This window comes from Symsagittifera roscoffensis, chromosome 2 (assembly GCF_963678635.1).
Source record: "Symsagittifera roscoffensis chromosome 2, txSymRosc1.1, whole genome shotgun sequence".
In the NCBI taxonomy this organism is placed as follows: Eukaryota; Metazoa; Xenacoelomorpha; order Acoela; family Convolutidae; genus Symsagittifera; species Symsagittifera roscoffensis.
This window is the reverse complement of record NC_087063.1, coordinates 81,773,748-81,845,836: the sequence shown is the minus strand read 5'-3', so window position 1 is coordinate 81,845,836 and position 72,089 is coordinate 81,773,748. Positions and strand designations below refer to the sequence as shown.

Here is a 72,089-nt window from a genome sequence, read left to right as displayed (position 1 = left end):
CTTCCCCCCACCTGAATCACCTCATGATAACACTTCATGCGGCATGGAATCAGATACTTATTCAAACACCACTGTATTTTATACCGTTTCCCATTTTAATAACTCAGATATCGAGACCCCTGACAAATTTGACAACTCCGAACCCAGCTCATCTACATTCTCCCAACCTCCTTCTCAACCTCTCCACTCCCAATTAAAATTTGAACCTCCTTCCCTTCTCTCTTCTAATTCAAATGTAACACCCACATGTTCCCCCTTGATCAGTGATCCCTCCGACAACAACAGCTCTGTTAAAAAAACACAAATATCTCATGAACTTGACAATTTTTGTCACACTTCAGCAACAAACACAGCACCCTCATACACTAACCATTCACCAACTCTCACAATCTATAATATCATCGATTCCATCAACGCGAACCTCCTTCAAATAACACCCCTTCGCCACACCCAACTTCCTCATCAAATCCATCCTCATTTAGTGCAAACCGAGCCTATCGAACCTTCAAAAAGAAATTCCCCAATACTCCATTTCTCTCCCACCCAGGAACAGCCCAAACATTTGTTAATCACCCACTCCACAATAACACTAAAAAATTCCTTCCAGTATATTCACCCTTTTCCCCCAATACACCTGCTTTCATTCAGACCCTAATGACGAACACCCTAATTAAGTTAATGAGCACGTATTATACCCAACACTTTCATGGACATCATTTTATCACTTCACTAATCCACTGTCACTACCATTATATAACACCCCATACGATAACGAACAATGCATCAATCAACTCTACCTTTTAACAACAGCACTCACTCCGAAACAATTTACACAAATAGGATATAAACAATCCCCTATTAGATTCACCGCACCTAAAGTTAATGACTATTTCATCGATCACTACAGCCATCACATCATTCGACCAAACGAAGACACCTTTCTGAACGACAATAAATTTACTAACCCACAAGTAACAGAAAAATTCTCCATTAAACCTAAATTTTTACCCTCAATACTTTAGATAAAAAAAATACGATCACGTCATATCAGCAGCACTCCGTGATATTCAAGCTTGTTTTAACAAATTTAACCACTTTTCACTAACCTTTCATTTCCTCACACCCAAAGAACGTGATTTGCACTGTTCACATGACATCATGTTACGAAGTAAACAGACACACACTTATACTTACTATAAATTTATTCAACACCATTACACTCATAATACACCAGCACGACAATTTCACCACAGATATCAAAAAATTAACTCCAAATATACCTCACCATTCTTTCTTAACTTCACTGATTGTATTAAAGAAACTAACCCATAAGGCATCCTCCGAAATTATGACCCCATCACCCAGATGTATATATTCTATCCCATAACGAAAACCTTCAACGTAGACGAATCCCGCCCACTAAATGTCCCACACGAATTCCTACAGCCCATTGAAATCCCGATACTACAATTCATCCATAACACCAGATATAATCACAAACTTTATAACCTCATCCAAAATACACCATATGATTTCTCACCTAGCACTGAAGAGCACAAAATCATAAAAGCACTCGAATTTCTTTGGTCACTTCTCCCAACTAAAAACATCATTCGCTTGTTAGCAAAATTGCTAACATCATCAGAAATCATCCACGACGTTTTTCCCCATGGATTCTTCCAGGCGAATAAGGTAATATGACTAAAATAATTTATACTAACAAGTTAGAACAAAAACCAACCATTCCTTATAAATTTTTTCTCTTTTTCTCTAGTCTTCACAGGCATGGTCATCAATCATCTACAAAAAAAAGCGCAATAAAAAAACAGAAAACTTATATCTAGAATCATCAAATTATTTTAACCAAATGCAAAAAAAAAGAAGCAGTAATTTTTTTACCCCCAAACAGCATTAAATTGATATAAAAATTCTTTTCCTATATGCAGTAAATATCCTTGAAATGAAAATAAATTGATAATTTCAACCGCTACAAAGTCGTAAAATTAATATTTTTAAAGTAGTAAAATGATAGAAGTTGCCTACAAAACTAAAAGCAGTGCTAACTTTTTCAAAGACGCTTCTTTATAATTTTAAATATTCACTCGCCCACAATCCTATCCACAATCGCACAGCTCGCCAACGAAGATTTTTTTTTAAAATAATGAATTTAAGTTTTAACTTTCACTGATAACAACTCTATTCAGTTTTAACACATTTCAAACTTTCCTTTAACCTGGTTGGCAAGGAATTATATAATAATCCAAACTAACCAACGCAGCTCACTAAACACCACAAAACACATCCTTACAGCATTACTAAGAAAAGAAACCCCAGGGTACCCAAATCGGATCAAAATCAGCTTAGAACTGGATAATTTATTCTGCTGAAGACTATTTCTTAGTCTGGACACAAATGAAAAAAACACAAAAAGTCGAAAGACAAAACCAAACCAAACTAATTGATTTTTGAGAAAAAGAAGCAACCAAAACAAAAAAAAGGAAAAAACCAATAAAAAAAGGCACAAAAGGTTAAATACAAAAAGGACCCTCCAAAAAAGAGAGCATGAATTTATAATCCACTCGTGGCCTAACCCTTCAAAGAGAACGTCCTGAGCATGCTCTATATCCGGCCTAACCCACCGTGCTACACCCACGCTTTGTGACCACACATTTCTTTTGACGAGAGTTACTCAAGGGTGCGTAGCTTTTAAAAAAATCGAAGTAAACAAAAATGCTTTTGCGATAAAAATTTATACAAGATCATAACTAAAAACAAAATTAATAAAGATTTGTAAATGCAAATAATACAATGCAGTATATAGATTACACACAGCCCAAAGACGAGCAGCAAGGAACTTGACAACCCAATCACACTCCAACTACGGAATTGCAAAACACACCCGATATGCTGCCTACAGTCACTACACTCAAAGGATTTAAAGTACGACTTGGCATCGCAGCAAAGGAACTCCATTGAACCAGACCAACGGCCATATCGATGTTCAAGTATACGTACAGATCCGATTTACAAGGCACCCCCTCCAAGCTCAAACTACACGTCATTGCCAAACGAGATCCAAACACAGTTCTCTACCAAACAAGAACAAACGAATTGACTTCCAGAATCAACAGCAGCAGTGGGCGGTCACAGTCATTGTCGAACGACAGACTAATATCGACGATTCCAGCTTCCTGGAGCAACGGATAAACAATCCTTCTTCCTAATCGGAAAATGAATAGAGAAGTCCTTCACTACAGTAAAACACTGAAGACCTAAAACTCTGTAAACCCCGGATGGGTGGAACCAGCTCTAAACTAGATTGTATTATTGGATATTATTCTGATAATTTATCTCTATAAAATATTGAATACTAACCAATCATAATTCATCAAACTAACAACCCACTGATTTGTAAGTGCTGAAACTTGTAGTTTTAGCAACAGAGAGATTTGAATTTAACTTAGAATGTAGTTGCATTCTCAAAAGAGACCGACTCGTAAAAACAGTATACTCTAGATCTGCTGAGACTAGGAGATGTAAGAGTAAGTTTAAGATTGGTATTAGACTAAGAAATTGCACGAATCTATCCGGCCGAAAATAAGATAGCGTGACGAGCAGACGTTATACCTTATCAGAAATTACTCTATGAGTATTACCAAATAAGTCCTAACTCAGTTCTGTCTAAACATGAAACTTGACTGAATTATCTGAAACAAAAAGTTTGACAAAAATGATATAAATTTGTAAAAATATTTCACAGAAGAAGGCTACAGATTGTAATAGTGCATAAAGCATTATTCGTGAATTCAAATTTTCGGGACCAATAAACTTTCTGTTATATTTACAAAGTTTTAATTTTTATGATTATTTACATTAGTTCAACTATTAAATCAAATATAAACGATATGTTTTAAGAAACCAGCTATAGAAATTAATAGTGCGTAATGCATTATTTGTCAATTAAAAAACTAAGCTATTAAGCTTTTTGTTATAATTGCACACTTTTAATTTTGAAATAAAATAGACAAAATAGAATTATCGAAAGATAAAGAGGTTTAAAAATTACAATATTTCATTGTTTAAATCAAACAGATATTATAAGATTTCAGCCTCCTTTTTGAAACGAGCTACTTGAAATACTAGCCTCCCTTCTCAAATTCCCTATTTTCTTATCGATTTCAGGTATTTCAGTCACCTTAGAAGGAAAACTTCCCAGTTTGATGATTTTCATGGGCGGTGGAAGAGAAATTTCGACAAGATTTTGTTCCAGTTTTCTGTTTACAATCTCGACTACAGAATTTGAGAGAATGGTCGGATTCCTGCAATAGGATACCAGTATGTTTTGGGCGAACTCAACCACACGCTTTGCCTGCTCGTACTCTTTTTTTCTTTTATTTGTAATCCAGTTACTCGCTCTGAGTTGCATTCGTCTGTTTGGATGGAACTGAAGAGCTTTCCTTCGGAAACATTTCGCAATATCGTCTTCGCGTATCTCTTGAAATCGTGAGTTTGGCAGTTGAACTTCCAGAAGTTGCAAAGCGTCTACAATCACGTCAGCTTTTTGCTCGTCCTCAGTAGATAAGCCTATCTTTCGCTTCAGCCAATTTATTCTACCGGAACTACTGAACAATTCTTTAATGGGTGAATCATCTGAACTCTCCCAATCCACTGTTTCTGATGTATGTCTATGTTCGGTGTTGTGTATGTCTTCACAATTTTCCTTGTGACAAACATGCTCCAGCGCTTTGGGCTCATTCTTACATTTATGGCAAAATGTGACTGGCTTACCATCCACGTAGACAGGTTGAGCTTCTCCACAACTAACACAAGTGAATCTACAAACGCTATCGAATCTGTAGCCTAGTCCATCTTCGCCCATAAAATCGTCGCCGAATTGTTTCTTTTCGATCAAGATTTTGCGATTCGAACTCCTAAAAGTGTTGAAACCGCCATACGCGCTTTTAATTAGATCCAAATAACTATCAAGTGAGTGAGTGACCTTCTGCAATTTCCGATGGATTGTCACATCCGAAATTGATTGACGTTTGAAGAACACATTCAACAATTTTTGCGTCAGTGTGTAGGTGCTTAATGCTTACCTTTTTTTCAGTTTCTTGAATGTGTATATACTTTCCGATTGGAACGTAGTTAAGTTTCTGAAACTCATTTTGCAGGGTAGATTTCTGCGCTCTGAGAGCTTTCTTCGCAGATTCAAGCATCGTAGGCTCGACGGAGATGTTCAAGCCTTTCAAACAGAGATAGTAGCATGCTTGCGGAAACTTTAATGCAAATCTAAGAAGGTATTTCCAATTCCCCCTATACTTTGCTTTCACGCACGGTATGCTATACCCAATGGAAAGCAGAGGTGGGACAAAATCCTTCCCCGATACAAAATTAAACACGTTTTTCGTGTAATTATCTCCCGACAAATATTTTGCAAAGTGGGTATTCCCTAACATTGTAGCTCCAAAAGTAATGTTGATTAGGTTATTCGAGGACAGTGAATTAAGCTCGTTTTGTTGATTACGTCTTTTAAGCTCGTCTTGTAGCTTAATGTGAACTAACGAAGACACCGCACCCCCCAGAGAATGTCCACACGTAACGACAAAATCAACTTTATTTATAAAAGCTAAATCGAGGATTTTACCGACAGGAACGTTCTTTGCGCGGTCGAAAAACCCGCCATGGACTTTTCCCACAACACTATCGTCGGTCTTCATTCCAATCTGCAAGTCCGATTCGATGTCTTTTTTTATAGAAGTTCCTCTGAATGCCACAATCAACATTTTTGCCGCTTTAGAAGGGAAGTCAGTAGAAGCAATGAACAAGGAAGCAATTTGTTTGCCAAACTTCACATTGGCAGCAATCAGTAATATTACTCCATGATACTTTCTTTTGTCGTTTAAGTACTCTAATGGGTTTTTGTGGTATGCTGCGTTTGAGCAAAACAAAGCATTCTGAACTAGTGTTTTGTCTTGCCAGTGATCCTTGTCTTCAACCCACAAGTATTGCCTCCCTTCAGAAAGCTGGTTTTTTTCTGGGAAAACTCTGATGTTCCTGCTCTCCAGGTTGTCTGTTACATCATACAAAAACTGAGGCGGGCGATTTCTATTGAAACACTCTGCAATTTTGTCCGGAAGTTTTTCACTGTTAAAATTGAATGGGAGAAACGCGGGTGCTTCATCGTTATCTTTGCTGAGTCCAATCAACACTTTCCCTTTCATGAATGAGAACCGTGTATACTACAACAAAAATATGTGGCTTTCTAAATTATTATTCATACCCTGAGAGAAATAGGGATAGGGCTTCAATTTGAGACCTTCAAAAACCTTTACGGCTTATCGCTTTCCTCGCTCTCAATTGAGCTGAAACTCAAAATTTTTGGAACACATTTTCTCGACACTGGGATCTTCTTTTGAAAATTAAATTATCTATGGTCGTTCGACTGCAGAAAGGGCCTTAGCTTGATATCTCACACGATCCATTCGGATATTTATTTGTGGTACCTGAATTTGCTTGAAACAAAAAAGAAGAAAAAATCTTCCACATTTTGTATAGCCGGAACAAAAATCTAGCTTTTCTAATCATCAGGTGAATTTATTAATGATAGAACGTCGGGTCATTGTATGTATATTTTTTTTGCGGTGCGTCATTGAGAGTCGTAAAAAAGTTTCTCAATTGAATAGCTATAGCTTTAAAACTCGAAATGTAGTACTTACGATATCGAATTTGGGTTCCAATCACACTTGACAAAATTATTTTTATTTCCTAACAGCAGTTTATCGTGCGGCAATTTCTAATTTGTTTTGAAATGTATGAGGCAAGTGAAGCGAAACATATAACGTGCCAAAGAGATAAAAGCGAAGTTTAAAACAGTCTCAACAGTTTAGAACAAACTCAGAAAAGTAGCTCATAAAGTTTTGGATTCTTCAAATCTTCCATACGATGTTTTTCCGGTTTTAAATATAAAGTGAGTATCTTTTGAAATTTTAAGCTGATTGAGTTTTAAAATTGTTTATTAAGCTCGTTATTTAACTAAATAACTTCAGCAATTGTATGAGCCTCGAAAATCGTTGCTTAACTCCAAGGGGGTCAATTTTTCTCTTTCGTCAGTTTTTCATGACGCTAGCAAAACCGTACGACCTCATTGTTTTGTTAGTTTTAAGACCAGCGTGGAAGAATGTTAACAAAACTCATTACGACGTCACTTTTTGGTCAGTTTTAAGACAGTCGAAGTGCGTTATCAAAACTCATTACGACGTCAGTTTTTCGTCAGTCTTAAGACTGTCGAAGAGCATTAACGAAACTCATTACGACGTCACTTTTGATCAGTTTAAGACAGTCGAAGTGCGTTATCAAAACTCATTACGACGTCAGTTTTTCGTCAGTCTTAAGATTGTCGAAGAGCATTAACGAAACTCATAACGACGTCACTTTTGATCAGTTTAAGACAGTCGAAGTGCGTTATCAAAACTCATTACGACGACAGTTATTCGTCAGTTTTAAGACTGTCGAAGAGCATTAACGAAACTCATTACGACGTCACTTTTGATCAGTTTAAGACAGTTGAAGTGCGTTATCAAAACTCATTACGACGACAGTTATTCGTCAGTTTTAGGACTGTCCAAGAGCATTAACAAAACTCATTACGACGTCAATTTTTGGTCAGTTTTAAGAGAGTCGAAGTGCGTTATCAAAACTCATTACAACAATTTTTTGTCAGTTGTAAAACAGTTTAAGAGCATCAACAAAATTCATTATGACGTCAATTATTCGTCAGTTTTAAGACTGTCGAAGAGCATTAACAAAACTCAGGACGTCAATTATTTTTCTATTTCAATAACGTAATTATCATCAATTTTATAACCACTCCTTCCAAACAAATCAAAACTACCATAATAATGTGACAGAAAACCAATAAAGTATTACGCTATAGATATTGTTGTTCCGACTTTCGGTACGAAAGTAACGGAATATTTGTGCTCGGGGTGGGTTTTTTTTTCTTCAGACAAATTTCGACTTTTTAACTAGCCATTTTTGACGGAATTTTTTTTATATCATTCGAAAGGTATTGTTGTCTTGAGCTTAAATTTGAAAAGATATTTCACCTGTGATCATTTTTCGTAAAATTATGGGGGTTTAAAGATTGCCATTTTGGCCGATTTGGGACAATTAACGCGCGATATATTTCGCGCTTTTAACGCGTAAGCGGAGAGTTAATCCGTCTTAAAAATCGTTCCAAATTGGTTGAAAGAAGCTTATTTGCCATAATTGATTTGTTACAAGGAGCGAAATCTATCCTTTTGTACTTAATATGGCGTGTGGGGGGATGATTTTCATAAAAAAATTCAAATTTTAGAAAAAAAAATTTTCATTTTGTTTTATTTCATTTAATTTCTTAAATGTTATTTCTGCTCCATAAACATTAAAAGGCGGTCGGAACATTCAGGGCTTCGCCCTGGTACGAGCAGTCTTGTTAACTACTTTAGTTACATCTCAGTCTGAGAAAAAGAGAACATGCTTTCAAACAGTGACAATTTTAAACTCAACCTTCAAACGTTACTTTTTGCGGAGACAAGGAACAAAGAGTTATAAAGATTTACTGGCATAAATTTTTGTCGCCACCTTCGCTCTATTACTCCAGAAAGCGGACTTTAAAAACATAGCAATGTTCACTATAGTAAAAAAAATGTTCCTGTAATGTTCTACGCAATTGAATCATTTTGATTTTGTCTGAACCTGTGATAAAAAATTACTTGAGCTATCAATATAATGTTGCTGTTAATTTCCTTGAATTCTCCTTAATTCAGTGTTGCAAATACGGCTATCATGGTATAGTGTTGATATAGGCATGATTATCCATGTTAGGTCAACCCGGGTAAACGCAAAGATGCGATGAATTTATTAAATACCCTGGTTTGATGCAAAGAATATATAACAAAAATTTTGAGCAATAAATGGCTTTGACCGAGTCAAAACTTTTAGTTGAATGATCGACAAATGCATGCAATTATATTATTCGAAACTTTTTGACTGATAATTGAAATAAGGCGCGTTTTTAGTGACCAAACAACATCAACCGAGGGTCACTTCAAACTGTGACTCATGATATCATTCCTTTAACCCAGAGTGGAAAAAGAATTCATTTGTCTTAAGAAAACTGTACATTTAGAACTGTTCAATGATAAACTGGCTTTAAAAAGTTGGCAACAATTCATGGGGAAATGATTTTACTTTGTTTTAGAATCGAATTTTAAAGTCAACCTTCTCAAGTTACTTTTTGCGGGGGCAAGGAACAAAGAGTTATTAAAATTTATTGACATAAATTTTTGTCGCCACTTTCGCTCTTTTACTCCAGAAAGCTGAATTTAAAAACATAGCAAAGTTCACTGGAGTAAGAAATTTATGTTCCTGTAATGTTCTATGCAATTGAATCAATTTGATTTTTGTCTGAACCTGTGATAAAAAATTACTTGCACTATCAATAAAATGTTGCTGTTAATTGCCTTGAAATCTCCTTAATTCAATGTTGCAAATACGGCTATCATGGTATACTGTTGATGCAGGCATGATTATCCGTGTGAGGTCAACCCGGGTAAAGGCAAAGATGAAATGAATTTATTACATATCCTGGTTTGATGCAAAGAATATATAACAAAAATTTTGAGAGATAAATGGCTTTGATCGTGTCGAATGCAACTATATTATTCAGAACTTTTTGACTGATCATTGAAGTTAGTCGCGTTTTTAGTGACCGAACAACATCAACCGAGGATCAGCGCGCCTAAAAAAATCACAAGTCTACTCTATCATTTTTTGTCACCATACAAAAATTTACGCAAAACTTCAATTATTATGATATAGCATTGATCAAGTCTCAATTTGAATAATTGGCCGTGTTTTGACCATTTAAAGTAGATCTCATTAGCTACCTAAAATTTGTGGCGAGGAATAAACACAATACATTATCTGCAGCCCTTTAAGCAGATAACAATCACGAGAGCAAAAAGATCAAGTATACAAGGAAGATACTGCCGACATACGGTAAAGACGACAGAGCCAGACGCAAAAAAAAATGTGTTAGAATACCAACCAATTTATAGAACTGATTGAATGTTTTCTGAAAAAAAAAAACGTTCGATTGTTCGATAAAAATTGAAACATCTTCTTATCCCAAGAAAAACGAAAATTTTCGCTACTAAGACCTTCGAACTTTATTCTCATTTCTGGTAATTTTTGCATGAATTTGAAGTTTCAAGCATATGAACATTCTGTGATAATTTTTTTACTTTGAAATAAAACGAGTTGATACTTTTGCGTTCAATACTTTGCGCCTTGCAAACGATGGATCTCTTTTCAACTAGTCTTTTATTCAATCAACCTGTTTGTCACCAAAAAAGATTGCAAAACTAACTTTACAGTGTCAAATACAAAAAAAAAACAGGCCTCTTTTTGTCTTCATTTTGAAAGAAAAAAACAATTTGGTTCCAGGAATAACAAGAAAAATAAGTTTGGTTGTGCAGATAGTAAAAATGAAACCCGGTGTCAACAAAAGGCGGCTCGTATTAAAATTTGTTTCAAGCATCAAAAATAAACAATGAAACAATTGTTTGGAACCAAACTGTTTCTACAATTATCAGACTCCTACCAGAACTGTTATAAGTTTCCAGACTAGTTCCAATACTCCAATCGACAATCATCATAGGATCAATTTGGCAGCTCCTTCTTTTACCCAGCTTTTAGTGCAGATTAAATTTGCTGTCCAGCATCGAGAGCTCATGAATTTCAATAGAATACGGTGGATTTCCATTGATGTGAAATTGTAAAATTCAATATTCGAAAAACACTTCAAAATAATTCATTATAATAGATTATAATCCATTATTTTTGGCACGGAAGTCGTTATTTGTATCAAGATAATCTATTATCATTGATTGATTTTAGAAATTAGAAAATTATAATTGATAATAACCGATTATAATCTATTTTATTTTAGTTCTAAAATTGGGTATTTATGCAAATATTTTGAAAAAAGTTTGCAAGAAATTCTATTTTATTTCTATTCTTTAACTGTTTGTGATAGAAAAAAAACAAAAACGCTCCGTTCCATCTTTCTTGCTCGAGGATATAAACTTTGTCTAGTGAATGATTTGCTAATTTTAACCGCATGGAAGTATGAGCCTTTACTATAGTGATGCAATGACAAAAACAAGATGATTTTGAAATTTAGGGACCTGCAAATTTGTGCCCGCATCGACAAAAATGAATAAAAACCCATAGAAAAATCTACAGATTAATGTAAGTATAAAATTGATTTATCTAAAACCATTTTCCACCAATAATCAATTCTGTACAGATGGAATTCATTTTTTTCCATAAAAAAATGGATTTGTGTGCCAAAATAATCAATTTTTTTTATTGTGTAACACCTGTTTATAATCTGTAGATAATCTGCATACAGTCAGTATATAATCTTTATACAATAAAACCTGATCTGTAGATAATCTGTAGATATATGTAAATAATCTACAGATAATCTGTATAAATTCTGTATAAAATTTGTATCAAATAAAATATATTACCTAAAAATAATCAGGTTCGTAACAATTTCAATTTTGACTATTAAAAATTTAAATGAATGGTTATGTTTTGACAAATTCAACAAAAAAATGTAATCAGGAAAAATTTTTCTTGAGTTTTTTTTGTGAGCTGAATTCACATGAGAAAAATGGGCTATCGCAAACTACAAGCAAACAATTTTTTGCAAAACTCCTTCGAATGCCGTTTAAAAGATCAAGCTTTTTGTGAAAAGTCAGCGAAATTTTATGAGAAAAACCTGAACAAATACTTAGAAAAATTTACACAGAGCAATTCGCCTTTTGCTGCAACTTATTTATAACAAACGAAAAATTCATTTCGACCAAACAAGAGCACAAAAATTTCAATAAAAAGCCTACCTTAGAATTTTATTTCAATATTCTCATTCTATCTGATTGGCGAGATTCTGTATATAATCTGTATATAGTATGTAAATAATCTGTAAATAATCAGTATACAACCCGTAGAAAAACTGTAGATAACCTGTAGATAATGTGAATATAACCTGTCTACAGAATGCATAAATTTTGATACAGAAAAAAAACAGTTTCAGAGTGTTTTGGCAATGATTATATATTGAAGGTATACAGCATAAATCTTTTGCAAAATAAAATGCACTATAATCGACTATTAAAGCTACATAATCGAAGTTTTACTATTAAAATTTCAACCGATCTGAAGTCCATTTTTATCCATTTTTGTCACTGCGGGTGGATCAGGAGCTATTTAACCTTTTTTCTAACTCCGAAAGAAAATCCATCGAATTATTGTTCTCGTCACTTTAAAATCTTTATCCCGTACCCGACGAAGGCTGTTTTTCTCCCCTCCATGCTATTCTCTCCATGCTATTCAAATGACCAATTTTTGATAAGTCAGTTTAAATCTATGAGCAAATTGATTCGCGAAACTTTTTTTTCCAGTAAGATATTAAAACACGAAACTGAAACATTTCGTGAAACTAATTTCACAAAACTGAGTCATTTCATTGCAAAACCAGTTCAAGAAACAAAAAATTAGGTTATTCTAAGCAAGTTATTCGAGCAACTGAATTTCAATTTTATAATATTTCAAGTTATTTTATAGACAGAGTTGACTAGTTCGCAAAAAATTCAAATTTTCTTAGCTGTTTGGATTGCAAGAAGTTTAATCAAGCTATTCAAGCGATGAAATTTTGAAAGAAAAAATGTCATTCTATGGACTGAATAGGTTCGCGATAACCTGAATATTTTCTAATCAAGCTACTCTGGCTACAAAACTTACAAACATTTTCATATATCGAATCATTCAGAGTATGTTTTTCAAAGCATGGAGGTTGCTGGCTTTATTCGATTTGTTTCAGAATGAAATGAATCTGTAAATCGAAAATTTTTGGACAAAAAATTCGACAGGTATTGTCTAGCTTTGAAGTTGAATCGAGTTAATCATGTTAGAGCCGTTGTATTTTTTCGAAAACAGCTCTAGTATTTTTCAGGAGTGTTTAAAAAATTTAAAGCGTCGCTTTGGTTTGGACTGAAGAATTCTTAAACCTTTAGTTTTTAGACCAGCATTTAGATCAATGATCGCTCATAACCATTTTGCCTTATGACAACTAAATCATGGAAACTTTTTTTCTGTCATTCATTTAATATTTAAGATATGTATATGAACCTGAATCTTGAAGTTACAAATTTGATATCAGCTGCAAGAGTAGTACAAGGTGATATATCGAGCAAGTGGTTCTTTTTGGCTCCGGATAGAAAATTGTTCATCAGTGTGATATCCTATAGGGTATCTCGTTGGAAAACTAGTGATAATTCAAGAATGTATCCTCTGTAGCTTGAATTAATTGTTTTCTCTGTCTATTTTTATAGTCACTGAGAGTGATACAGCAGAATCAAACTCTGAGCTCTCAGCTGTGTACCAATGTCTCTGAACGCGTGACCTTAGGTACATCACAATAATAATAATTGATACTAAGGTTATTATTACATGATGCAGTTACTGCTATTGCAGTAGCAGTATGAAACACCCCCTCGAGTGGAAAGTAACATTTTCTTTATATGAAAAAATTTATACTATAAAGAGTTTTATACACTCAATTCAAAAAGAGTTCCCAAACTTTGAAAATTTTTAATCGCAGAATTTCAATTTCCTTAGTTTCTTCCAGGTAGATTCTCCAGCAAGGGTTCCAATCTACTCCTTTGTCCAGCGTTGCGTAGCCAAATTTCATCTTGAATAAGTGTCTTTCTAGGAGGCGTAATTTTGACTCTATAGGCCTCTCGTTTCGTTCTTGGAAGTTTGTTAATCGTCGTCGGAACTCCTGGAGTGCGGCCTTGAGAAGTGCTCCCCCTGTCAACTCCTCCGACACTTCCTTGATGGAATGTTTGACCGGGTCCACAAACCGTTCTGGCTCCGTACTCTTATTCTGTCTTAAACTTCGTCGGACCCCCGATTCTTCGGCGCTAGAATCGTCTGAAACCCCTTGAGGAGGTTCGATTTTCGTATTCCGTTCGGATGCTGGCTGGACATGTCCTCTGAGGTCGTCCGCGCCTTTTGAACCCCCTCTTGAGAAGTTGGTCGAAAACTTTTCCACTCGCTGGTGCCAGGTTTTGGTTTTGAAAAGTGTCGAGGATGTCCTCAGGTCGTGTTTCTGAGTCCATCTTCTTTAGCTTGTCCTTTTATTTGTTTTTTGGAGTGGAGCTCGATTGAACGTCTTCATTCGAGGTATCCAAAGTGGAGTTTGATTCTTCGTTGCTCTGGTCAACTGCGGTAGCAGTTTGTTTGGGCGATGTTTCCGGTTGGTCGCCTGGTTTCTTACCTTTCGTCTATCTCTTCCTGCGTTTCAGGTCCAGGTGTCGAACTAGGGTCCGCTGTATTTGGTTTCGCTCGTTTGATGGCAAGGTTTAGGTCCCCACCAGCTTTCGTGTCCTTTGAGCTTACCCCATCTATGAGTTCATCTACGTTGGGCATTTGGTACTTGTTTTTGAAGAATTGCCTGTTGATTGGTTTTGTGTCCAGCGCCAATTTTATCGAGTCGTCTTCTTTTATTATTATTACAATTGGGGCTATGAAGCAATCACTTGTACATTTGTCCAGCTTTGTGATATGACCTTCTGTCAACAGTTTTTCAATTTCTTTTTCCACCTTGTCCTTTATATGAATTGGGATTCTTCTCCCTTTTTCTTGAATCGGACATAGAGGGTACTTGAATTTTCAACTTACAATGTGATTTTTTGAGATTCCTTGCCTATCAAACAAATCGCTAAATTTATCAAAGAACTTGTTTTTCCAACCTTCCGACTGCTCGCACATGTGCACGTCAAACCTGTACAGTTCTCTTGGAGCTGGTTTTTGGGTGGTGGCGATCCCCACTTGTCCTTGTAAGTCCAATCCCATTATGCATCTGGTTTTACGTTCCATCACCAGAAAAGTAGCCTCTTTCACCTCCCAGCCGGCCGAACGAAAATTTGTATGCAGCACCCCCAATACGCCGACTGGTTGCTTATTGTAGTCGACGAACTGGGTGGTCAAGTTCAGTTTATCGGACGGAATGAATCTTGCTTTGTTTGATTTTTCGATTATTTTTTTGTCGTCGCACACTTTAAGAAAGAGACTGGTTCTCCGGTATCTACCGTCAGTTGGATGATTTGATTATCTATTCTCAACATGGCCTTTAGTGATTTTAACCTGTTCGACATTGGGTCTCGGAGTAAGTCAATTTTTTAACTCTTATCTTTTCCCCATTTAACTTTCTATTGCTTTCATTAATTCTATTTCGAGATTCTATTTCGAGAAAACCCACGTATTTCGAGATTATTTCGTTCTCCGGCCGGTGTGCTTGTATCGACTTTATTTCAAAATCCCTACATGAGCCGAAACTTTCTCTTATGAGGTCACATTCCTCCTCCGATCTTTCGGATTCTTCCATGACTTCGCTCATTTGCTGAGATCTGCACATTTTTCCAAAGTGGTTGGGTTTTCCGATATTCTTACAAGTTTTGCCCAGTGCCGAAAAGCTTTTTAGATGTCCCTGGTCAAATGCTTTTTCGCATCTATTACGCGGTTTTGTTTTTCCATTAGAATTTATGTTATTGTTTTGTCGTTTTTTTGCTTCCCTCTAATATTGTTGATTTTTTTGTGCTTCCTGTTGAGTTCCTGACAGCCATCACTGGGTCTTGTTTATTTCTTACCCCAGAGTTGTAGTTATTGCCCGCTCTTACTGTTGCTGCTGCACTTGTCTTCTGAAATGCCATTGTAGTCAATTCACTATGTTCGAATTTTACAGCTCTCTTCAATACTGCCTCTGCATCTAGCGTTTCAAATGTCAGTGTTTCCTGCAACGTCATCGTTTTCATTTTCGAAATGAAAAGGTCACGAACTATCTCACTTTTCAGTGTCCCAAGTTCTGATCTGGCTGCTTGCGCAGTTAACGCTGCGTGCAGTGCCTCCTGCGATTATCGGATTCTTGCTTTAGTGTGAACATTTTCTATCTTTCATAAGTCGTGCATTTAACCTTTTGAAACGAGACCGATGCTAGTTCTAAAATTCCTTTGGTTGAAACTTTGGAAATTTCAGCGTGTGGACTTTTCTGCAAAAATCGTTTTTTTCTTTCAGTCCCTAGAGAGAGCAATAATCTGGATACAAGCTTCTTCTGTACCTCATTATAATATACACTGTGACCAACCCTTGAGCCCCGTGTTCTTCTCTCCTCTTTTCCAGCATGACTCGATCTGTTGCTAGTTTATCTCTGAGATTTCTGGCTGTCGTCGCAGCTTCATTCTCTCCCTCTCGTGGCGTTTCTGGTCGTGGTGGTGGTTCTTCTAACATGTCTTTTGGATTTTCCAATATAACTTTCGGGTTAACATTTTCTTTCACAGTTACCGCCATTAGAATTAGCTCGAAACGGATTTTAAATTGCCACTGTGGATCTAAATTTGCTGAAGCCCAAAACACGGGTATTCCCATATCAGTCCGATTGTCCTGAGCTGCGAATCTTGCTGGCTGCGTTATGTGATATCCTATACGGTATCTCGTTGGAGAACTAAGGATAATTCAAGAATGTATTCTTTGTAGCTTGAATTAGTTGTTTTCTCTGTCTATTTTTATAGTCACTGAGAGTGATACAGCAGATTCAAACTCTGAGCTCTCATTTGTGTACCAACGTCTCTGAACGCGTGACCTTGGACACATCATAATAATAGTAATTGATACCACTGAAGGTTGTTATTACATCATGCAATTACTGCTATTGCAGTAGCAGTATGACAATCAGGAAGTTCTCCATTGTAAGGACACCCACTCATTTTGAGTAGTATGGAGGGTTTTATTGCAGTTCGCAACCTTTTTTTAATTTAAAGGTTGGCACAAAAAAACAGTTTGGATTAGAACTAATAGTTTGCACGGCTGGGATTGCTAAGATATTGCACAAGAACATCAATTTTTTTTCTTGTTTTCAATACCCCGCAAATTACTTGCAAAAAACTACCCTCCTCTGTAGAATTTCTGAAGACAGCCAACAAGTATCCCACTACTATAATCACCTTTTCTTCTTCATAAGAAGGCAAACCACAAGATATTTTTCGCCCGACATCCAACACCTGTTTAGCGACAGTCTCCAATCTTCACCGATATCCAACACGAAGTTTTCTTCTCTCCAGCCAATAACACCTCACTCGATCTCTCACTCGAGACTCATTCATCTAATCAGTCAATAACATCTACTGAAATTCATTCAGACTAAGCTCCAGATTAGATAGTCTGTTGTATTCTTGATCAAAATCACCAGTATTCCAGGTCTTCTTAAGACTTTACGGGGACACACAGACCAATTAAGCAAATTTAGGCAGAGAAGCAACTATCTATGATCGAAGACTGATTATTCATTTCAACTGCTATCATTTCAAGAGTTTGATTGCCATGAAGAGGACTTGGCTTTAATTGGTACTCGGCTCGTATCAAAGGAGGCACACTGCGCCTATGTAGCTCTATACAATTTTCACCCTTCTCAGTCTCATTTTTTCTCACCCTTCTCAGAGAGACTTAGTGAACAGGGACTGCGCCAGCTTCAAGAACTGCGGATTGCAAATCTGAAGTCTCAAGAACTTTCTTTTTCTCTCAGGCGTCTCCAATTAACCTCGCTTCTCCGCTTTGACTTTCAATCTCAGCTTTACTGGGTCGAGCAACATATCCTGGCGATTGCCTACCAAATCGATCAGGAGAGTTTGAGAAGCGTATGCATTTAGCCGCGATGTGCTCAGAATTTGCAACAACTCTACCGCACTTTCAGTTTTATTACCATCTCATTGGCTACAAAATCTGTGCGGTAACGGTACCTTATCATTTAAATTTCAACAGAACTGATCAGACTTACTTTGTAAGCATTGTATTAATGCGACGGAAAACGGAAAAAAAATGTACCATGAATTGCAAACTAGCTGCTGCAAGACAGTTATTTCCTCGTGTTTGAACCGAACCGTAAAATTATTTGTATAAGCAAATGTCAAATGGAAAAGCCAGCGAATGTCCTGAATGAAACTGAGATTCAATTACAAATAAATGTGACCTTGGAGTTTAATCTATTACGTGGTTTTGTTTTTCCATTAGAGTTTCCTTTATTGTTTTGTTATTTATTTGCTTCCCTCTAATAGTGTTGATTTTTTGTGCTTCCTGTTGAGTGCCTGACAGCCATCACTGGGTCTTGTTTAATTCTTACCCCAGAGTTGTAGTTATTGCCCGCTCCTACTGTTGCTGTTGCACTTGTCTTCTGAAATGCCACCGTAGTCAATTTACTATGTTCGAATTTTATAGCTCTCTTCAATACTGCCTCTGGATCTAGCATTTCAAATGTCAGTGTTTCCTGCAACGTCATCTTTTTCATTTTCGAAATGAAAAGGTCACGAACTATCTCACTTTTCAGTATCCCAAGTTCTGATCTGGCTGCTTGCGTAGTTAGCGCTGCGTGGAATGCCTTCAGCGATTCTCGGATTCTTGCATTCGTTTGAACATATTATAAATTTCATAAGTCACGCATTTAACCTTTTGAAACGAGACCGATGCTAGTTCTGTAATTCCTTTGGTTGAAATTTTGGAATTTTCAGCGTGTGGATTTTTCTGCAATTTTTTTTTCTATCTTTCAGTCCCCAGAGAGAGGAATAATCTGGATACAAGCTTCTACTGTACCTCATTATAATTTACACTGTGGCCAACCCTTGAGCCCCGTGTTCTTCTCTCCTCATTTTCCAGCATGACTCGATCTGTTGCTAGTTTATCTCTAAGGTTTCTGGCTGTCGTCGCAGCTTCATTTTTACCCTCTCGTGGCATTTCTGGTCGTGGTAATGGTTCTTCTAATATGTCTTTTGGATACTCCAACATAACTTTCGATTTAACATTTTCTTTCACGGTTACCGCCATTAGAAATAGCTCGAACCGGATTTTAAATTGCCACGGTGGATCTAAATTTGCTGACACCCAAAACACGGGTATTCCCATATCAGTCCGATTGTCCTGAGCTGCGAAACCTGCTGGCTGCTTTATGTGATATCCTATACGGTATCTCGTTGGAAAACTAGTGATAATTCAAGAATGTATTCTTTGTAGCTTGAATTAATTGTTTTCTCTGTCTATTTTTATAGTCACTGAGAGTGATACAGCAGATTCAAACTCTGAGCTCTCAGTTGTGTACCAACGTCTCTGAACGCGTGACCTGGGACACATCATAATAATAGTAATTGATACCACTGAATGTTGTTTTTAAATCATGCAATTACTGCTATTGCAGTAGCAGTATGACAATCAGGAACTTCTCCTTTGTAAGGACACCCACTCACTTTGTGTAGTTTGGAGGGTTTTATTGCAGTTCGCAACCTTTTTTAATTTAAAGTTTGGCACAAAAAAAGGTTGGATTAGAACAATTAGTTTGCACGGCTGGGATTGCTAAGATATTGCACAAAAACATCTATTTTTTTTTCTTGTTTTTAATACCCCGCAAATTACTTGCAAAAAACTACCCTCCTCTGTAGAATTTCTGAAGACAGCCAACAAGTATCCCACTACTATAATCACTTTTTCTTCTTCATAAGAATGCAAACCACAAGATATTTTTCGCCCGACATCCAACACCTGTTTAGCGACAGTCTCCAATCTTCACCGATATCCAACACGAAGTTTTCTTCTCTAGAGCCAATAACACCTCACTCGATCTCTCACTCGAGACTCATTCATCTAATCAGTCAATAACATCTACTGAAAGTCATTCAGACTAAGCTTCAGATTAGACAGTCTGTTGTATTCTTGATCAAAATCACCAGTATTCCAGGTCTTCTTAAGACTTCTCGGGGATTGCCTCCGACACTTTTCGGCCTAACGTGGACAAATGGTCTAACACACAGACCAATTAAGCACATTTAGGCAGAAAAGCAACTATCTATGATCGAAGACTGATTATTCATTTCAACTTATTAAACAGTTTCATATAACGTAATGCCTGAGACGAGGAATAGATTGGCATCCAAACAGAGTGATTGCTGTACTGTTTGTACCAAACCAAATGGAGAAAACTGGATTCTGTGTGAGAGCTGCCAAAGATGGACTCACGGTGGGTGTGCTGGATACTCGAACGAAGAGTACAAATTCTTGGCGAGGGCCAAAAATGTGATGTTTTTCTGTGACACGTGCCTTCCATCAGCACAATGCAACTTACTGAAAAACAACATCTCCGCAGAGGTCACCAAGGAAATCGCAGACTTGAAGGCCACAGTGGAGAGTGTTAAGTCTGCTGTGACGGCACTGACACCAACTGCCATAGAACCCGAAGCTAAGTATTCTTCAATTGTGAAAAATAATGCTGAATATTCACTAGAGTTAAGGTTCAGCGGTTTGCCTGAAATAAGCGATGCCCCTAAAAAACCAAACCGAAAAGAAGTTTTTGAACACGATGAAAAACAGTTATTTGATGTTGTACATTATCTGGGTGTGGGAAAAAAAAGATATAACCGGTTTCCGTAGGCTTGGCAAATTCAATTCACAAAATCCTCGAGCAAGGCAAATTCTTATTAAGTTCTCAAATACTTATACGGTTGATAAAATATTAGCACGTGCACCAATGCTTAAAGTTTTCGAACCAACATACAACGATGAGGCCTATCGAGTTTTTGTTTCAAAATCTTTAAACAAAGAAGAGCAAATGAAAGAGCGAACACTTCTGAAAAAAAGAAGAGAGTTATTAGATACAAGCCAACATGATCCAAAGAAAATTCATATCAAAAATTTAATTTTGTATTTAAATAACCAAGCAGTAGTAATTGATGAGTGACTAGAAAATTCAACTGGTGAACTAAGCATGTTGTGTTATAACATTAGAAGTTTATATAAATCGGATCGAAGGAGAATTTTTTCGAATTTTCTGCTAGTAAATGCTGTTGATATTGTATGTATATCAGAAACATGGCTCACAGACGATATTGCAGAACGCGAACTTTTTATACCTCAATATCAATGTTTTTATCGAATAGAAAAGCAAAATCCGGAACAACAGCACACGGTGGGACTATGATTTGCGTGAAAATTGAAATCAACTCTGAGCAAGTTAAATTGAATCTTGAAGACAATGGTTCAGTAACTGCATGCCTGATTTGTTTATGTAAAAAGAAAATACTTATTGTTTGCTGTTATTTACCACCCTCAAACAGTACTTACGCTTACACGAACGCTGATATTGAAAACTTATTTAAATGTTTGCAAAAAATCAAAAATATTTTTGATGAAGTAAAAATATACGGGGATTTCAATTTCCCAACAATAAACTGGACGAGTCTTTCATCTGCTGTTGAGCAAGAAAATATTGTTTTTGATATAATTGATCGATATTGTTTGCAACAAAAAATGTTGTTCCAAACTGCTGCAACTGGTATTCTAGATTTGATTTTAGTGGGAAAAAACATACAGATAGTGAATATTGAAGACATTCAAAGGGATAACTATTTTAGCAAACTCTCGAAACATTTTCTGATCAAAGTTAAGTTTAACGTTGAAATATCGTCCTTGTTGCAGCGAAATTGCTGCAAAGATTTGATTTATAGCTACTGTAAAGGCGATTTTGGAAAACTACGAGAAACGTTGAATAAAACGAAATTCGAACCTTTCTGTTGGTCGAATCCTAATAAATCGGATCTTAATGGTCGAATCCTGATCTGGAATTATGCTATAGCTGGCTCAATACCGCAATATCTCAGAATGTACCAAGAAGAACAGCGCAGAGAATGTCGCTACCACCGTGGATTACGCAAAAAACATCGCATTACATAAAGTGCCTTAAAACTGCGCGGAAGAATTTTCCAGAATTTCATGACAAGGTCATAGCATTAGCTGATTTAGTCAATACCAGTGCAGAAACTGACAAAGTTGAATACGAACAAGAGCTGGCTGCAGAACGAGCATCGTCACAATTGTTCGAGTATTTCAAAGCATTTAGGAAGTCAAATCTACCGCGGAAAAAGTTTTACGAGTCTGTCTCGGAGGAGACAGACAAGGGTAAATCAGAACTATTTTCTATATTCTCTTCCGTGTATACAAAATCGACAAAATTTATTGAAGGGTGTAATGGAAAAGAATGCGTAAAATTGATTACCACTGTAAATTTTTTCGAAAAGGAAGTAATTGAAATTTGCATGAACTTGGACATAAACAAGAGTAAAAGACCCAATGAAATTCCACCAATATTGTATAAAAAATTGTGCATTACTCTTTCTCATTCTCTTTCACAGTTATTCAGAAAAAAATTTCCAAAGAGCCATTTTTCCAAACGATTGGAAACAAGCAATTATAAGTCCATTATTTAAAAAAGGCGATAAATGCCATGTTACAAATTACAGACCGGTATCTCTGTTATCAATAGCTTCGAAAATTCTAGAAAGGATTATTTTTAGACGACTATACGATCATTACCATTCTTTTTTTCACGCAGCTCAGTTCGGCTTCAGGAAAAGACGATCAACGATTCTCCAATTGATAATCTTTTTACAAAAACTGTACCAGGGCATTGAAAGTCAACATGATGTTGATATAATCTTTACTGACTACAGTAAAGCTTTTGACAGAGTTGATCATGGTATGCTTTTGAAAAAACTTTTTGAAACGGGCATCAGAAACAGGCTACTGAAACTAATCGAATCATACTTGACAAATCGAGTACAAGTTGTGCGTATAAATGGAGTAAACTCGTCACCAATACAAGTTACTAGCGGTGTCCCGCAAGGGAGTATTTTGGGCCCCATACTCTTTCTGGTTTTTGTTAACGACCTCCCAAAAATGCGCGATCAAATGTTTCCCCTACTTTTTGCCGATGACGCCAAATTTCTCAGCGTGGGTTTAAGCACAATAGATATTCAAAGTGATTTAAATGCGTTGTATGACTGGACCGTTAGAAACAACATGCCCTTCAATATGGATAAATGCTGCCTAATTCAAATGTCCAAAAACAAAAAACGATTGCTTTTTGGAAACGAATCGATTAAAACAGAGGAAACTCAATCTGATTTGGGGCTCATGCTTTCCTGTGACTTAAAATGGAATTTGCATATAAATAAGGTTTGCTGCAAAGCAATTCGTGTTTTTCACATGATAAAAAGAAGCGTATCGAATCTTGGACAAAAAGCTAAACTGTATTTGTATAAATCTATGATCGTACCAATACTCACGTACGCAAGTCCATGGATTGAGTAAATACATTATTACGGAGCTTGAAACTGTGCAAAGGCGTATAGTTAAATGGATAATTCCGCATATGGATTCGTACAAAGATCGGTTAATCGAAATTTCACTATTGCCACTGCCAATGTATATACAGATCAACAACCTTCTGTTGCTGTCAAAAATTTTATTAAAAAATTACGATATTGACATGTTGAATGTTCCATCGTATTCCTGTTCCTCGCGCGGTTGTATGTTTCAGGTCGAGAGGCCGAAAAAGAAGTTTTTGGAGGACGAATTCTTTTACCAAACATGTCGGCTAGCGAATGTGATCAAAATTGACGTGAGAGAAACAAGCAGACTGAAGAAGCGAATATTGTGGTTATTTTGGAGAAAATTTGAGAAGGACTACGAACAAATGAACAAGTGCACCTGGAGAATTGCTTGCGATTGCAAAATTAATGACTGTAGAAGTAAAACTTCACTATAGAACGAAAAACTGACAGGGGGAAACCCCTTGTGCTACGAGCACAAAAGCCCTACTACCACTACTACTACTACTACTACTACTACTACTACTACTACTACTATTGCTATCATTTCAAGAGTTTGATTGCCATGAAGAGGACTTGGCTTTAATTGGTACTCGGCTCGTATCAAAGGAGGCACACTGCGCCTATGTAGCTCTATACATTTTTCACCCTTCTCAGTCTCATTTTTTCTCACCCTTCTCAGAGAGACTTAGTGAACAGGGACTGCGCCAGCTTCAAGAACTGCGGATTGCAAATCTGAAGTCTCAAGAACTTTCTTTTTCTCTCAGGCGTCTCCAATTAACCTCGCTTCTCCGCTTTGACTTTCAATCTCAGCTTTACTGGGTCAAGCAACATATCCTGGCGATTGCCTACCAAATCGATCAGGAGAGTTTGAGAAGCGTATGCATTTAGCCGCGATGTGCTCAGAATTTGCAACAACTCTACCGCACTTTCAGTTTTATTACCATCTCATTGGCTACAAAATCTGTGCGGTAACGGTAGCTTATCATTTAAGTTTCGACAGAACTGATCAGACTTACTTTGTAAGCATTGTAACAATGCGACGGAAAACGGAAAAAAATGTACCATGAATTGCAAACTGGCTGCTGCAAGACAGTTATTTCCACGTGTTTGGACCGAACCGTAAAATTAATTGTATAAGCAAATGTCAAATGGAAAAGCCAGCGAATGTGCTGAATGAAACTGAGATTCAATTACAAATAATTGTGTCCTTGAAGTTTAATGTAGTGGTGCAGATCGACTTGCTTGACTGTGACAGGCTATAACTATAGTCGTCTGGAAAGTCGCACCGTATCCACCTCAGTCGCGAGGAATATAATCTTGGTCGCGCCGTCTCCACCTCGGTCTGGAAAGTCGCGCCGTCTCCACATTTGTCTGAAAAGTCGCGCCGTTTCCGCCTTGGTCTGGAAAGTCGCGCCGCCTCCGCCTTGGTAGCGAGGAATGATTTCTTGGTCGCGCCGTCTCAGCGATGGTCTGGAAAGTAGCGCCCTCTCCGCCTTGGTCTGAAAAGTCGCGCCATCTCCACCTTGGTCTGGAAGGTCGCACCGTGTCCACCTCAGTCGCGAGGATTATAACCTTGGTCGAACCGTCTCCACCTCGGTCTGGAAAGTCGCGCCGTCTCCGCATTGGTCTGGAAAGTCGCGCCATCTCCGCTTCGGTCTGCAAAGACGTGCCTTCTCCACTTCGCTGGCGAAAGTCTTGAAAATGCACATTTTGGTGCACACTGAAACTGACTTGAAGAGTCTGGTGGTGCACCGCTGGACCTACTGAGCTCGGGTGAGATTGTTCCTTGTTTTTGATTTTGATAATTCGTTTTTAAAATTAAATTAATTTAATTGTTTTTATTTTTTTTTATTTGCTGATTTATAAAACTCCCACTAACCGCTTATCATGGGTTAGTTCAGTCCCCTAAATTCCAGTCAAAATCCTTTTTTTACCTTTATGTTGCGTCAGGATGAGGAAAAACAACAAAAGTGTACAAGCAAAGATTGCTTAAAATCTTCAGGACTGATAAATTGGATTAGATCTGATTGTTGTTATCATATCAGTTGTGTAAATATTTCTCTTAGTGACTCTAAGAAAACCCAATGGTTTCAGTGTCCTTTATGCGTTGATGTAAAATCTGTTAATAAAGCAACAATAGGTAATGATTTAGTGCTAGACAATTTTGTTAATACAGCCATCTCAAATGTCCGAGTACTCAAGAGAGTGGCAAAAGACTCGCGTGTTCCATTGGCGGAAAGTCTGCCGGACAAAATAAATGACATCGCTTACAATGTAGAAGATGTTACAAAATGGCTAACTTTTTTAACGTCGTTCTTGTTTTTTTTGGAGCAACCGAAAAGAAGTGGACGCAAACAGACCACAAGCATGAGCTCTTTGATAAATAAAAAAATTCGAGCAAATGACGTGTCACTTCCAAAACCCCATCTTCAAGTTTCAAGCCCGCCTCAGGGTGACCTCGAGCAGAGAATAAAGCTAATAAGTAGTAAGCTCGATGAAGGAAATGTAAAGGGAGGAATAAGGCTTGCTGCTTCGGATGACAAAATTGCTCCTTTTTCAACTGGTAATTATCAAAAATTGTTGTCTAAGCACCCTCAGCGAGCCAAATTTGCAGCTCCAAATTCAGAAAATTTGGAGATTGTTCCTTCTTTTTGATTTTGATAATTCGTTTTTAAAATTAAATTAATTTAATTGTTTTTATTTTTTTTTATTTGCTGATTTATAAAACTCCCACTAACCGCTTATCATGGGTTAGTTCAGTCCCCTAAATTCCAGTCAAAATCCTTTTTTTACCTTTATGTTGCGTCAGGATGAGGAAAAACAACAAAAGTGTACAAGCAAAGATTGCTTAAAATCTTCAGGACTGATAAATTGGATTAGATCTGATTGTTGTTATCATATCAGTTGTGTAAATATTTCTCTTAGTGACTCTAAGAAAACCCAATGGTTTCAGTTTCCTTTATGCGTTGATGTAAAATCTGTTAATAAAGCAACAATAGGTAATGATTTAGTGCTAGACAATTTTGTTAATACAGCCATCTCAAATGTCCGAGTACTCAAGAGAGTGGCAAAAGACTCGCGTGTTCCATTGGCGGAAAGTCTGCCGGACAAAATAAATGACATCGCTTACAATGTAGAAGATGTTACAAAATGGCTAACTTTTTTAACGTCGTTCTTGTTTTTTTTGGAGCAACCGAAAAGAAGTGGACGCAAACAGACCACAAGCATGAGCTCTTTGATAAATAAAAAAATTCGAGCAAATGACGTGTCACTTCCAAAACCCCATCTTCAAGTTTCAAGCCCGCCTCAGGGTGACCTCGAGCAGAGAATAAAGCTAATAAGTAGTAAGCTCGATGAAGGAAATGTAAAGGGAGGAATAAGGCTTGCTGCTTCGGATGACAAAATTGCTCCTTTTTCAACTGGTAATTATCAAAAATTGTTGTCTAAGCACCCTCAGCGAGCCAAATTTGCAGCTCCAAATTCAGAAAATTTGGAGATTGTTCCTTGTTTTTGATTTTGATAATTCGTTTTTAAAATTAAATTAATTTAATTGTTTTTATTTTTTTTTATTTGCTGATTTATAAAACTCCCACTAACCGCTTATCATGGGTTAGTTCAGTCCCCTAAATTCCAGTCAAAATCCTTTTTTTACCTTTATGTTGCGTCAGGATGAGGAAAAACAACAAAAGTGTACAAGCAAAGATTGCTTAAAATCTTCAAGACTGATAAATTGGATTAGATCTGATTGTTGTTATCATATCAGTTGTGTAAATATTTCTCTTAGTGACTCTAAGAAAACCCAATGGTTTCAGTGTCCTTTATGCGTTGATGTAAAATCTGTTAATAAAGCAACAATAGGTAATGATTTAGTGCTAGACAATTTTGTTAATACAGCCATCTCAAATGTCCGAGTACTCAAGAGAGTGGCAAAAGACTCGCGTGTTCCATTGGCGGAAAGTCTGCCGGACAAAATAAATGACATCGCTTACAATGTAGAAGATGTTACAAAATGGCTAACTTTTTTAACGTCGTTCTTGTTTTTTTTGGAGCAACCGAAAAGAAGTGGACGCAAACAGACCACAAGCATGAGCTCTTTGATAAATAAAAAAATTCGAGCAAATGACGTGTCTTTTCCAAAACCCCATCTTCAAGTTTCAAGCCCGCCTCAGGGTGACCTCGAGCAGAGAATAAAGCTAATAAGTAGTAAGCTCGATGAAGGAAATGTAAAGGGAGGAATAAGGCTTGCTGCTTCGGATGACAAAATTGCTCCTTTTTCAACTGGTAATTATCAAAAATTGTTGTCTAAGCACCCTCAGCGAGCCAAATTTGCAGCTCCAAATTCAGAAAATTTGGAGATTGTTCCTTGTTTTTGATTTTGATAATTCGTTTTTAAAATTAAATTAATTTAATTGTTTTTATTTTTTTTTATTTGCTGATTTATAAAACTCCCACTAACCGCTTATCATGGGTTAGTTCAGTCCCCTAAATTCCAGTCAAAATCCTTTTTTTACCTTTATGTTGCGTCAGGATGAGGAAAAACAACAAAAGTGTACAAGCAAAGATTGCTTAAAATCTTCAGGACTGATAAATTGGATTAGATCTGATTGTTGTTATCATATCAGTTGTGTAAATATTTCTCTTAGTGACTCTAAGAAAACCCAATGGTTTCAGTGTCCTTTATGCGTTGATGTAAAATCTGTTAATAAAGCAACAATAGGTAATGATTTAGTGCTAGACAATTTTGTTAATACAGCCATCTCAAATGTCCGAGTACTCAAGAGAGTGGCAAAAGACTCGCGTGTTCCATTGGCGGAAAGTCTGCCGGACAAAATAAATGACATCGCTTACAATGTAGAAGATGTTACAAAATGGCTAACTTTTTTAACGTCGTTCTTGTTTTTTTTGGAGCAACCGAAAAGAAGTGGACGCAAACAGACCACAAGCATGAGCTCTTTGATAAATAAAAAAAATTCGAGCAAATGACGTGTCACTTCCAAAACCCCATCTTCAAGTTTCAAGCCCGCCTCAGGGTGACCTCGAGCAGAGAATAAAGCTAATAAATAGTAAGCTCGATGAAGGAAATGTAAAGGGAGGAATAAGGCTTGCTGCTTCGGATGACAAAATTGCTCCTTTTTCAACTGGTAATTATCAAAAATTGTTGTCTAAGCACTCTCAGCGAGCCAAATTTGCAGCTCCAAATTCAGAAATTTTGGATTGTTTTTTCGCAACCAATTTCGATCTATACAAAGCGATAATGTCCTTTCCGAATGGATCAGCAGCAGGTCCTGATAAAATAGTTCCTCAAACTTTTAAAGATCTTGTTAGTAAGTCAAATGGCAGTGCAGGACTTAATTTTTTGAAATCGCTTTCTAAGCTGATAATTCTCATTGGAGATGGCAAAATACCCGAACCCCTAAGACCTTTCTTTTTTGGCGCAAAGCTTATCGCCCTAATAAAGATAGACGGAGGCTTGAGACCGATTGCCATAGGCAACACGCTGAGGCGTATCGCGTCTAAATGTGCTGGAAGCAAGGTCCTCTACAAGCGACAAAATTTTTTCGGAAACGTACAGGTAGGATGCGGTACCAAACGAGGAGCAGAAATAGCTGCACACTCGTTTCGAAACCTAAATGAACGCGACCACAATCCGAAATGCACTGTTCTTTTAAAACAAGATTTGAAGAATGCCTTTAACTCTCTAAATAGAGAAACAATGCTGAATCATATTTATTCAAATCGTCCCGAATTGTATAATTCCACCCATTGCGCGTATGTTAAACCTAGTTACCGTTTTTACGGAAGCTCTGTCATAATGTCAGGAGACGGAACTCAGCAAGGTGATCCTGAAGCCCCACCCCTTTTTGCGGAAACAATTCATGCACTAGTCAAATAGTTGGAGTCGAAAATTAACATTTGGTATTCAGATGACGGCAATCAAGCCGACGACTATAAAGTAGTACTCTGGGACCTTAAAAACATTCTGAAATCGGAACAAATTTACGGCCTGAGCTTGAACACTGAGAAGTGCGAACTTTGTTTTTTGGGACCGACTATTAGTACACAGTATCATTCAATTTTAACATAATTTCGAAAAATTTGCCCCAAAATAAAAATTAAAACAAAAGAAGAACTCCTCGTTTTAGGATCTCCAATCGGCGAACTTTGCCGAAAAGAACTGCTCGACGAAAAAATTAAGAAGATTGAAAAATATTGGATGTCATTGACAAACTAGACGCCCCTTATAAATTTTACCTCCTGAAAAATTGCTTTAGCATGCCAAAACTCCTATATTTTTTGCGTACGAGCCCTTGATTTTTGCAAAATGATTTTTTGGAATGCTACGATAGGTTTCTAAGAAATTTGTTATGCAAGGTCACTAACGTGAAAATAGATGATAACCAGTTTTTACAAGCAGTTCTCCTGGCAGCCAAAGGTGGCTTGGGCGTTTCTTCCGCTCGTCTACTCGCTCTACACGCTTTCTTAGCCTCAGCAGTAGGAACGAAAGATGCCTTGAGCGAAATCTTTGGTTTGAAGCATGTGGATGGAACCTATGATGATGCGCTTAAACGGTGGTTTGAACTTGGAAAAATTGAAATGGCTCCGGAAAATGAAATCCAAAAAAATTGGACGGAGCCATTTTTTGACAGCCAAATTGCAGACTTGATTTTACGACTCGAACCAACGGATATAAAAAGAATCAACGCGTTCCACGATAAATTTGGCTCCCAATGATTGAACGTCATCCAAAGCAAGAATTTAAGATTAAAACTGTCAAACCAACCACTCAGAATTGCGATAGGACTTCGATTAGGCTCAAAAATTTGCGAACGGCATAAATTCATGTGCGGAAAAGACGTTACCGAGGATGGTTGGCATGGTCTTTCATGCCTCAAAAGTGCAGGGAGATTCTCTAGGCATTCAAACCTGAATGCTCTTATAAAGCAGACTTTATCTTCTACTCACATTTCGTCTGTTTTAGAACCACGACACCTCTACAGGACCGATTAGAAGCGACCAGACGGTTTGACGCTCGTTCCATGTGCTGTTGCTAAGCAGCTCTTGTGGGATGTAACGGTAGTAGATTCCTTAGCTCCTTGTAGGATTAACGCCGGGTCTGTTTGTAACCCTGGTACGGCTGCCGCTGGAGCGGAAGAGCAAAAAAAAAAGACAAGTATAAAGATCTTGTAGATGATGGATAGCTTTTTCAAGCGCTAGCTTTTGAAATTCAGGGCGCGGCCGGCCCCAGCACAGAAATTTTTTTGAGCAAGCTTTGTAAGAACCTAAGCATATGCACTGAGGAACCCAGAGCAGGCAGCTTTTTAAAACAGAGAATCTCCCTGGCAATACAAATTGCGAACGCCGCTTGCGTACTCGGAACAATGAATGACAAAACAATTTTCGACGAATTTTTTTATTTGTAACACTTGTTTATTATATTTTCTCGTGTCGAGTTGCGTGTTCTTATTGAAGAAACGTAACCCGTATCGACTTTATTTGAAAAGGACTTAGACACTTGTCATCTTCTTTTATCATTATCACTTCCATATCTAGAAAATTCCAAGGATTTTGACTGGAATACGTGATGAATGGACTCCTGACTGTAACTTCGGTTACTATGATACTTTTGACTTTCTGATTACCCTCAAAAAATAAAAAATTACATGGAAATTATAGCAAGAATATAGCAATGATTATAACTCCATCTGGTCAAAAGCCGTTTACTCAGCACAATGTTTTCCATAAATCCCCAACAAAAATGTTGCAATTGCAATGAAACCAAACTCAGCTTTTGCGGGATTTTTCCTTGAGAATTCTTTCAATTATCAACAATTTCATTTGAGAGAGCTAAGAACTATTCGCGACGGAAAGGCAATTTTTTCATTAGATACAATTTCTCCTGGTCAATCTTATGTACAAAAATTAGGGCACAGCAGTTTAACTAAGATTTTCCACCTCTATCTATGGAACAAATTTTTAAATCACTATGTTCCAGTTTTTGAATTGAATTCTCTACAAGATGCAGTTGAATAGTTGCAACATTTAACATATTGGAGAAAGTTTGCGACTTGAGATATTCTTCAAGTTTGATTTTCGAGTAGGTAAGATAAGTGATTGTCCTAGGAGAAAGAGTATCAAATAATCAAATTGACATATTCAGAACATTCGCTAAATTTTTTTTAGAGTTTTTTGTTTCCTACAAACATTTTTTTTTGGGTTTTTTCGTTATTTTACTTGTACTTTCTATTTTCTTCTCCTTCAGACCTAATTCTCCTGCAAAGTTAAACAATGAATGCTGCATTGTTGAAACTCCGAGATAATTCAGTAAAAGAGACTGTAAAGTAGTTTGGATTGCAGCTTGATGTGTCTGGATTTTTGAGGATTTAGTACCTGAATACAAGTAAGTCATCAGTCTTAGTTTTTTATCCTAAGATTTTCTATCAAACGATCAATATCTTTACATTTAGATGCAAATCAAATGAGAAAAGCAAGGATGGACAATATTTCAACTGTGCAATAAATTGAAGGAATTCCTGAACTTAGATTCAAATTTATTGTAAATGCTCAAATTTGATGCTCTTTTGCGATTTTCAACTAAGCTCCAAGCAAGGATAGAGTTGAACAGCGGACGATGATTGCGCGGTTATACAAAAATTTCTATGTTAAAGATTTATCGAGGGAAAAAATTCAATTTGTTCTTAACAAAAAAAAGTCAGCGCATGGTTCAAAAGAAATTTCAAAGAACTGATAATTTGTTCGGTTTTCACGCAAAATATTCAGCACTTTTTTTAATTCTATCAGAATGATTTGAGTATCTTTCGTGGTGTTAATGTTTTGAATTTATCAATAAATATTTTTAATAACGCAGTACGTTTTTTGCGAATGCAAATTGATGCAATATATTTATATACGATGAGGTGATTTTACTTGTCTTCAGTTGTAATTTTCTTCTTGAATGTGTAATGAAATTTCCATCTTCAAGGAAATTTTCTTCAGTTGTTTCCTTATTAAACACTTGAAGCGTACAATTTGCTGAATGCCAGCTGAGAACAACCGGGAGTTTGTGGGAAAATCAGGAAAAAATGGTAATTTTCCAATATTGGTACGAATATGTTTGATAAAAACTATAAAAATTAAGCTAAATGTGATTATTTTTAACAATGCTTCTAATAAGGAAGTTTTTCCAGGTACTGTTTGTTTGCTTCAACACTAATCTCATTAAAAGTTTGCTTTGGGAATGATGTATACACTACAAATTTTCAAGATCCTTAAATTATTATTTTCTCATCTTTGTCAGTGAAAATTTGACACATTTGATGTAAATTGATGAACAGTTACAATTTTTTCGACCCGATGTTACGAGAACCACATTGTATTGGGTGTGGTAGAGACGGTAAAAAGCACGTAAAGCTCTTTTTAGACGCTAGCCCAACGTTTCATGGTCTGACTTTACTTTTCCATCGGTATGTACTTCGGGCGAATGTTACCCCTCAGTTTCCTTTAGAGTTTATTTTGTAGTTTTGAAATCTGAAGTTACTCAAAATTCAATCCTGTTCGGTTAAAGTCTTGGTGTAAAGCAAATCAAAACACGCCATTGTTCAACTAAATTTTAACCGATATTTTCAGATCAAGGTAAAGATAAAACATGTAACAATCTTCGCGATTGTAATTGAATTATAAAATTCTGATATATCTGCCTGCAAGATGAATCACTTTGAATTACCCCCTGGGGTGGCAATGACCCCAAACCAAATCAATGCTGCCGGTGGTTTCATGGGAGGGCATTCTATGTCAGGTGGAATGGCAGTTCCATCCTTGACGGAGGAGCAATTACAGGAAAAAGCCAAGAAGTGGCAGCAATTGCAGCAAGCTAAATATGCAGAAAAGCGAAAGTTTGGATTTGTAGACACTCCTAAGGAGGATATGCCACCAGAGCATGTCCGCAAAATTGTTCGAGACCACGGCGACATGACAAACAGGTAAAAAACTGAAAAGCTTTGGATTGACTGTTTTTTTTCTGGACATAGAATGCTTATCAATATGAGTTTTTTTGCTTCAGGAAGTTCCGACATGATAAACGGGTATATCTAGGGGCACTGAAGTGGATGCCGCATGCAATCATCAAACTATTGGAAAACATGCCAATGCCCTGGGAACAGGTCCGCGAAGTGCCCGTGATCTATCACATTACAGGCGCTATCACATTTGTTTGCGATACACCCCGAGTGATTGAACCTCTTTACATGGCACAATGGGGGTGAGTATAATAATTCATCACATGCATTTCTGCCTCGGAAATGGAAAGTCAACATACTTATTTTGCTGATTTTTAGAACGATGTGGATCATGATGAGGCGAGAAAAGCGTGATCGAAGACATTTCAAACGAATGAGGTTTCCTCCATTTGATGACGAAGAGCCTCCTCTGGACTATGCTGACAATATTCTGGATGTTGAACCGCTGGAGCCAATCAGAATGGAACTGGACCCTGATGAGGATGTAGCAGTGGCTGACTGGTTCTATGACCACAAGGCACTCGTTGGCACTAAGTCAGTATCAATTATCAAAATTTGCTACTAACAAGGCCGCATTAGCTTCAAATTCCGTCTCCATTGTAGGTTTGTGAATGGTGACACTTACCGAAAGTGGAATTTGTCGCTTCCTGTGATGTCTACGCTGTACAGACTGGGAAGTCAGCTGCTCACTGACCTGGTGGATGACAACTATTTTTACATCTTCGACCTCAAGTCCTTTTTCACCGCCAAGGCTCTTAACCTTGCCATCCCCGGAGGCCCGAAGTTTGAACCACTTGTCAAAGATCAAGCACTCAAGTGAGTTGAGAGAGTAAAAATTACCTAGTGATCCAGTTTTATTTAATTGGGTTAGTTTTGTAAAAAAAAAAGTGTAAATCATAAAAAATTCTGAAGTGTATTTTTTTCGCAAGATGAAAAATATTACAAAACGAAAAATATTTATAAAAAAGTCATTCATTTTTTGGTGTACACGAGCTTATTGACTTGTTCCAACTTTCTATTGGCTATGTTTTGCAACTTCATGGAAAAGAGTATATCCAAACTCCTTTGGTTAAGTATTTAATCACCTTTTTTTAAGTGACGAGGATTGGAATGAGTTCAATGATGTGAACAAAATCATCATCAGACACCCATTGCGTACAGAGTACCAGATAGCTTTTCCCTATCTCTACAACAGCATGCCCAACTACGTGCACCTGCCCAAGTACCACACCCCTTCTGTCGTTTTCATCAAGACCGAGGACCCCGATCTGCCCGCATTCTACTTCGACCCCCTCATCAACCCCATCGGACACAGACAGGGCCACAAGGTAGAGTTACTTTACAGATTGCAGAGCTAATTTAAAGGTAGAGAGGGAGCTGCAGTGAATTGGCCAAACCTCCGCGCCTTCCAGGGTGTAGCTTCATTGTCAATCCAAAAATGCATGTAGTTCTTAGAAGCGGTTCTCCGCCTAGAGCTGAACAGCTCGGATGCTGGTCTCTTCTCGTGGCATAATTGCCTCAGCCTTATTTTGCGATTAATTGAATGATCTATTGGTTGAACATACTTTACTCTTAAAGTTAGACACCGTTTTTCAGTAGTACGGCATTGTTAGATCGGAATTGCCCAGGGATAACTACTTTGCAAATCTGTTTCAATATCAGTTATAAATTGGATCTTGTTTGCAATCACAGTAAATTTGTAAACCCTGTAAATCCCTGTTGCTCCGTAAGAATATGAATTTTCAAAACCATTTATTCAGTCATCAAATTTCTCTTATCATTGCGTTTTATGTTTAGACCGATGAGCCCCTCCCGGAAGAAGACGAGGAGAATGTGTTCCAACTTCCAGGCTACGTCAGACCATTCCTGGAGGAGACACCACTTTACACAGATAACACTGCGAATGGAATCGCACTCCTGTGGGCGCCCAGGCCATACAATTTACGTTCAGGTACTATGAGATATTCTTTATAAGTTCCCCGTGATTTTTATTCGAGTGCGCCTATTATAAAAAAAATTACCCTAAAAATGACTGTAGCACTGAATGCGAATACTAACGAATCTATTTTGAAGCAATCGGCGCGCGCAATTTTCTTCAATGCTAAATATATAGGAAAAACTAAGCGAGTATCTTAGATGAATACTTTAATGATGCATGTCGGTCGACTGAATTTATACATTGGTTCTAGGTCGAACACGACGCGCAGTGGACGTGCCTCTTGTGAAGTCCTGGTACAGAGAACATTGTCCCAGTGGAATGCCAGTGAAAGTACGAGTGTCATACCAGAAGCTTCTGAAGTACTTTGTTCTCAACTCACTTCATCACAGACCCCCAAAAGCACAGAAAAAGAGATATCTGTTCCGGTCCTACAAGGCCACTAAATTCTTCCAGTCCACGAAGCTGGACTGGGTCGAAGCCGGATTGCAAGTTTGCAGACAAGGATATAACATGTTGAACCTTCTCATTCATAGAAAGAATCTCAACTACCTTCATTTGGATTATAATTTCAACCTGAAACCAGTCAAGACTTTAACAACGAAAGAGAGAAAGAAGTCTCGATTCGGAAACGCCTTCCATTTATGCAGAGAAATTCTACGTTTAACAAAATTGATCGTCGATGCTCATGTGCAATATAGACTTGGAAATATTGACGCATACCAACTCGCAGATGGTATGCAGTATATATTCACACATGTTGGACAACTAACAGGTATCTACAGATACAAATACAAATTGATGAAGCAAATCCGAATGTGCAAAGATCTCAAACATGTTATTTACTATCGGTTCAACACGGGCGCCGTCGGCAAGGGTCCAGGCTGTGGGGTTTGGGCACCGACTTGGAGGGTGTGGCTATTTTTCCTCAGAGGTGTGGTCCCGTTGCTAGAACGCTGGCTAGGTAATTTGCTGGCTCGTCAGTTCGAAGGCAGACACTCAAAAGGTGTTGCGAAAACTGTAACTAAACAAAGAGTTGAGAGTCATTATGATTTGGAACTTCGTGCAGCTGTGATGCACGATATTCTGGACATGATGCCAGAAGGAATTAAGCAGAACAAAGCAAGAGTGATTCTGCAACATTTGAGTGAGGCCTGGAGGTGCTGGAAGGCTAACATTCCCTGGAAGGTACCTGGACTACCCACACCAGTGGAAAACATGATTCTGAGGTGGGTTGAATTGAATACTCAATGTGTGCTGTTTCAAGTGCAAATTGTCATGCTCGAGTAAAAGAATTTTTAATTAATTGTTCCGACTGGGAAAGTTTGCGACTTTTCTTATTCGACTGATTTTATAGTGTCTTTGGTCAAAAATGCATGGTTAATTTGATTCGGTTGGCCTAAAAATGATTGGATAGATAATGCTCAAAACAAAATCAAGTTAAGAAAGTACCCACAAGGGACAATTAACATTATCTGAAGTGTTGTATTATTAGATACGTGAAGAGCAAGGCTGATTGGTGGACTAACACAGCTCACTACAACAGAGAGAGAATCAGACGAGGAGCGACAGTGGACAAGACTGTTTGTAAGAAGAACCTCGGAAGACTCACTCGACTGTACCTCAAAGCAGAACAGGAGAGACAGCACAACTATCTGAAAGATGGTCCATACATTACGGCAGAAGAAAGTGTGGCTGTTTATACCACGACTGTCCATTGGCTTGAGAGCAGAAGGTTCTCGCCGATTCCGTTTCCACCATTGGCTTACAAGCATGACACCAAGTTGCTAGTGTTGGCTTTGGAGAGACTTAAAGGTAACTCAACCGTGTTGTGTATATTATTTTGACTTCGTTAGATTTTAAGACAAATTGAAAGGATTAACTATTTTTGACGGCTTTGATACCAACGATGAGAAAAAATAGTATGTTTATTGTTCATGATCGCTTTGCTTAATTGATTGTTGTTTCTAAGTTTTCGAAAAACTGACATTTATTTCTTGAGCTTGATTCATTCAAAACATGACACTAGGGGGGAGTGGCGGTGAAGTAGTTATTATCTCCATCTATCAATCGAAAGGTCGGGTGTTCGAGGCCCAGCATCATCCGTGCGCGTTGCTTGAGTTTTAGATAGCATTACTCAGGCCAGAAAAATAACCAAAAAACGCATATAAATCTTACTCAAGCGCAACAGCGGTTCTTCGAAGAGATGGATAGGTCATATATTGGTCCTTTCTCTTGTGGATAAAATTGTTTTAACTAGTTCTGTACTATGAAGATTTATGTTCTTCTGTTTTTTAGAGGCCTACAACGTGAAGAATCGTCTGAACCAGAACCAGCGAGAGGAACTGGGTTTGATCGAACAGGCTTACGACAACCCCCACGAAGCACTCTCTAGAATCAAACGTCACCTCCTCACCCAGAGAGCTTTCAAAGAAGTGGGTATTGAATTCATGGACTTATACAGTCACCTAGTGCCAGTGTATGACATTGAGCCCCTGGAGAAGATCACGGATGCGTACCTGGATCAGTATCTGTGGTATGAAGCAGATAAAAGAAGATTGTTCCCGCCATGGATTAAACCGACCGACTCGGAACCCCCACCGCTCCTGGTTTATAAATGGTGTCAGGGTAAGTTCACCACTATTTATTGTAATACGGGACGTGGAAAAATGGACTTTGTTTTTGAATGAACAACATTCTTAAAATAGATGTAGTTTTATTCAAAATATCTGAATTTGGTATCTATAGGCAATATCATTGAAAATTGATATCTGCGGGATAACTGCAAATTAGGCAAAAACTAAAAGAATTTATGCTTTCAAAGAAATTAATCTATTACAACGAGAGTTTACTTTCTTAGTTCATGGTAGAATAAAGGGTGTTTAAGAATCGATGAACATAATTCAGACTCTTTTATAGGTGCTGATGATTTTTAATATGTCTTTATGTCATCATTTTTCTGTTTACTTGCGTTCATTGACTCTTTTCCAACTGTCTGCTGGCTATGTTTAATGTTCATGTACCACCGCATTTGAAAATCTATTTAGGGATCAACAATCTTCAGGATGTTTGGGACACTTCGGAGGGGGAGTGTGGGGTGATGATGGAGACTACGTTTGAGAAGATGTATGAAAAGATAGACTTGAATCTGCTGAACAGACTTCTCCGACTCATCATAGACCACAACATTGCCGACTACATCTCGGCCAAGAACAACATAGTCATCAATTACAAGGTTACTCCATTATGAAGAAAATAGACACGTTTAAATGGTTATAATAAGTTGTAATAATTAACATTCTATAGTCGAATCAGAGAATATAATTAAATTTTGCTTACAGAACATTTCGATTATAAACCAAACATAGGTCATCAAAATTTTGCAGATGTGAGCCTTCCCGAATACCCTATTCTTCCGAGTTTTGTCCGATGATCGTGTCATTACAGAAATATATTTCAGCGCAGTTTATAATCTGTTGAAATAGTTTTTTGAACTGAAACTAATTTTTTTAAGACTGCGAACCAAGTTTGTAACGGAGAAGTTTTCAGCTTTCAAAATATATGTTCTTGATTTTTCTATAGATTGCGTTGTTTAGGACATGAACCACACTAACTCGTACGGCATAATCCGTGGCCTGCAGTTTGCTTCCTTCGTGACCCAGTACTATGGACTAGTCTTAGATCTTCTGGTTCTTGGACTGCAGAGAGCCAGTGAGTTAGCTGGACCCCCTCAGATGCCAAATGATTTCCTCACTTTCCAGGAGGTGTCGGTCGAGACCGCTCATCCTATCAGACTGTATTCGAGGTATAAAAAAGACACAAAAACTGCACGTAGTCCAGGGGTCGATTTAGAATTAAACAGTAATTTTGTCAACAAGGTCATTATGGGGTTTTTGGAGAGCTCGTGAAATCAATTTGGTCGTCCTAAGAAGATTTCGGCCAAGTTTTCATTTTTTGAAAATCCCCCTGGAGAAAATCCTAAATTCGCCCTTATGTAGCCATCAATCATTTGCACTAAAACGGAGCTGCATTAAATGTATATGATGTTCGTTTTTCTTTTCGCTAACACTGAATAATTTACACTTGAACCGAAGTTTAGATCATCTGATGTTTTATTATTGCATTTCGCATTTTTTTGTCAGAGAAGTATTTTTTGGCCTTAAATGGACAGACAGGATTTGTAGAAGACCTATTCGAGGATCATTCGTCTTTTTCAAAGAGTAAAATTTTGTTATTAATGCCTGGTTTATAGACAAACTGTTGCGTTGTCACGAAAGTGGAGTATATATACACGTTCTACCTTGAAATATAAGGTGATATGTCATTTGGGTGATATGTTTTGTCTTTTAGGTATATAGACCGTGTGCACATGTTCCTGCGTCTGACAGCTGAGGAGGCGAGGGAGTTGATCCAGCGCTACCTGACTGAACACCCGGACCCCAACAACGAGAACATAGTGGGCTACAACAACAAGAAGTGCTGGCCGAGGGATGCGAGGATGCGGCTGATGAAGCATGATGTGAACTTGGGAAGGGCTGTGTTCTGGGACATGAAGAATAGATTGCCGAGGAGTGTGACTACTTTTCTGTGGGAGAGCAGTATGGTGTCCGGTTAGTGAAATAATTACTTCTAGTTGAACAGATGGACTTAAAAACGTGTAGAAAAAGCTTAAAATGTCGGCTCTGTCACTAAGTTAGATAACGTAATATCGAGAAGTAATTTAATAAAGTACTAATTGAACAAATTGTTTTAAAATTTAATTTTTATAATTTGAAAGCTTGCAAAAGTTTGATGTCTCTCCAAAGTACTGCTAAGATTTCAACAGCTTGGGTAATGCGTTCAAAGAATATTACTTTGAACCAAATATTTGCCGTTGTTATTAATCCTGAAGTAAAGTTTTAAGGTTCTATGGGCTCCTTAAAATTTAATCTGTTGATGTATTTTTGTTGTAGTCTACAGCAAGGACAATCCGAATCTGCTGTTCGACATGAGTGGCTTCGAGTGCAGGATTCTGCCCAAGTGCAGGACTACTTTTGAGGAGTTCAGCCACAGGGACGGAGTGTGGAATCTGCAGAATGAACTGACTAAAGAGAGGACAGCTCAGTGCTTCTTAAGAGTGGACGACCAGAGCATGCAGAAGTTCCACAATCGAATCAGGTAGATAAAACTAGCATCATTTTATATAGTTATTGCAAGATGAAGAACGGTGCTACATGCGTTATAGGTTTTTGACTTGGTTTTTACATGCAGGAATGAAGAAAATAACTGATTTGCGACGTCTAAATGAGCAGTTTTAGGTTAATTGACTTCTTTCAGAATCATCGATCGAAAAACATCTTGCGAACAATTTGGCGTTGACCCAGATCCCATAATCGAAAATTGTTGGTCTGCGTTAAGCTTTTTAATCAAATTTAAAATGTGAGGGTGGATGATCTTAATTTGTTCCATTTAGAGCTGAGAATAAAAACTTGATTTGGGTTTTTTCATAAGCATTCAAATCTACCATAATAACTGCTGGTGATTTTAATTGTTCGTCCTCAAGTTTTTATTATGTAATGCTGTTTGTGTTTAGGATGATTCTGATGGCCTCTGGTTCTACTACTTTCACTAAAATTGTGAACAAGTGGAACACTGCTCTGATTGGTCTAATGACATACTTCCGAGAGGCAGTGGTAAATACACAGGAACTACTGGATCTCCTGGTCAAGTGTGAGAACAAGATCCAGACCAGAATCAAGATCGGATTGAATTCCAAAATGCCAAACAGATTCCCGCCTGTGGTGTTCTACACACCTAAGGAGTTGGGAGGACTGGGAATGTTGAGTATGGGTCACGTGTTGATTCCACAGAGTGACTTGAGGTGGTCCAAACAGACGGATATTGGCATCACTCACTTCAGGTCTGGAATGAGTCACGACGAGGATCAACTCATTCCTAATCTTTACAGGTAGGAACCTGAAATGAAGAGTGTCCCTAAATAATCATTTCAGTTATGTTGCACACTTAGGGTCGACATAACCTGGAATTTTTTTATTGAAGACGCTTAGCACAAAAATGAATAAAATTGTATATACTGTTTTAATGGATGTGATTACCAAGTTTTCATGATCCTGTCATAGTTTTATTCTACATCATAAACGAAATTGACTTCAAACATGTTTAAATGTAATTCAATGTTGTCAAGATATATCAACCCGTGGGACAGTGAGTTCATCGATTCCCAAAGAGTATGGGCCGAATATGCTCTTAAGAGACAGGAGGCGAACACGCAGAACAGAAGACTCACTCTTGAGGACTTAGAGGACTCCTGGGACAGGGGGATTCCCAGGATCAACACCCTCTTCCAGAAGGACAGACACACTCTGGCATACGACAAGGGCTGGAGAGTGAGGACAGAGTTCAAAGCATACCAGGTATGTCGTCGGAGGGCTATCCTCATATTCGCGTTTAAGTCTCAACCAACAACTCTCTTTAAACTTTTGAATACTGAACTCTGATTGGTTTACAAAAATGTCGCGTATTCGGCAGGCGCGGAGCTAGGAATTTCTCGAGGGGGAGGGGCGGATTTTCAAAAAATTTTACAAATTACTTTTTTTTCTAGGTCGGCCAAATTGATTTTCTGAGCTTTCCCAAATCACTATAAAGACCCTGATTTGACATATATTGATATAAATTTTTGAGAAAAGGCGTTTTTAGGATTTTTTCGATAATATTAACCAAAAAAATCGCGTTATCAAGATAGTACAAAGTGGGGACCCTTTGGGTCGGCAGGGGGTCGAATCCCTGAGGGGGGAGCGTCTGCCCCCTTCCCCCTAAATCTGCTACTGGTATTCGGTATTTCGCGCATGAGGAATTCCCCAGGTCATCGGTGTCACGACAGAAAAAAAAAGAGTATGGGTACCCGGACGTTGTGTCAACAAACTGAAAGTGAGGAGAGTACATAAAACTAAAAATTACGTATCAAGACAGTAGTCGTTTTGTTATCTGACAAAGCCTAGACACGAAGAAACTTGAAAGATGAGAAAACTTAAATCAAAAGCGACCACCGTTATCATCTGACAGATAACACATGTTCCATATTTAGTGCGCTTTGCGTGACATTGTCTGATTTTTCAGGCTGTCGCTTTAAACTCAAAATTGAAGACTTTTCCTGTCATTTTTTGTTCTGAAATCTTTCTAAATGAAGTTTTTGTCTCATTAAAAATTGAATTAAGTTTTAAACATCTAACAGTTATCTAAAGTAGAATTATCAAATATTTAGTGATACATCACATCATTCAATTCAAATTGAACGATCTAATTCTTGATTATGGGAAATCAAGTCTTTGATTCAAATATGTTAATTTGATTTCCTAAAATCTGTCTGGCTTGCCAACTCCAAAGTTAGGATAGTTTCCAGACTTGGAAACAGTGAATTTGTCCACCACTTTGGCCTGTTCTATGCTGTACTGCTCCAGTTGAATTGTGAGTCTGTCTTTGACTTTGAGTCTTGTGAATCCGTACTCGTTAGTCCGGAACACACTCCAGTCTGGCTTAGGGTAGCGGAAGAAGCCCCGGAACTCACGGCAGCCGGCAGACCCGGTGATCACTTGCACTGGATAGATCGGATCTAAACGAAAAATGTTTGCTGAGTCATTTTTTGCTCTATAAACAGCAGTTTCGATTATCGAGCTTTACCGGAGCCCTTACATGTTAAGTTAACGGTGTTCGGATAATGTATTGCTAAAAAACGCTTTTGAAAGGTTAAAGAGCTGTATTTCATCAGTTTATTTAGGTCGCCGTATTAGGAATAAACTAACCTTTGTATTCTGAAGTGTTTGCAACTTGTTCGTACTTGTACTGATATATAGGCAGCAGTCTCTCATAATTGTGCTCGTGTGCATAGAACTGAAGATCGACCCCATTTTCTAGAAATAATTGTTCCAACTCATACAATCTGGTGGAGTTGCTCTCGATTCCCAGTCGCATTGGGTTGTCCTCTTTGGTACATGCAGCAAGGGGGCTGAGACTGCTGCAGTACATCGGCCTATGAGCCATAGCCACTATCCATGGCTGGGCCTCTCTGGCTTCTTTGGTGTTGGCTCTGGCGAGGTCCTCTACTATCCAGTTGTACTGTGCCTGCAATATATAGAATATAGCATGTCAAATTGGATGTCTCAAGATAACTGTTTCAAGAATATTTCAAGATAACTGTAAGTGTATGTCACATGTCAGATTTGCTAACTATTTTTGAACATGTTTATGAAGAAGCCCTCATTTTCAATGCGAAATGAAAAAAAAACAAGTTTCTGCGGTGTAAGTAAGTGATCCGTGGCATTCATCGTTCATGGTAATCAATTTCAATCGACAACTTACAAGCGATTTGTGTTTGCAACAATTGAGATATAATAATTACTGATGGTCGTACTTGTAATTGTTCAGTGCCGAAGTTAATGAAGAAATAGAATTCGGCGCTGAACATAATGATGTGCAGGGGTCCCACATTGAAGCTATGATAGAAAACACTGGGAGCTGGACCTGTGAATCTTCCCGCAAACTCGGAGAAGTTGTTGTGGTGCTCGTGGTTGCCAACTGCCACATTGTAGGGTACTCTGGCAGCCACCGACTGGATTTCATTCATGAACAAGTCTCCCTTGCCTCCCAGAAAGCCATTCATGTCATAAGCGAAGTCGCCGATATGAATAATCATGTCAAAGTTTTTTTTGTCCAGGTCCTGAAAGCATAAACGCTGCTTAAAATATTTTTAAATCATGCCCTTGCATAAAACTCAATCGCAGCTAATATGAATGATTTCTAGGTGTCCCATATTTCCTTTTTCAAGGCTTGTTTAGTATCCATGCCTTTTTCGTTTTTTTTTTGAATTTAAGAGCCTCTTGTTGCCGTTTTTTTGTGTGTTTGCGAAGTGCAGCTTCTCGTCTGTGTTTAAACTTACCATTTGAAACGGTTTTAAGCATCTATTGAACTCGCAGTTTATAAGAAAAGCAATTTCCCATAGCTACCACATACTTGTTGTATCTTGGCAAGTGACACGTGGTTCACTGCTCCCATGTCTCCATATATGGTAAGTCTGGGAAGGAAAGGATCTTCAGAGGTGGAATTTGGGAAGGTGGTGAAGTTGAATGATTCACTCTCTCGCAGTCCATTTCGCACAAAGTAGGCTGAAAAGAGACTGAAATGCTGATTCTTTTCCATTAAATGCCTCCTTCATAGCAGTAAAATCTTAGTTACAAGGCGACTAAAATAGGAAAGAGTAGCAATACGAACTGACTGATAAAGTTTAGTCGCTACAATTTTTTGCTACTTTTGTTTCACGAGATAGATTTCAATAAGTTCCGAATAAATTCTGAAAATATATCTATTGAGTCACGGTCTAAAGATGTGAGAAAAAAATCAGATGTTTGTTGTCCACGTCAAATTTCAAAACACGAGCGAAATTAAACTAAAATTTATTGCGAAACCTAATTGTTCATTAATTTAGATGAGCGTTAAATTGTTGAAATAAGTTTTTGAAATGGCGAAATGTCATAAAATTTGAGATTTTTGGTCAGATTTGACTAACTGTATGTTGTATGTGGTAGAAGAGGTCGCATCGTGGCCCTGTATGTGTAAGTGGTCCGTGTTAAGTATTTTCCATTGAGTTCATCAGTGTGAACCAGGGGTGTCTTGGAGGCTTCGACTGTTTTTGGTGAAGTGCCTTTTGAGAAGAAAGTGGCAGATCCCTTCTCAGCGTCTAGCAAGGTGCTCCAAGTCACGAACATGGAGTCTATTTCTCCTAAACACAATTGTAAATTGTAAAACATACTTGCCAATTAAGCATGTAGGGCTTAGTTCAAGGGTTTAACTGCGATTGTCCTAAGAAATATGAAAAGCGATGGGAAGGTGGCTAAGGTATCACAAATATCGGTCGAAAGGTGGACGATTCCAAGGCTTAGGATTCTTGCTAGTTACTTGAAGCCAGGGTCATGTAACATTACCCAGCCCAGAAATAACCAGAAGAATTGTATTTAAGTCTTGTAAGTGGATATGAATGAGGAACTTGACCTTTTCTCTTCGACATTTAAGGAATTCGACACTCTTACGCCCAAGTCGTTTCCACATGGTATTTTTCCTTCAGCTCCAAAATGTAGTTTTTTGAGAGCAATTTAACATATCACGAAAAAAAACTTATACTCTGAAAACAGGTTTCCATTGAAAGGCAGCTCATGAGCAGCTAAGGGGCTCGGTTCGGCTAGTAAAAAATGGTCCGAAGTCTCACCGGTGTATGCAAGATGAATCTGTTCTGGATTTTTGGCCGACACTCTTTCGACATCCTGCAGTTCTTCTGAAGATGCTTGTTGTCTAATTTCATTTCCGTCTCCGCTTGGAAGAGAAAATACTGCTGATGTTAGCAAAATAACAACAGATAACGCTGATATTTTTGTGTGCATTTTCTTTGTCTTTCTGGTATTATGTGACGTTTAATTGCCTTGAATGATTTAGTAGTGCGACAGTATCAGCTCAGATCATGAGATAATCTGATTTATTGCAACATTCTCTGTTAGCCTATAAAATTGGATGGAACTTGCCTGATTTTATTTGGTAAATAATATGAACTTCAGTGTTATTTATCTTAAGAAGTTTTGGTTAGACGATGATATGAATCTTAAAGTTTGTTCCTTAAATAGATGAAAACACGTGATGATTCACATGTTCTTTTTCCAGATGACGTCTAACTTTGTCAAATAACAGTCATATTAAAAGGGGGTGTCTCAGTGTTTACACGACTCGTTATCGATGCTTATGACTTCGAACTGCGATATTTTTTCTACTGTATCTGAATTGGCATCATATTTAGCCCAAAAAAATATTTTGGTTTATCAAAAGGCTTGCTTATATTTAGCAGTCCAGAGGAACGATGATTCGGCAAAGTTTTCCTTTCGCCTACACAAACGCTATCAACAGAACCTCAACGCTTTGTCCTCAATTTTTTGATGAGCATAATATGAAGTGTATTATAAATGTTGTAATAATAATAAAAGCTTCGTTTAGATTTTGAAGCAGAACCCGTTCTGGTGGACCCACCAGCGTCATGACGGAAAACTATGGAATCTGAACAACTACAGGACAGACATGATCCAGGCACTGGGGGGAGTGGAGGGCATCCTGGAACACACTTTGTTCAAGGGCACGTACTTCCCCACCTGGGAGGGGCTGTTTTGGGAGAAGGCCAGTGGCTTCGAGGAGAGTATGAAGTTCAAGAAGCTGACTAATGCGCAGAGGGGAGGTCTGAACCAGATCCCAAACAGACGATTCACGCTCTGGTGGAGTCCGACCATCAACAGAGCCAATGTAAGTCAAACATTGTGACAGTTATGAGTTACTTGAATTGAATGTTACTTGAGTTTGTTGTTATGCGAAAAAAATTGAATCATGTCAAGGGTAAATAATTTCTAATCAGTTTTTCTATTTCTTGCATCATTCAGGCTACTGGTGGTTTCCATAAATATACACCCATTAATAGGAGTAATCAGTTGAAGTACGATTGTAATCAAAAAGAAATGATATGAAAAGTCGGTAGAACGTTATCTTAAATTCTTAAATAGAGTTCGTTCCAATCGATATTAACTGACGTGGTTTTTACTAGGTGTACGTGGGTTTCCAAGTCCAGCTGGATTTGACTGGCATCTTCATGCACGGCAAAATTCCCACCCTCAAGATCTCCCTCATCCAGATCTTCCGAGCCCATCTGTGGCAGAAGATCCACGAGAGTGTGGTGATGGATCTGTGCCAGGTGTTCGACCAGGAGCTTGACGCCCTGGAGATAGAGACAGTCCAAAAAGAGACCATCCATCCGAGGAAGAGCTACAAGATGAACAGTTCATGTGCTGATATTCTGCTGTTTGCGGCATATAAATGGAACGTGTCCAGACCATCTCTCCTCGCAGACTCAAAGTAGGGATTTTGTTTAGTTTCATTTGAAATTGAACTCATTTTTGCTATTGGTTTTGATGTTTTTATGTGATCGCGACATAAATTACAATGCTTGAAAAACTGTAAACAGGAAAAAATTAGTTTTTGTCTATTACCCTCAAAGCTAACTCTATTTGAAGTAACATGGAAAGTTGAACACATGTTCAAAAATATACCCACGGCTTCTCAATAAGGCGATTTTTGCTATATTTTTAGGTATCAAAAAGTGCCGGACAATGCTTCTTATCGTATTTGACATGTGTTTATTTTCAGGGACGTTGAGGATGGTTCCACTAGTCAGAAGTACTGGATCGACATCCAACTCAGATGGGGAGACTATGACTCCCATGATGTGGAGAGATATGCGAGGGCTAAGTTCCTGGATTACACCACAGATAACATGTCCATCTATCCCTCTCCCACTGGGGTATTGGTGGCCATAGATCTCGCATACAATCTGCACAGGTGAGTAACACTCTTTCGCTTAGAAGTGAAGCCAATCTTAAGTTATGCTTGCTGAGCCTTAAGCTGAGAATCATTGTAATTTGAATGAAGATTGTCGCCCAGTGGATTAATTGTTAAGTTTTCAAATATTGAAAATAAGCTTTTGTCGAGATTAGCATGTGCTTTTAAACATAAGCTTCATAAAAATTCCGTTCTCGATAAAAACTGACTTATTTTCCAGAATAATGGCCCTTCTAGCTTGGAATGTAAAAATCTTTATTTTTTGTTCTTATTCTCGTATATGCTCTTTATAGTTTGAGGTAGTATTTGATTTAGTTTCAATAAATGGCGTTATATTTTAGTGCGTATGGTAACTGGTTCCGAGGATCAAAAGTCCTCATCCAACAAGCTATGGCCAAGATCATGAAAGCCAATCCTGCTCTTTACGTGCTGAGAGAACGAATCAGAAAAGGTCTGCAACTGTACAGCAGTGAACCCACAGAACCCTACCTATCTTCTCACAATTATGGAGAACTGTTCTCGAATCAGATCATCTGGTTTGTGGATGACACCAATGTGTACAGAGTGACAATCCACAAGACCTTCGAGGGAAATCTGACTACGAAACCAATCAACGGGGCAATTTTCATTTTCAACCCGAGGTTAGGAAAACAAGTGTTAAACTGAAGGAAACCTGGTCAAAATAGCTGAAGTGGGAATTGAATTGATTGTTTGCTCTCTAAAAAATGGGAAGCAGTTTTAAAATGAAAAGTAAGTTTTAAACCGTATAAAAAGTGCGCTGAGCAGGACGGATTATCGTCTAGTAACCTTTTTTTGCTGTTGTCTCGCTTTCTATCATGGGCTTAATTATGTGCATTTTGGATTTTTGAGAAATATGGAACGAAATACACAAACTTCAAAAAAGTTTTTTTTCTAGGAAATTACAGTAAATCCATTTTAACTACTCTGGCTTGGAGAAATTTTTCAGCATCGTCTCTTGCGACTATCGTGTCACAAATCTGGTCACCAAAAGTCTATCAGAAACTAATGATTTTCGGTTTACAGTTCAATGACAACTGATAATTTAGGACCTCCCGGATAGTTTATTTCTACTTCCAGCTATAGACGCACGCCTCTGGTAACTTTGACCACCCAGTCATTATGCACCTATTATCAATTTAAATACTAGAATAATTACATTAGTTTTCTTGTTTTAGAACGGGCCAGTTGTTCCTCAAGATCATCCACACTTCAGTCTGGGCGGGCCAGAAACGTCTGGGCCAGTTGGCCAAGTGGAAGACAGCTGAAGAAGTGGCTGCTCTGATCCGATCACTCCCAGTGGAGGAACAGCCCAAGCAGATCATAGTCACCCGGAAGGGAATGTTGGATCCCCTCGAAGTGCATCTGCTGGACTTCCCCAACATTGTGATCAAAGGCAGTGAGCTCCAGCTGCCTTTCCAGGCTTGTCTCAAGGTCAGTCAAATTTGTACTGCTTTTATCTGCTTGCGCAGAATGATTTATTCGAACGTGTTCGGTTTTTCAAGCAAATTTTTTTTTGCGATTTCTGCAGTTTTTCAAGCAAAAAATTTATTCGAACCGAACGTGTTCGATTATGCAAGATATCTAAAAATATATTTTAACTAAGAGAGTTTTTCATATCTGCGGTTGGTTTTATCAGGTTGAGAAGTTGGGCGATCTGATCTTGAAAGCACTTGAACCCCAGATGGTGCTGTTCAACTTATACGACGACTGGCTCAAAACCATCTCCTCCTACACTGCATTCAGTCGTCTGGTGCTCATCCTGAGAAGCATGCACGTGAATGTAGACAAGACGAAACTGATTCTGAAGCCGGACAAGACCAGTGTGACCGAGGCACACCATATATGGTCATCCCTCTCAGACGAGGAGTGGGTGGGGGTGGAGGTGCAGTTGAAGGACCTCATCTTGGCAGACTACGGGAAGAAAAACAAGTTTGTTGATATATGTTTTCTTGTTGTTTGTAGCTGCACGCAGGATGGATCGCACAACTCGTGTCTCCCTTTTGGTTTATTTCCAGTACTCCACATACTAAGATATATTTTTTTCCTAATTGTTGTTGGTGTATAAGAATTGTATAGCTATATAATGTTTGAAATAAATAATGCCAGAAATATCTTCAATTCTACCAAAAGAAGTCATCGTGCGTAAATATCTGCGAAGATGACCAGAAAACGTTTTCTTTGACTTGCCGCCGCTTTTTTTTAAGTGTCGTGATGGCCAATGGTTTCAATTGAGCCAGCGCTTACTAGTTCGAAAAGCATCAGGGTCCGTGATCATTGCCGAACGAGAAGAATTTTTCAGACAAAAAAAAACAAAATGAAGAAGAGACCATATACAGCGGTTTTCCTTGAATAGCTGGAAAAAAAATTTTTGCACTTGCTCAGTGATGAATATCTTTAATGTGTTAATTGTGTTTTAGTGTGAATGTGGCCTCCTTGACTCAGAGTGAGATAAGAGACATCATTCTGGGCATGGAGATCAGTGCGCCCTCTGCCCAGAGACAGCAGATAGCAGAGATAGAGAAACAGACCAAAGAACAGAGTCAACTCACATCCACAACTACGAGGACTGTCAACAAACACGGAGACGAGATCATAACGGCCACCACTTCAAACTACGAGACAAATGCATTCAAGTGAGTAGTGCTTTGAGTACTAATTTGAAAGTCTTTAATTGAACTAAGCGACGAATCAAATCACAATTCAACAAGTGAGGGAGGGATGTCGTTTTTCAACCAATTAATGAAGTTTGAATAGAGAAAAAGTTTGTTTTGGGTTAGATGGAGCAATAATTAGCTCTTGCCAGGAGCATGAATAATTTTCAATCATTGGTTTCTATTAAAAATCAGCGTTTTAAACAAAAACAAGAAAAATTTAGTGATAGTCACGTCAAAAATAGTTTAATCAATCGTGAATACAATCCTGCTAGCTTTTCTTGCTTTCCAAAACTCTTTAACTTTTTTGGTGCAAAGATATAAAAGTAGTTTGTCCTATATGTATAAATTTTGTATTGGTAATACGCAACAAAGATTTTAATTTTTTTGCTTTGTAGTACTAAGACGGAGTGGAGAGTGCGTGCCATCTCGTGTACCAATCTGCACCTGAGGACTAACCACATCTACGTGTCCACCGAGGACATCAAAGACACAGCTGGGTTCACATACATCCTTCCCAAGAACCTCCTTCGCAAGTTCATCTGCATGTCAGACCTCAGAACACAAGTAATCGATCACTCAAACATTATTTATTCAACCGTCTCAATACTTTCATTACACAAGTTTTTTTGAACTATTTTCATTGAAAGAAGATAATTGTTTTGCTCAAAATAAATCTAGAATCCGCACATGTGAATAATCATCTTGAAAACTGTGATCCACTTCTGTTACTGTTGCGTATAAATTGCAAATTTGATAAGTGTGATGTAATTGGATTTTTTATACGGCACTAGACAGTTTTCAGATTTTCAGCAAGCACTTTTTTGTGGCAAATGTTTGTAATTTTTGCGTAAATTTTTTTCAAGTTTTGTTTCGGGTATTTGTTATTCAGACGGATATTTTTTTTTCGTTTTGATGTTATACTATAAAAAAAAGCAAACAGGGCCCTTTCTTATCCTCGATTGGTTCTGTTTGATATGCATGGTGTTTGTTTGCAATATTTAATGAACAATTTTTGAGTACATATAGGATTTTTTGTGCCGCTATTTTTTCAATCTATCCCTTATGAGAAATAAATGGATTGAGTTGTGCCCGAGTCCTTCTTTTGTTTGAGGTAATTGATTGCTATAACAATTACAATAAGTTTTTCTTAATTTTTCAGCTTTTGATTTCTTCAACCAAATTAATTCATCTTTTCATTTTTGGCTCTTTATTTTGTATCGCAAGTTGTTCGAAGCTCAACTGCGCCTCTGTGTTAGTTTTTTTTGCTTATTAGTTTTTTTATTTTCTTCTCTTATTTCCCGTTTTGTCCCTTTAAGGGCTTCTTTTTGCTTTTTTTTCTTGTGCTTGCGAAGTTTCAGCTTCGACTTTGTTAGAAAACACATTATAAATGGGTCAAATGGACGCTTGATTTTTTTCTTCAGAAAACTGTGGACGAAGATGATTTGAAACGTTAAAAGATACTTAAAAGGATGTCATGTAATAACTCGTTACGAATATGCGTCGTTCAGTTAAATCGATTGGCTTACTGTTGCGAGCAAGTGACTTGTAATCGGTAGCTAGATTTTTTCCTCAAACCTTTCTTAAAAATCTGTAAAGAAATTGACCTTGCTGTTTTCTTATTGAACTTGCAGTAGTTTCCAAGCCCTCTCTTTCCGCCCACCTCACTTAAGCATCACATTTTTAGTATAACGAGGGCACTTACAAGGCTGAGTTTGATGACCAATTATGTTTGTCATAGCCTAATCAGTCCGCATGCCATTTTTTTTTATAACAATCGGACATTATGAACAGAAAAATATTTTTAAAATAAGGCTGGTGAATGGAAGGAAAAGCGTTAAAGTGCATGCCTTGGAAGTTTCAGGTCTGACAGTTGAGTCCCGGCTGGATCTTTTTTATTTCTAAAATGTTTGGGAAAGCTTGAATTGTAGGACTATCGTTTGTGTGCTTATTTTTGTCGGTGTGGTTTCTGAAACTTTTTTTGCAGATACAGTTAATCGATTTTTAAGATTTAGTTTGTTTTCCGTTTTTAAGAGTAATGAACGTAGTTTTTTCAAGTCTAGTTTTTTTCCTTGCGTTCATTACTCTTTTCCAGCTGCCAGATATTTCTGATTGTTTTTGCTCTAAAAGGTTTGGGTTTTAATAATTTCGGCGTATAGTTTCTCGGTTTATGATATTGACTCCTATTTAGTTGGTTTTTGTGCTTCGCTGGTTGTAACAACATGGATTCGTGAAACTTTTCATGACACGAAATTTTCTAAGACTTTTTTTCGATTCCTCATAAATCTACCGAAGTGTTGTCTGTCTAGTAACCGTTCGATCAGTTTTTTCCTAGTGCTAATTTAACGGTGGGCATTATGTTTCTCAAAATGTTTTCGTCAAAATGAAAATCATTCAAGACAATTTTAGATTAGGTTTTTAAAAACATTTTTCAAAAATTTTTTTCGTTTAAATGGTTTTTAGCCGCTAGATTGCAATGCTATATGTGTAATGAATTGCAAGTTTCGTGCAGCTCCGCCTCACTTCAGTGTTTTAAATAGCTTACCTAATTGCCAACTAAATGTAACTTTTTTCAGTTTCATCGAATTTTGAAAGTTGTTGGTTTATTTAGATCATGGGCTTCCTGTACGGAGTGTCTCCCCCAGACAACCCCCAAGTGAAGGAGATCAGGTGTGTTGTTGTGGTCCCTCAGTGGGGCACCCACCAACAGGTCCACGTACCCAATGCTCTCCCACAACACGAGTACCTCTCAGTTAGTTCATTCTCTCGATTTTAGGACACTGGATGTTATAAAGAATCGAATCGAAGTCTGAGTTTGAAAATTGAGGTGTGAGTGCCTGAAATAGCTCATTTGTAAAGAAACTTGAAATATTCAATTGGAAATTTCTTAGTACAAACGCAAACGCTTGTAACTTTCTAAGAGTTTGTAAGTCCTCATTGGACGGATTATTGAATGTAATCGAATCGGTTAGTTACGACTGGTTACAAGATTTAGTGAAGATTGGTAAGACAATTACATCCAATCGTTATTGGCGATGTGTTCAAGTATTGGATTTTGTTGGCGGCTCATTTGGTTTCGATTTCCGAAATCTAATTTAATGATTATGGGGGTTTTGTGCCTGTTAGGATATGGAGCCGTTAGGATGGATGCACAGTCAGCCGAATGAGTTGCCCCAGTTGAATCCACAGGATGTGACCATGCACGCCAAAGTGATGGGCGAGAACTCCTCCTGGGATGGCGAGAAGACCATCATCATCACTTGCAGGTCAGAAGACAACTGTTTCGATAGACATTTAAACAGTGTTTGTTTTAAAAGTGACATTGAAGAACCGAATGATTCTAAGCATTTAAAATTAAGGTTAAAATGGATGTCATAAAAAGTACCAAAAAGGGCTCTTTGGGTGGTCATGGGTCGAAGCCCTCTAATTTCCTCGACAGGCAAATAGAAATAAAAGTGTAAGTCCTGGAAGCTATAATGAGTAGTTTCTAATCGCCGTCTGTTTCAGTTTCACTCCTGGTTCCTGTTCGCTGGCAGCCTACAAACTCACCCCGGCCGGCTTCGAGTGGGGAAAGAGCAACAAGGACAGTGGAAATCAACCCAAGGGGTACCTGCCCTCCCACTACGAACGAGTGCAGATGCTGCTCTCAGACAGATTCCTCGGGTTCTTCATGGTTCCCGCCGTGGGCTCATGGAACTACAACTTCATGGGTAAGTGATGCTGAAATATGACATCATCTTAACGCTGCATTAGAAGTTTTTGGTCTTGTCTCATTAAAAAATTAATTGAACGTCGTATGTCGGACTGAAAGAAAATTTTTGTCAAATTCATAAATGAGAAACAAAACTCTTAACAGTGACAGTGAATATTTATCTTGACGTTTAATTAAATCTTGAATATTTATCTCATAAATTGTTGATATCGTACTAGTACTGAACGATGTTGAATATAGAAGGTGATATACAAACATGATGCAAATCGAAGCCTAACCATGGCACATATGGTCAATGACCGATCAAGGATTTTGTGAGGGTGAATCACAAGAAGTATTTTATAGGCCGACTAAATTGGTTTTCCGAGCTGTTTTCACACTCAAAAAGACCTAATTTGGTATAAACATTTTGCGTCGCAGGTTAATTTATTTGAAGTTTTGCACTGTGTATAATGCTAAGATGGGGTTTTTTTGTAGGTTTTGCAACAAAAAAGCTAAGATTAGGTTTTGCTAAAAAAGCTAATACAAATGCTAAGCTGAGGTTTTGTTTACGCAACAAAAAAGTAATCAGTTTCTTCCTAGGTGTGAGACACGACGCTAATATGAAGTACGATTTGATGCTGGCAAATCCGAAGGACTTCTACCACGAGGTACACAGGCCCAACCACTTCCTCAACTTCAGCAACCTAGAAGACGTCGCCCTCTACACTTCAGACAGGGAGGACGCATTCTCCTAGGAACCGACCGACAGGACACCAATTATCTGTCACGATTCACTCTCCATTCGAATACAAAGAATCACTCCCAATTGGCATATGAAATTTATGACATGTGAAACGTATGAAACATTTCAATTAGGTATCTGATATGAAATAAGAATCTACAACTAGATGATCTTAACTGTCCGCAACTAATTTGTTACTCCTGAAGATGCTGATAGGCTCAGAGTGAAAACGAGGAACCGTGAAAACTCGTATGAGGAACCGCAATATAACTCTTAAGAAACTAAATTAATGATGGTATGTTACTCTTTTTGTGTAGTTATGAATATTTGCTGTTCTGTTGTCTGTTTTAATTAAGCCATATGAAAATATTGGCTTTTTCTTTCAAGTTTTAAATGAACAAAATGGCTTCTTTGATTCAGTTACTTATTTTGTTTTTAGCTTAAAGTTTGTCCAGTATTTTTTTTTACCGTCGGGGTTTAATTTTAATAAAAAAACAGGCATCTTAAAAAATTCTAAAAATGAACGCTCGAAAGAATATTGAAAATCAGAATAATGGAAGGAAAAACTTTTCAACTAAAATGGCCAAAAAGGTTGAGTGCTATGTGACGTTTTGGATGAGTTGCGGTGCTTATTATCGTAATGTTTTCTCACCATGATAGTTTGGAACCTCGAAGGAAATAATTGATCAGTAACTGTTCGACCACTTACGGCCATGCTCGTAAATCCTGGAACCAAGGTGTCGGATAATTTGCTGGATTTAGATTCCTCTGTGAGATAGACAACTCAGTGCATAAACGGCATGGCTCATAATCTTCTTATGAACGGGCTCTTTGAGCATGCTGGCACAGTTCTAGCGTGTTGGTTGAGTAAATTTAATTTTGCAATTTCGCAGGCTTTTCTTAAGTTATTGGCAAAAAAGTTTTTCTGTTTCAACCACGGTTGGTTTGGTCTTTTTTATACAATGCTAGACAAGAAGCATAAGGTAGTATAAAAGAGTTTCAATAAAATTGACTTTCTAAGATGACATCATTTTAACGTAAAATCTATACCAATCATTTTCTATAAAAAGTGCCGATAACCAATTGTTTATGAAATTCAGAATGCTATAAAGCCACGTATTTTTTACGACGACAATACGTGATCGACTGACTAATCATTTCTAAAGTAAAATGCAATTTTCAGATTTCCCGGCTTTTCGCATCGATCGTTTTTTGCATCCAATCGGGCTTTCAAATTTGTCATAGTTGATCAGATTGTCCAATTTTGTTGGTTCAAGATTCGTTCAATCTCCTGTGTCATCCTGAATTCCCCTACTTCGACCTAGCGGCAATAGATACCTTCTCTGATAGCCATTGGCAAAAAAAAGGTCTGACCTTTTCCTGCTTGCTCATGTTTGGCTTGTAATTGTACTGCACCTAATTTGTCACTCAGTTTCTCCTGACCATACTGCGCTTCTTTATCCACTAAATCCATTTTTATGGGTCTTCGTAGTCTGGTACTGGAATATGCAACATTCTTATGTGTCCTATTGACATCATTAGTTAGTCATATGTTGAGGATGTTCCCATCGTGATCCCATCCGATATGATCTCATCGGTGATGTGCACGCCGCTTTTTGGTCTTATCTTGCCTCCGACTTGGAGTGAAGTCCATGTCTGATTTTGCAAATCCCAAAAGACAAGGGGAACCCACTGGATCAAATTCCATCGGTCATGATGAACAGTGGAACCTCTTGCGGCTCAGGAGACAAATTCTTTTTCCAGAGTGTCGCTTTGAGTTCTCATTTAGTTGAGATGGTCCTGGAACATTCCGATGTTGTCCTCTTTTGCATGAATTTTGCTCGCTGTCTCTCTCGCGCAAATGTTTTGAGCAGATTGATTTCAGTTAAAAAATCACGAAAAACTTTGAACAAAAGAGCTACGTAGTAGTCCACTGCACAGATGGTTTCTTCCGTTTGGAACTACTCGAATATCCAAATTGTTTTGTTATGATAAATGGGTCAAAAGCAGTCTTCTTTGTATTTTTTTTTTGGTTCTTCGCCAGTCAAAATTCTTCAGTTGTTTTTCGGCAGTAAAATGGTTTTTTTTCGGTTCTAAAAGGGAAAACTCAAATTATATAAAAGAAAGAAAAATATTTTGTTAGTTGTTAATAATTTTAAACACACCCTATTTTTCAGTTGAAAATTTAAATCAGTACTCTTGTTTGGCACATTCGCCACCGATTGAGGGTAAAAAAACGACTGGTCACAATGTACCTTCCACCAACCTAAGCTTATAACAACAGTACGCCGAACGTGACATAAAACTGTTCTAAGGATACCCAGCAGTCATTGTAGATGTTGTTCGTGTTCAATTCTGTTGTGTCTGGAGTACGTCTATCCGCTTGCCGCACCACCCTGCAACCACCGGCAAAACTATTACATACGTGCTTAAATATTCAAACAACACTCCAGTTAAGTACTTAACAAACAACAAAAAAATTAATCTAACAATCACAATGATGTATAGAAACCTGAAACAACAAAACTCAAGTTCGAAACACATATCCCGTAGAAAAAACTTAAACTGTAATTTTATACTTTTACTATTTTGGTCTTATTTGTTTTTCTTGCTGTGTTGTGTTCTTTTTAGTTTTAATATATTTGTTTTTTTAAGTTATACATCTTTTTGTTTAATTTACGCTTTCTCCTTACTAATTTATGGTTCCAGAGACTCGGGAGAAGCGGGTTCATGACTTCTCACTTAACACTCCGAAGCTTTATTTCTCTGTTTTTACTAAGTAAAAACAGCCAAACAGAAATAATGGCAGAGTCTGAGCCCTCCAGGTAGCCAGAAAAAGTCCCCTTTAGCCACTGGTTGGCCTCAGATATCTTCATTCTACGTGTTTTTGCTGTCTCGATCTATACAGTAGGTTTTTAATCTGTATAAAGATCAAAGAACGTATCACGACCTCTAGTCTAGCAACCGAACGCAATTTACTTAGCTTTCGAGCACATACAAATCATAAAAACATAGGTGGGTCTCGACAACATCATAACAAAGATAAAGATGGGGAAAAAACCTGTATTTCAGTTTCACTGACAGTTGCATATCGGATCCATCAAAGATGGATTGAGCTTTTCCTCGCCATCTACTGCTCATGCTCTGAAATAAACAGTTGGTTTGGAATTGGTTGTTTTCATTGTATTGCTCTAAAAAATTTTATAAAGCTACTGGACAGCGACCATCCAATCCCGCAATTCCCGGGGACAACGTCTTGATCCTCCTAGTTTCCCCGGTTCAGGAGAGGTCGAAATGATCCCTAATCTGCCACTGAATCTTCCGATCCCGTTCAAGTCATGAAATAACACTCGGATCACACGAGTTCATCACGTCCCGAAGCTTCTTTTTCGATCTCTTTGTTTCTATTGTTTTCTGCCTTGTATTCGACTGTTGCGTTCTGTGTAAATTGTTGGTGTTTCCGGCAAGTTTGTTATTTATGATAAATAATTAGTCCCGAATTAAATTTACTTGTTTTTGATCAGGTGAAGAAGTATCTTGGAAAAAAAATTCAGCTTAGTAGATACGGAAAAGTATATGCGCAGGTAAGTATGAGCGTCTGACTGCCTGTACATGGGGATCTCTAAATAATCTGGATAACAGAGATGCAAAAAAGAAGAAAAATAGCGAGTAAAGAAGTTCTACTGTTGCGAAGAATGCTAAAAACACAGCCCGTTGTTCTATGGATCCAGATCTGATCTTGTCATAATAAGGTCTGTCAAAAGTCCTGATCTGGAACGTTTCCAGTATTCAGATAAAAATTTACTGGTTTTTTAGGGGTTTTCCGGGATGTGCTTGTTTGCGTCCGGAAAAAGCTTTTAACTGATTCTCTTTTGTGCTTGTCTGAAAACAGCGGTGGAAAAAATATGAATTTGTTTTTTTTGCACTTGTGTTTCACAAGAGGCCGAATTCAAAGAGATTTTTTGCTGTGGATATGAAAAAAAAGCAGTGTGAAGTTTTTGTTAACTTTGGTTGCTTGCTTATGTTGAGAAAGAAAAATGTCGAAATGTAAATTTGCCACTTAACCTATGCATTTCTCTGAAATTGGCCTGCGTAATTTTTGATATCGGATAGCAAAAAACTGAACCAAAAAAACTAATGAGTGCTAACAACACTAGAAGATTCACTACTGAGCTGAAGTTTTTTAAGAAAAAGTACTTAGGCTTCTGTTATTTAACTTGTTAACGCTAACAAAAAATCAAAACGGAACTTCCATTGTAACAATGAACTGAAACAAACGAAGTCGTCAGTCTGGACCTGAAAACTTTTGAAAAATTTCTCTTTGCTCTAGGTCTGCTTTCGAGGCCCATCGGGGACATTTTTGTCAACAAGAAACGCCCAGCCACTGTTTCTGAAGCTCTTTCGTGTTGTTGGATCTCTTAGACTGGTCCAGAACCTATGATAACCTTCTACGCAAATGGGGGCCGAATGCCTGACTCTATTGCAGAGTATCTGTAAAAAGAGCAGACCTCTACCAAAGCAAGCCGTTATAAAGCCGTTGTGTGCAATGAGCGTAATCATGACGTGGTCGAGAAATCGCTATTTAAAAGATTAAGGTCGAATCCGGTTTTGGAACTAGAAGTCTTATTATCTTGATGTATCAACGAAAAAAAATCTCCAAAACCTGAACGGATTCTCGCCTGCCCATTATCTTTTGGGTGGAACTATAAGATTACATCATTCTTCTCAGCTGGGCTCTCCATGCAATCGTCGAGGTCAAAGAAGCAAACAAGATGCCAGACACGACTGGATAATAATTGTGTGATCAACAAAAATTACGCCTGGAAAAGATATAACCAAAAACAGACTGACATTACGACGTGATTATGAAAAGTCTTTCTTGTGTGTGAAGGACTCCATGATTGCGCGGAAGTTTTTGATCTGAATGGCATAGGACACCAAGTTAGGACACATTTCGGCATGCGCACTGGACTTACAGACGCGGGCGAAAAACCTATGCCAGACCAAAATAATTTTGTTGATGGAAGCATTTTCGTACTTTGTAAATTAACGAACCACGCTCGGCTGTTGTGTTATCATAGCTATCAATTATTCGCAAAAGAAAAATAACCAGTTCAGTAGCGGGATATTGCTATTTATTCGTGTCGCTGCCAGATGATATTATCTATATGAAGTCCATTCTTAATTATTTAGTTGGCCTGATGTTATATGGTTTTTTACAGACTATCGAAACTTTTACCAAGCTGTAATAAGCACTAAACTAGTCAATGATTTGTGAGTAAGTACTGACGCACAAATCATCAGGGACGTGCTGAGCTCTGGTGACTCTACTGATTACTGAGCTCTGCCCTTGTCGGATTGAGAGAGTGCTTGTTAATTGCCTGAGAATACGGTGACCAACTGAAGAAAACTATGAAAAATGGAACTTTTTAACTCGGAGGCGCGGTTTGGTTATTAATTTTTGTTTGGGTCAATGTTAGAGGTGGTGACGAAGAATAGTAGAATTAACGATGGAGGTGCTGACGAGGAATGCTTAGAAAAAAAAATTTTCTAATCGTTTTTTTGTTGGCTGATCAATAAAATCAACTGATTTTGAATTGTTTGGAAAAAGTATTTCAATCTGAGACAACCAAAGCCCATATCCTTTAAAAAAGCACAAACATTGTTTTTAATTCTTCTTCAGCAGAGCTCCTGTGGCGTGGAGATACTAGACCCATCCATGGCTTTCTATGTCTCAAAGATAGATTAATCAAGACAGTTTGCCCACCAGAGTGTAAGCGATAACACAGTTGACGACCCGTATTACCAAACATATTTTGAGCTACCATCGAATAGAGACTGTTCATTTGCCTTGCATAGGGACTGAGCATCCAATTGTGATCTCATTCAATTGTTATAGACTAAGTTTTGTTTTCTATCGTTGTGTGATTTTGGACGAAAGTTACACAAATTTGTATTATGAAAAATACCAGACAAAAAATAATTGAAAAACAAGCCAACAGAAAACGCTGCGAGATTCGCTCAGTCTAAAATATTTGAAATGTAAAAAAAACGTTTTTCTGAATATAACAACCCCAAGAAATTGCAGAGCCCCAATATTGGTAATTTTTTAAGGTAGGATCTTTTTACTTTACTACTAGGAAACATATTAAAATCATCATGTAAACCCAAAAAACTAGATCTACTATAACTTTTATGTGTCCTAAACGGTCTTGAACAAGCTGACCCACAGAGAACTGAAGTTTAAATATGAATCGAAAAACTGGTAAAGCAATAGGTTTTTGTGAATCATCAAATTTTTTGAAAAAAAAGGTTCTAATTAGATTTGAATTTTTGCTTACGAATTTCTAAAGCTAACGAATGGTTTTACGGAAACAGTTTCAATTGACTTTTGTAACAGTTTCACTGAAATCTGTTTTGTTTCTAGTTTTTTGTTTTTTAAAATTACCGATCATAGACGGAATTTAGTTTTAAGACCGCTACCTCTTTATATGCGAAGCTTCGAGCATGTTTTTGCTGCATTTTTTAAGTCTTTCATCGAAACACACATACGCAGAATAAACTCCACTATGTCAAAGTAATAATTTCGGAAACTGTGTCATTCTGCCGAAAATTGTACTCAAAAAAAGGAACAAATGCACCCAAAAAAGATAAAATTTACTGTGGTAACCCTCCAGAAAACTAGAACAACATGTGAGAGTTAATACATGGAATGGCTAGTTGTTTTGCAGCATTATGAATTATAAATTATAATGTTTGTTAAAGGCATTAATTTTCAGAGAAAAGGGAGAACCAATTGTGTATTAAAAAAAATCACAGCTTAAGTCCCAGAATTGTTCAAATTGATTAAGTTGCATGAAAAAAAAATTTGAAAACGCATTCAAGGATTTTTTTGGGTATGTTAACTTCATGGGGAAAATGTTTGGAATATATAACAAAAAACAAATTTGAAAACGCATTCAAGGATTTTGTTGGGTATGTTAACTTCATGGGGAAAATGTTTGGAATATACTACAAGCGGAATAAAATCAATATTAAAACTGTTCTAAAAGTATTTATTTCAGAGAAAACGTTTCGCAAAAATCCTCTTTGACAACAGGAAATGCAAGGAATGCGGAAACAAATAATCAACCGCTAGTGTCAAATTTAAATTTATGTAAGGTTGTGTAAGGATAAAAGCTGTTATAGAACGTGAAACTAAAAAGCTATTTTTACTTTGGTGGCTTTGACCACTCTCAAAAAGTTGTAAAGTTCTACGGCCAGAACAAGATAGTTAAATCTACAAAATGAATAAATGTCCAAAACAAGATCAATAATTCTACGCGTTTTGTGCCGCCTCGCTTGACGCCTAGTTAATAGCGTCTATTAAATAAAAGGTCGATAGACATGTCACGGCGTGCAAAAACTATTGAAGACCCTGTCTGGGTCTCAGAAATTACAGACCACGTTAATTTGGCTGACAAAAAAACATTGAATATGACCCTTTAAAGATGTTTTTGTTCACAATGCGGAAAAATATCTGTCTGTTAATTTTTATTATACGAAATTCAGATAATTTTGAATGATATTCAGGGCATTCCAGCAAAAAAGTATGCCTGTCGCTCAACATGAGTGGAAGTTTCAACCTGAATTTGGAAATCAAATTATCCAATCGGGCTGGACATGCTCAATTTCGTGGCGGAACTTTAAATTAAAGTCAAAATTTTATGATTTTTTTTGGACAGCAATTGTAAATTATTGACCTTGGAATGTTTTATTTGATCATGATTTTCAGACAAGCTGAGTTTTCTGTTGATTCCTTTTTAATGGATCAATCATACAATGTCTTATAAAAAAACAAACTGCAATAGGTTCCCTGCCCTGTTTTCATCGGCGTTTGGTGTGTTCTAGGTATTGCAAATTGTGAGGAGTTTTCTTGTTTTCAGAATGTTTTGGTAGTGGCCCTCAAGCTGTGCCAATTCTAACGTTCCACGTCTGAGCGAACCATGTTGAAACTTGTCTAAACTACAGAATGATTGAGGTACAAAAACATGTGAAATAAATTTTTTGACACTTGAAGCCTACATTTATTGACCTCACATTTGACCCGAGTGATGAACAGATTGGGAACGAGTGATGAACATTCAAAAGAATTGGAATTATTGTACAATTCTGAGGATCGATTTTCCATGTTAATCACTCAAGGCTCCGGAAGTTGCTATTTTGGGACTGGGATCAAAATCACCCTTATTATAACCCATGGGATCAAGTCTTATGATTCAATCCAATTAAAAAACGCTATCGAAAGTGATCTGTTTCACGGGGCTGATTTTTAAAGTATCCGCCATAGTTTTTCGTAAATAGCCTCAACTCATAAATTGATGTTGGTTTCAGCCTACTGCATTGGTTGTAAATCAGTCGAGCCAGATTAAGTCTCCCTGATCTTTACTGAGGAGTTCTGAAACACAAAAAGTTTGACTCTAAAAGGGTGGCAAGTTGCCTACCAACCTTTTTTTTTTCAAATCAATACTATCTTTCGGGCATAGTGCACTCCAAAAAACATCATTGAGCACAAGACATAACATGCTTTGTGGGTCAATGATGTTTTTCGGGCATAGTGCACTCCAAAAACATCATTGAGCACAAGGCATAACATGCTTTGTGGGTCACTTCGTGCGGCCACCCTCGAGCCCCGCAACAAATAGTGCTTGATGACCTACATGAACCTTCGGCTGGCTTGTTAACATTCTTGCATGACTATGCACGGTTGACGGTAATTGACCAGCTACTTGAACGGTCTTGGAAGCCTGAGTACTCATACCTCAAAATGTCTAAAATATTTAACGATTTTCTCACTTTTTGGCTTCCAAAAGACCAAAATCCATTTTCTGGACATATTTTGAAAAAGCACCTGTTACAAGAAATTAACCGTTCAACCATTACTCTCATCGAATGAAAGAAATTTTACAAAATCGGATGCAAGTTTTTTTTTATTTCCACAGAGTTAATAGAAAAAGAGAATTTTATCGGTGAAAACTTTCAGGAGAAAAATCTCAATGATTTGATCCTTGCTACTGAACAATTTCTAAACTGAATAACTTGAAAATTTTAGTTCAATTAAAAACTATTTTGATAATTTTTGTTCAGATTTTGCAGAAAAAGTTGATGAGCTAGACCTTGTTTCGTTTAATAAGTTTTTCATATATTCAATTTCGAGATATAGGTTTTGTTTCTTTCAATCAAAAACTGTTGAAGTTGAGAAAGCAAAAGTCAAAAGTGAACTTTAGTTTAAGGTTGGGTCTTTAAAATTATTTAAGCGCAAGCATGGGTTGAAGGTGATTAATATCGGTTTCATCATAATTTTGTTTTACTTTTCGATTATAATAGCCAGTCCTGTTAAAGAAATCTTTACTAGTACTTGTGGTTAAACTAATTCGTTTCAAGTAGACTTTTAATTCTTCCTAATAAATCTAGGGATTCATAGATTTGGATTAAAGTGACTAAGTTTAGAGGGTATTTAATGCGAAACGTTTTTAACCACCGCCATTAAATGTAGGGGGAAAAGAAAAATTTCAGGGTTGCTGGTAACGTTTTATATGCAGTTCTGAGCCTATAAATTTTTGTTGTGAACAAGATAGAAGGTCTACTAATATGACCTTTTTCGTTCTTCTAAGGTAGGGAGAGCCAACAGCCTAATTTTTATTTCAGTTGAAGCATAGTTTGACATAAGAAAAATTTGTGAAACTGCTATGTCAAAATTTGAAATAAATAAAAATAATATATTTTTTAACAAATTCCTATTTTTCTGAAAATGAGATTTCAACTAATTCGAGGCCCCGAATCCGATAACTTTGATGTGATTAAGATACACAACTGTTTAAACGGCCTTTTTCTGTTCTCCTATGCCAGGGCAAGCCAGTACCCTAGCTAGTTTTTTTATTTCGATTATAAACTGAGATTGTAAAAACTCTTCAAAAAATTATGTGATTTTTTGAAAAAATCAAAAAAAAAAACACAAAAAATGAAAAACTGAAAAAAACTGAGTTTTTGACTCAAACTGTCCAATGAAAGCTTCTAATAGATCAAACATGGGTTATAACACAATGAAATACCTTTAGGAAGCTCTAGAGATGTTTTTTTTTCGAAAAGGTGATTTTTTACCCTGGGTGTGTAAATCGTGAACTGAGATGAAAATTGAAAACTTTTAATTTCCAGCAGCCTCCCGGAACCAATCGCAAAACCATCGCAAAAAACGCATTATTTTTGCTTAAAGATTTTGCTGATTGTTTTTTGAAAAAATAATTTTTTTGAAATTTTCATTTTTTCTATACGTAAGATTTTGACTAATTCAAGGTTCTGAACCCGATAATTTTTGATCTGATAAAAATAGACGCTTGCTTATGAGGACTATTCCTGTTCTTCTATGGTAAAGCAAGCCATTGAAATGAAAATTTGGTAAAGTCAAAAATGACTTGTTAATTTTTTTGGGATGAAAAATAAAAAAAACCAAAAATTTCAAAAAATAAACTTAACCTAAAATTTTATTTCCAATGGTTAGATATGAGTTGTTTCTGTCGTACTAGGAAACAAAGGGGTCCAAGAACTAATCTAGTGCAAAAACTTGTCTATTTCAAAAATAAGGTTTTCAATGGACATTCCACCTGATACACTATCTCTTTCTACATTTTTCTTTTTAAATTTCTCCCTACGTTTGATAACGAAACGATCAAAAAAGATCAAGCTAGAATTGATTTATGAGCAGCTCTCTGATGCTATAGATTTTGTGAGTTTGTTTCTATTTTTCAAATTTTGTGTAGATTTCAGAGCAAAAGATGGGGAATTGGCCTAATCTTTTTTTCAATAAGTTTCAAAAAATGTAGGATGTAAAAAAACTAGAAAAAAAACTAGAAATTAACCGTTCAACCATTACTCTCATCGAATGAAATTTTACGAAATCGGATGCAAGTTTTTTTAGTTCCACAGAGTTAATAGAAAAAGAGAAATTTATCAGTGAAAGCTTTCATGAGAAATCTTTTAATCATTTGATCCTTGCTACTAAACAGTTTCTAGACTGAATAAATTAAAAATTTCAGTTCATTAAAAATTTGTTTCAATGATTTTTGTTCGACTTTTGCAAAAAATGTTGAAGAGTTAGACCTTGTTTCGTTACTGATTTTTTCATATATTCAATTTCGAGATATAGGTTTTGTTTCTTTCAATCAAGAACTGTTGAAGTTGAGAAAGGAAAAGTCAAAACTGAATTTTAGCTTAGGGTTGGGTCTTTCAATTTATTTAAGCGCAAGCATGGGTTGAAGGTAATTAAAATCGATTTAATCATAATCTTGTTTTCCTTTTCGATTATAATAGCCAGTCCTGTTAAGGAAATCCTTAGTAATACTTGTGGTTGAACTAATTTGTTCCAAGTAGACCTTCAATTCTTTCTAATTGGCTTAATCTATTTTTCCCAATAAGTCTCACAAAATGTAGGATGTGAAAAAGCTAGGAAAAAAGTTCTATTAGCTGTTTTCTGGTATCTCACATTCTATAAAAAAATTTTGATTTATCAAGCTTAGTTTGTCTAAATGCGATAGTCTGTTAATTGTACTTTTCAAAAAAGTAGGGCCAAAAAGAGGGCAACATGTTTTAAAATTCAGATTTCCTGAAAGAAACTTTTTGATCTCAAAGAACTTTGAGACTATACTTTCTCAATGCGAGACTCAAAACTAGGGAATTTTTTGAAACTTTTCTGCAGAAAACGCGCATAAAAAACGCATTTTTGTTTCAAAACCTCCCAAATTTATCCCCAAAAACAAAACTATCAAAAAATTTGCACATGACTGAAATATCTACTTGAAAAAAAAACATTACAAGAGCAAGCCAGCATGAGTCGTGTTTTAGTATGAATCAATCTACTTTATATTCGGAACTAACTGGAAAACCTGAGTGCTCATTTGGTGGCACTTTTTTCTAATCTTGAGTACCTTAGCTTGTTTTTTATTTCGATTATAAAGTGAGATGTAAAAAACTCTTCAAAAAATTATGTGAATTTTTGAAAAAATCAAAAAAAATAAAAAATGAAAAACTGAAAAAAAAACTCTGAGTTTTTGACTCAAACTGTCCAATGAAAGCTTCTAATAGATCAAACCTGGGTTATAACACAATGAAATACCTTTGAGAAGCTCTAGAGATGTTTTTTTTTCCGAAAAGGTGATTTCTCCCTTGGTTGTCTAAATCGTGAACCGAGATGAAAATTGAAAAGTTTTAATTTTCAGCAGCCTCCCAGAACCAATCGCAAAACCATCGCTAACAACGCATTATTTTTCCTTAAGAACAACTACCTCATGGTAAATTTTAATTTTTTAGACTTTGGTTTTTTGAACTGCTTATATAATAAAAATTTTATAATCTAACAGGAGCAAATCGGTTGATTTGCACAAAACCATAGGTTCAAAGCGTCAAACTTTTTAGTTTGGAATAAAAAAAATTTATCTGAGTAATTTTGAAAAAAATATTATGTATGAAATTTTCGTTTTTTTTTCTATACGTAAGATTTTGACTAATTCAAGTTCTGAACCCGATAATTTTTATCTGATAAAGATAGACGCTTGCTTATGAGGACCATTTCTGTTCTTCTATGACAGGGCAAACCATTGAAATGAATAATTGGTAAAGTGAAAGTTGACTTGTGAATTTTTTGGATGAAAAAGGAAAATCAAAAAAATTAAAAAATTTAAATTAACCTAAATTTTCTTTTCAACGATTAGCTATGGTTTTTTTTCTGTCGTACTAGGAAACAAAGGGGTGCAAATCTAGTGCAAAAACTTGTCTATTTCAAAAAAAAGGTTTTCAATGGACATTCCACCTGATACACTATCTCTTTCTAGTCTTTTTCTTTTTTAATTTCTTTCTAAATTTGATAACGAAACGATCAAAGAAGATAAAGCTAAAATTGATTTATGAGCAGCTCTCTGATGCTATAGATTTTGTGAGTTTGTTTCTATTTTTCAAATTTTGTGTAATTTTCAGAGCAAAAAATGGGGAATTGGCTTAATCTATTTTTCCCAATAAGTGTCAAAAATTGTAGGATGTGAAAAAGCTAGGAAAAAAGTTCTATTAGCTGTTTTCTGGTATCTCACATTCTATAAAATTTTTTTTGATTTATCAAGCTTTGTCTAAATGCGAGAGTCTGTTAATTGTACTTTTCAAAAAAGTAGGACCAAAAAGAGGGCAACATGTTTTCAAATTCAGATTTCATGAAGGAAAAAAGAAAAAAAACTTGTCTATTTCAAAAATAAAGATTTTAATGGACATTCTACCTGATACGCTATCTCTTTCTATATTTTTTCTTTTTGAATTTTTCTCTAAGTTCAATAACGAAACGATCAAAGAAGATCAAGCTAAAACTCATTTTTGAGCAGCTCTCTGATGCTATAGATTTTATAAGTTTGTTTCTATTTTTTTCAATAATTTTCAAAAATTGTAGGAGGTGAAAAAACTAGAAAAAAAACTAGAAATTAACCGTTCAACCATTACTCTCATTGACTGAAATTTTACGAAATCGGATGCAAGTTTTTTTATTTCCACAGAGTTAATAGAAAAAGAGAAATTTATCATTGAAAGCTTTCATGAGAAATCTTTCAATCATTTGATCCTTGCTACTAAACAGCTTCTAGACTGAATAAATTAAAAGTTTCAGTTCATTAAAAATTTGTTTCAATGATTTTTGTTCGACTTTTGCAAAAAATGTTGAAGAGTTAGACCTTGTTTCATTTACTGATTTTTTCATTTATTCAATTTCGAGATACAGGTTTTGTTTCTTTCAATCAAGAGCTGTTGAAGTTGAGAAAGCAAAAGTCAAAACTTAATTTTAGCTTAGGGTTGGGTCTTTCAAATTATTTAAGCGCAAGCATGGGTTGAAGGTGATTGAAATCAATTTAATTATAATCTTGTTTTCCTTTTCAATTATAATAGCCAGTCCTGTTAAGGAAATCATTACTTATACTTGTGATTGAACTAATTCGTTTCAAGTAGACCTTCAATTTGTTCTAATAAATCTACGTTTTCATATATTTTGATTAAAGTGACTAAGTTGAGAGGGTACATAATGGGGAACGTTTGTAACCACCGCCATTAAGTGTAGTGGGAAAAATACAATATCAGGGTTGCTGGTAACGTTTGGTATGCAGTTCTGAGCCTATAAACTTTTGTTTTGAACAAGATAAAAGGTCTACTAATGGGACCTTTTTGGTTCTCCTATGGTAGGGAGACCCAACAACCTAATTATTTAGTTCAGTTGAAGCGTTGTTTGAGATGAAAAACTTTTGTGAAACTGCTATGTCAAAATTGGAAATAAAAAATATTCTTTTTTTAACAATTTCCTATTTTTCTGAAAGTGGGATTTCAACTAATTCGAGGCCGCGAACACGATAACTTTTGATGTGATTAAGATACACAACTTTTTAAACGGCCTTTTTTTGTTCTCCTATGCCAGGGCAAGCCCTAGCTAGTTTTTTTATTTCGATTATAAACTGAGATGTAAAAACTCTTCAAAAAATTATGTGAATTTTTGAAAAAAAAAATAAATCAAAATGAAAAACTGAAACAAAACTCTGAGTTTTTGACTCAAATTGTCCAATGAAAGCTTCTAAAAGATCAAACATGTGTTATAACACAATGAAATACCTTTGGGAAGCTCGAGAGATGTTTTTTTTTCTTCGAAAAGGTGATTTTTCCCCTGGGTGTCTAAATCGTGAACAGAGATGAAAATTGAAAACTTTTAATTTCCAGCAGCCTCCCGGAACCAATCGCAAAACCATCGCAAAAAACGCATTATTTTTGCTTTAAAACAACTACTTCATATTAAATTTTCATTTTTTAGTTTTTTGGTTTTTTGAACTGCTTATATAATAAAAAATCTATAACCTAACAGGAGCAAACGATTGATTTGCACAAAACCATAGGTTCAAAGCGCCAACTTTTTTATTATGGAATAAAAAGATTTTGCTGATTGTTTTTTTAAAAATTAATTTTTTGAAAATTTCTTTTTTTCTTTACGTAAGATTTTGACTAATTCAAGGTTCTGAACCCGATAATTTATGATCTGATAAAGATAGACGCTTACTAATGAGGACCATTTTTGTTTTTCTACAGTAGGGCAAAAGACATTGAAATGAAACTTTGAGAAAGTCAAAAAAGACTTGTTAACTTTCTCGGGATAAAAAGAAAAATCAAAAAATTTCAAAAATTAGAATTAACCTAAAATTTTGTTTCCAATGGTTAGCTATGAGTTGTTTCTGTCGTACTAGGAAACAGAGGAGTCCAAGAACTAATCTAGTGCGAAAAATTTGTCTTTTTCATAAATAAAGTTTTTAATGGACATTCCATCTGATACACTATCTCTTTCTGTATTTTTTCTTTTAAATTTCTCTCTAAGTTTGATAACGAAACGATCAAAGAAGATCATTCTAAAATTGATTTCTGAGCAGCTCTCTGATGCTATAGATTTTATGAGTTTGTTTCCATTTTTCAAATTTTGTGTAATTTTCAGAGCAAAAGATGGGGAATTGGCTTAATCTATTTTTCAACAAGTCTCAAAAAATGTAGGATGTACAAAATCTAGAAAAAAGTTCTATTAGCTGTTTTCTGGTATCTTACATTCTATAAAATCCTTTTGATTAATCAAACTTTGTCTAAATGCGAGAGTTTGATAATTGTACTTTTCAAAAAAGTAGGGCCAAAAAAAGTGTAACACATTTTAAATTTCAGATTTCCAGAAGGAAAAAAGAATTTATGCACTGATCCAGTTTTCTCAATTCGATGATTTTTATCAAAAAAGAGTTAACCAAAAAATTTTTGATCTCAAAGAACTTTCAGACTATACTTTTTCAATGCGAGACTCAAAACTGGAAGATTTTATGAAATTTTTTTGCAGAGAACGCGCATAAAAAAAAACGCATTTTTGTTTCAAAACCTCCCACCCAAATTGTTCCCCGAAAACAAAACTATCAAAAATTGCACATGATTGAAATATTTACTTAAAAAAACATTACAATAGCAAGCTAGCACGAGTCGTATTTTAGTATGAATGAATCTACTTTATGTTGGGACCTAACTGGCAAACACGAGTGCTCATTTTGTAGCACTTTTTTTCTAATCTTGATCTGTTTCATTGGAAAATTCATTTCAACTGTTCTCTGCTTTTTTTCTGGCTAGTTTTCAAGATTAGTAAGCGTGAGTGGCTGATTGGGAAGGACGGGAGAGTTTCATTCTCAAAGTTGATGGTTCGACTCCGAAATTTTACTAAGTAGAGGTTTATATCTACTTTTTTCATTTCACTTTACAGAGCTGCTCTTTCTAGTTTTCTCGCTAGTGTTTGCCTCGGTGTTTAATTTTTTGTAAGTCATGTAGTTTTGTTGACTTCTAAAGGATATAGAGTTGATGAAAGTAGTTCAGACTCTTTAAAAGTTGCGATGATTTTTTTTCTGTTTTTTTTTCAGCAAGTCTTAAAATTTAATCAGGCTCAAATTTGTTTTTCGCGCGGTTTGGCTCTTGATTTTTTCAAGTTCAAATCATTTTTTTAGGTAAAAGGAAGGTAAACACCATTATCGATATCATGGTCGATTTCTAGATTCTAAAGTGGTTTTTGATTTTCAGATGTCTCAGCGAAACAAATGTTTACTCATTGATCCGGTTTCCTCATAACCATGAAAAAGTTTTTTATAATTTGAAAGAACTTTAAGGGCATCTATTTAATTTTTTTCTTTTTTTTCAAAAAAGAAATCGAGGAGCACAAGTTTTCTTTGTTGACACCATTGGACTCCGCAACTGACATTCTAATAATTTGAAAATCTTGCAAAAGAAGATCAGCATTGGATTTTTTGTTCATTAGACAAACCAACGTGGAGACCTCTTCTTACGACTATTGAAACGAGGTACAGAACAATTGTTTTCGGAGCAGTTTTTCTTTGTCCAGACCAACTCCAGCTATTTAATTGGAAACCTTTCTTTAGCATCCGAAATATCTTGTTATCTTGAGCTGATTTGTAAAAAAAGTTTGCACTTGACCTGTGTTTATTTTTTTAAATACGTTGGTTTGAGAATGGTTAAATTGGTGGCAATTATTACGGTAGAAACTTCATTCTATTTAAGCATATATTTTTTAATCCAAGTAAATAAAGAAGAATTTTGGAAATTAAATTTTGTTGCAAATTTTTACTATTCCTTATTTTCGGGGAAAATGCAGATTGTTTTTCCTTTGAATCTTTTTTATTAACGTTGAGCAAAAAAAGAGAGATTTCTACAAAAAAAATTTTTTACCTTTG

At 36.7% G+C, this 72,089-nt stretch overlaps 2 protein-coding genes across 2 annotated transcripts; one reads left to right on the top strand and one right to left on the bottom strand.

The window, feature by feature from the left end:
* Positions 1–32,946: 32,946 nt before the first annotated feature.
* On the top strand, positions 32,947–55,156 carry LOC134840628 (pre-mRNA-processing-splicing factor 8). The gene is made up of 27 exons (XM_063856571.1): positions 32,947–33,295; positions 33,376–33,573; positions 33,650–33,865; positions 33,935–34,147; positions 34,428–34,659; positions 35,129–35,282; positions 35,521–36,496; positions 36,763–37,082; positions 37,566–37,895; positions 38,315–38,502; positions 38,864–39,072; positions 39,618–39,877; positions 40,220–40,424; positions 40,840–41,214; positions 41,452–41,680; positions 46,296–46,595; positions 46,891–47,198; positions 47,490–47,681; positions 48,023–48,322; positions 48,878–49,133; positions 49,339–49,631; positions 50,120–50,335; positions 50,752–50,920; positions 52,965–53,105; positions 53,480–53,619; positions 53,861–54,063; positions 54,648–55,156. The coding sequence occupies exons 1-27, from the start codon at positions 33,021–33,023 to the stop codon at positions 54,800–54,802; spliced, it is 7,053 nt and encodes a 2,350-aa protein (XP_063712641.1). The 5' UTR covers positions 32,947–33,020; the 3' UTR covers positions 54,803–55,156.
* Positions 42,574–45,832, bottom strand: LOC134839423 (acid phosphatase type 7-like). The gene is made up of 6 exons (XM_063854963.1): positions 45,523–45,832; positions 44,827–45,039; positions 44,274–44,425; positions 43,675–43,980; positions 43,067–43,385; positions 42,574–42,876 (listed from the first exon to the last, which is right to left on the bottom strand). The coding sequence occupies exons 1-6, from the start codon at positions 45,692–45,694 to the stop codon at positions 42,620–42,622; spliced, it is 1,419 nt and encodes a 472-aa protein (XP_063711033.1). The 5' UTR covers positions 45,695–45,832; the 3' UTR covers positions 42,574–42,619.
* Positions 55,157–72,089: the final 16,933 nt, after the last annotated feature.

What these genes read in the sequence shown, in the direction of transcription:
- LOC134840628 (XM_063856571.1), top strand. Translation starts at nt 33,021, where the DNA reads ATGAATCACTTTGAATTACCCCCTGGGGTGGCAATGACCCCAAACCAA. An exon ending in AAGGCACTCGTTGGCACTAA is followed by an intron (nt 33,866 to 33,934) that starts GTCAGTATCAAT and finishes TCTCCATTGTAG; the next exon opens with GTTTGTGAATGGTGACACTT. An exon ending in CAGAGTTCAAAGCATACCAG is followed by an intron (nt 41,681 to 46,295) that starts GTATGTCGTCGG and finishes AGCTTCGTTTAG; the next exon opens with ATTTTGAAGCAGAACCCGTT.
- LOC134839423 (XM_063854963.1), bottom strand. Translation starts at nt 45,694, where the DNA reads ATGCACACAAAAATATCAGCGTTATCTGTTGTTATTTTGCTAACATCA. An exon ending in GATTCATCTTGCATACACCG is followed by an intron (nt 45,040 to 45,522) that starts GTGAGACTTCGG and finishes AATTGTGTTTAG; the next exon opens with GAGAAATAGACTCCATGTTC. An exon ending in CACTTGCCAAGATACAACAA is followed by an intron (nt 43,981 to 44,273) that starts GTATGTGGTAGC and finishes TTATGCTTTCAG; the next exon opens with GACCTGGACAAAAAAAACTT.